Source organism: Cygnus atratus, chromosome 5, assembly GCF_013377495.2.
Source record: "Cygnus atratus isolate AKBS03 ecotype Queensland, Australia chromosome 5, CAtr_DNAZoo_HiC_assembly, whole genome shotgun sequence".
In the NCBI taxonomy this organism is placed as follows: domain Eukaryota; kingdom Metazoa; phylum Chordata; class Aves; order Anseriformes; family Anatidae; genus Cygnus; species Cygnus atratus.
Window position 1 is genome coordinate 13715299 of NC_066366.1, and position 72089 is coordinate 13787387.

Sequence of the window (72089 nt, forward strand, 5' to 3'; positions counted from 1 at the left end):
GGCTGTTTGGTACCATCTGAAATGATTTTTATGGGAGCTCCCATCTCATAAAATAAATCAAAACTGTACCTTACCAGGTTTTGCTCTCAAGTCAACAACTCAGTCTACACAGAGACTGAATTTCCTTCTCATGTTTCAAGTAAGACCTGTTGTGCACTGGAGGTCCTATTACATGAAGAAATCTTGTTTCACTACTGACACAACTAAGAGGGTTTCTACTTGCATAAAACATTTTTGTGTTCTATGGAACCCAATGCCAGAACTTTTTGTTGGGTTGTATGGTACTTAGATTTCTGTAATGATGACAGTAAATGGTTCATGAAATAGAAAGTACTATAATGCACCTGCAGATGGTGGAGTTAGGAAGGCCTTTGGGCTCCCCTTGTAGCTGAGCAGGTTGTTTCATCTTAGTGCAGACCATGATTACGACCTATAGACACACTTGTTCTTGATACTTTCCCTCTCATTGTTTTCTCTCACATTTTGTCTCATTTATAGGGAAATGTTCTGACTTGTTTGAAAATCAGATGAACATGACATAGAACATGAATCTGTTTCCCTATCTGAATGTTCCTGACTTGAATGCTTCTAAAATTGTACTGAGACAAGTGCAGCCAGAGTCTGCTGAGTAAAACTGTATGAACAATGCTTCCATCAGCCCCTTAGAGCAGATAAGGCCATGAATAATTCAGCACAGGAGAGTGCCTGGCTCTTTCCTGGTAGCTTCACAGTAGGTCACAAGTGACTAAGCTCAGAAGGGGATGTGTCCTCAGTATAATTAGTCTTCCTTTAAAACTACTGAATTAGCACTTCTGTTTTATTGTATCCTAAAGCTAAAATGGTTATTAGGTTATAGAACAAGCAAATAATTGCAAAATGCCTTGGGCAGATTACTCAATAGCTTCTGACTATCACTTTATTAACCAAATTTTTCGTCATCAGAAAAGCTTAAGCTGTGATAATTACTAAAAAGAAAAGTGCTACCTTAAAAATACAAAAGATGGCTGAAGAGGTAAGAGAGAGAAACAGTGCTTGTGTTAAGGAGTGGACTAAGTTTCAAATTTGGGGTCTACAGATGTGTGTATGGACATGTACATTATGTGGCATGAACACAACGCATTAGCCATTGTACTATGTTATAACTGCTCAAACTGTCTATTTAAGATAGCTTTTTCATTACAAGATGATCAAAAAAAGATAAAATTTAACATTTAACATTGAATATAATTTGAATATTGAATATATTTTTTAACATTTAACTTGAATATAATTTGAAAAAATGCAACAAAATCCCTATTCTGAGGCGCTGTGTTGCTCCCCAAAAGTCCTATATATTGCACAAAGCTTATTTAGTACAGACTATTTTCCTGGAGCAATTTCATAGCTAAATTACTCTCTCTAACCTTGCTTAGACATTTTGGAAGGAGCTTTTGTTGCTTGACCAGTTCTTCCTGATGCTGCCTTCCAGGTGCAGCCCCCAAACAGAGGTGCCTTGGCTGCAATCACTGCACGTAGGTCTTTAGGAGCCTTCCAGTATCTGGGGTGGAGAGTTATGATGTGGTCCTAGGTATGCATTTTACAGGTGTTTTTTTCCTGATCTGGTTTACAGTGCAGGCACTCCAAAAGCTGTGTCAAGGTAACTGAATTCCCCAAGGGGATGTTGGGGTGGGGTGGGGAATGTGGAGGAGCAGTTCTTGAAAGTGAAATTGCAGCCGAGCTATAGCATTGGGAAATTAGTGTATGTCACCCTGGCACATAGCCCGCCTGCCTTAGCACCCACAGGTACCGCTCCTGGGTCCTTAAACCTGCTCTCAAGCTCCTCTGAGCCACTGCTACCTCCCACTCTCTCTGCCATCTCCTTCCTACTCTATCAGCTGGAAGGGAGTGAGCAGAGTCCTGATATGTAGGATGGAGATGGTACAGGCTGGATCAAGTGCAGAAGTGGAGGGGCAGTGCCTGAGGACACCCCAACAATGGCCTGTCCCAGATGGATGGGCCTGCAGTCTAATCTGTCTGGATGGCTGTAGCAGCTGCGATGGCAGCTGAGCTGTGGGGTTTATTTCCCCATCTGATGCTTTGGTAGCCCTGCGAATATAAACACTAGATTTTGTAATTTTCCCCACCAGGCAGAAATGGGAATTACTAGGAACTGAAGAACATGGATGAAATTTTCAGTTCATTTTTACAATCATCAACAGATGGCAACCCCAATTCTGAGTCTTTATTAGCCTCTGATTTTTACTGAAGTTTGTACCACACCCCTGTCAAGGTACATGAATGCATATAACATGTGCACATGTTTATATAGACTGTGTACACAAGTATAAATCACATAAAAAGACATGGATGCGTATCTTAAATGATTAGACAAGCATTCAGCTAAAAGACAGTGACTCCAACGTGCTATTTTATGTTGGAAATAAGTAGTCTTAAAGCTGTTAGTGGTACCTCAATAACTTCCCAATACTCCAGGTTCAGAATAAGGATAAGGCAAACAATGCAGGCTTGATTCTTTCCCAACACTGTTGTGAAGAATTTCAGGACCAAAACTGCTAATAGCTGAATTGCACACTTTATGACATGCAACAGTCAGTTACCACTAATAGGTAGTCCTCTAGTGACATTTTAGAGCTCTAGATAGACACAGAGTTTTACCAAAAGTACCAAGAACATCAGAATAAATTCAGGGAGTTTAGACAACATTTGGGGTGCTTTTTCATTTTTTTTTCTTTTCTTTTTCTTTTTTTTCTAACAAACATCAACTCTCAACCAAAGGGCCAGAGAAATGTCTTGCACTTTCAGCTGCTGCTGAAATCAACGAGCTCCTGGTAACGAATGAGTAGCATAAAGCAGAACCACTCGCAAGCTGGTAGGGAAACAAGAAGGCAGAGCTTTATACCAATGTAAAAGACAAATTCTCTGTGTCTCGGAAAGCTCAGACCTTTTATATCTGATAAACACATATGCTACAGTATATTTAAGCAACACCATTGTTCCTTTGAAACTGTATATCCCATGGGACCAAGTCCTTAGCTGGGGCTTAACTGGCATCATGTAGTTTTTGTTGGAGCATCTGAAAAAGTCTCTCTAGCCACACCCCACCTCCCCATCACACCAAACATTATATCCCAACAATGATAAAAAGGAAGTCTCAATTGATGCAAAATTCTGCTAACTGCTCATGGTGTAATTTTCTGGAATATGTCTGATATGACTACAGTACGGTGGTATTCTCTGAGCTGAAATTCATGGTACATACTAGGGAGGCTACAATGCTGCTCATTCCTTGCATTTTAGTATTCTTTTTTTTTTATCAGTATTTTTTTAATCATTATTTTATGAGAAACTTCTGTGTATGAGACAGAAAGAAATAAACTAATTTTAGATATTTAGTTAAAGGAGCAGTAGCAAAAGGTACTCTGGTAATCATTCTGTCAGGCAGAGTTGATGGCGGCATCGCATTTACTCTCGCATAAAGAGGGGTAAATTGAATGGGGTTCCTAAGAAACAACCAAATTCCAATATTGAATTAACTTTCATCACAGCAGTGGAGCTGCTGTGAGAAAAAGTGACTGGGTTAGAGCTGTGGCCACGTCAGTGGCCTCCATGCTGAGACTCTCCAGCAGATCCTTGGCTTCCTACTAAAGAGCTGCTGGAAGGACATCAGCCTCCCCCCTCTTATGTTTGCTTGGGATTGAACAAAAGGCATAAAGAAAAAGTAATTTGATGCAACTTGGGTTACAGTAGGCAATGTAATTCCCAGTAATAACTGAGTTTCTGTACTGTGCCCAATAAAGCTTCTGCAGAAGCACAGCAAATTTGTGGACACAGCAGATTATTTATTGGTATAGCACGGCCATGTGCCTGTTGTCTAATAGAAATGAGGGTGTAGCAGCACCACCTTTATGTCCCCACTGATCCCTCTAGGGCTACAAAGCATTATGGCTGTGGACAGTAACTAAAGGTGATGACAAATAAACCAGGAATAGACTTGGATGTAGCAAATGATAACAAATTACAGATAATCCATGTGCAATAAGTTACTGCCCTCTTCAAGCATACTGATAGATATGCACATAAGATGTCAGGGTAAAATTCAAGCTTTAGTGATGGATGTGGCTCAGAAACAAAATCTTTTGGGTGGGAGTCCAGAAAACCAGAATCTGACCCGTTAGAAAGTGGGTCTGAACTTGTTTTCATCTTGGGACCAATCTGGAGATATCTCTCTTACTATATTTCTTAAACTTTCTGGTCTGAACAAGGACATTGCAACCACTGCAAAATGTTAAAAAAGATAAGTAGTACAGTATTAGCTTTAGGTTTCCATGGCAATGACACACTGAAGCTCTGTGATTTACCTGCACTGAAGCTGACAGTAATATCAAGACAAAGAGAAACCTGTCTTTCTCATTTCTAACCTAAGGAAAACAATTTTGAGAAATCTGTGTTAATCACACACAGTGGGAGGTTGTCTGTACAGGACACAATGCCATTTCTGAAAAGAGTATACACTTCTGGATACCACCTAAGACAATACGTTTTCATGATTTTCTTAGAATCTTTGGGAAGTATTCACATTAATGGGAACAGCCAAGCCTTTTTGAAATATACTATATTTTTAAGCATAAGGTTAGGGCAGAAATTCCAGTTTCCATTTACAATGAGGGCTTTGTGAGGAACACATATATCCACATATAAAAGATAATTGTTTGTTTATTGATTAGAATTAAGCTGGTTGAATTGGGTATTTTACACTGGTTAATGAGGACAGAAAAAAGAAGAAAGATGGACTCAGTTTGGATTTCTAAGGCCTAAGAGGAATTTAATTCAGTTTCAGTGCTTTTTAAAGAGATCTGAAAGCCAGGAAATGTAACTGATGTAAACTAGCAAAATAAAGGTCTTTTCACAGTTAGAGAATAAACAGCAGTAAGGTGTAAGAAGATGAATAATTTGTCTTCCAGAATTGTTAATACTTTGACCTTGATAGTGAAGTTAAACCTTCTTATGAACTATCTTGAAATTCCTAGGTTTGGAAAAAATCACAAAAACATTCTTCCTTGCTGTGATTTCACAGCTCTAGTTCTGCTATTTGGCATAATAAATAAATAAATAAAAGTAACTGGACAAAATAGAATGAATATAAAAAAGAATAAAACTAGGTGATGCTTAACCAGCCTCAGTTAAGAACCATATTTTGGGTGAAAATTCTGCTTGGTTGACTGGGTTTTAATTTTCCGATGTTACATATTTTCTGATCTCTCCTTACATCACAGCAGTGCAATTTGGAATAAATATTGCTATCTTGTATTCAATTTTGCTGACTTTATGAAAAAGTCTATATCAGCAGGTGCTTTGGGATTCTTATTACAAAATGCAAAATAATGGCTCTCAAAACATTATGTTTTGTCACAATCTGATTTCTACAGATTAAAATACAAAAAGGTGTATATTATTATTGTGGTTGTCAATATTATAATGTATTATTGTAATTATCATTTTTTCTTGGAAGTAATTTTACAGGTCTGGGATAAGCTTGGAAACACATATAATTCTCCAAGTGTTTTACACTTTGACTTAATGGTGACATTGAGTTCCATTATGAGAAATTTTTTCATATGGGCTAAGACACATCTAATGGGCAAAGGGTCTAATGGGCAAAGGATCAAACCCACTTTTGAATTCACCAAAATAGCTGCCAAAGCTGCCAATCCAAAGCAAGAAGCAATGGATCACTGGCTGTGAGTGTTGCCAGCATGATATTTCACTCTGAAGTAAAGGCTGTCAGCCTGTTAGTCATGTTGATTACTTGCCTGTAGACTTATTAACGCTCACTTAATATTGAAATATTGGGTTCCAGCCACTTGACTGATTTCAAGGGCTGTGATAGGAAATATAACATATTTAGTATTACATGGCATTTTGAGCTTCCTTTTTCAGAAGGGAATATAATACTGAGTTTGCAACATAATCTGTAGCAACTAGGCTTTGCGTTATTATGAGAACAAATTACAGTTATGAATGAGTGGTTAACTTGAGCTGCAACGAAAATTTAGAATGCCACAGTACCTTTGTGTTTCTCTCAGATGACTGAAATTGTATTCATTCTTCAGCACCCCGTCCTAGTTTACTAGCATGAACTAGGGTACTCTGCCGAAAACATCCACATATTTTCTGAAATGCAATCATATTTATTTCCTGCTCTGGACAGTTTAAGTAGAGTCCTTCCCAAATTGTTCTTTTGTAAACAACATGAACATGAGAATAAAATAGTCAGATTCAGGCTGACATCCACAAAATGTTTTGCCTAGATTTTATGCCTGAAAATTTGTCTGATATTTCTCGCAGAAAATTACACATTTAGAAAATGCAATTTCCTAGGAAGAAAAATATTCTACTCAAAATTCCCCCACCCGTCTTGTGAGTGCTAAGGTGTAGGCAAGATTTTTTTTATAGATGGTATTATTAGAAGGTGTTTTAGAAAATGAGCATTTTTTGCACATTAAATGGAATAGATTTTTCACTGGTACAATTTTGTGAACAAGGGGTATTTCTGCAATACATGATTTTCCTAGACAGAAAGAAAAATATCTGCCTGTCTTACTCAATATTGTCTATGCTCTTGACCGACAAATTGAAATGACATCTGGTAAAAATTTCAGAAAACTGAGCTGATCTGATGCCTTGGAAAAGTGTGATTTATGTGGGGAAGCTAAGAGTGAGGGGTCTGTGTGAGGTATGAGCATTCAGATGAAATATGAAATGAAAGACCAGGCTGCTTGCATTCATTAAGGAGCTCATGGAGTTCTTCACAAAACCGAAATTCTTTCTCCAAACTGTAGTGTAAGTTCCTGTCATTGAACACTGTATCTTAATTAACAAATTACTGAAAGATGGTCCAATTACCCTCTGCTAATGTCCATGACCTCCTACATTGACATACTAGGCACCATTTTCTGTTATAGGTTATTGCTAAGTGTTGTTAAAGTCACGATGCTGCATTCCTATAAAAAAATAGTTTCCAAAATGTGTAAATTTTATTGGTATCCCACGAGGAAGAAAACTATTAAATAAATCTAAGTTGTTGTACTCATTCTGGTGGGAATAAAGTAGCAAAATGTTTGTCAGTAGGCCAAGAATTTACAATGATTAAAATACAGGTAATGAGAATTTCTACAGTTGCACTGAATAGAATAATAAAAAAAAAAAAGTCTACAGCCCTTACAATCCAGCATGAGTCAGCCACTAGCTAATGGAATTAGGAAGAGAATTTCTTAAGAGGTGCTTTATTTAAGAAATTTCCCTCAATATGCAAGAACAAGACTCCTCACATTTTCCCTGTCCTATTTTAGCAGGTTTATACCACATTCACTTTCTCAACAACAAAGATTTCTTTGCCTCTTATGCAAATATGAACATATGAATGGCATAGAACTGCCCTGGGAAGGTGCAAAGTGCTATTGAGACAAAGGCATCTTACCGTTTTAAAGAATGTTATTCTGTTGAGAAGAAAGCAGAAAAACATTAGTGAGTAGGCCAACAATTTACCATGGTTAAAATATGGGTAAGGGGAACAAAGGGTTTATAAGCCATTTGAAGGATTCTTCAAATATCTGAAAACTGAACATGGTGCTTGGCAAAATAATTTTTCACTCTAATCTGCTTTATTATTATCAAGTATTTTGGATTAAAGGACTTTAAAATCCTTAAATGTTCTATTCCTGCATCCGCTAAACTCAATAATAAATTTCCATTAGCTTCAGTTGCATAGAAACAGATTCTGACTGGTCAAATCTCATAACCTCCCTTCAAAATACCAGTATGTCTTTATCAGTAAAGCTCTTTTTACACTGTAGAACAAGCTTGAACAAGGAAAGGTAAACAAGGACACAAGGGACAGTGTTGTGAACAAAACCATGGACTCTTAGCTCCTTCTCCCAGCCCTTGGCAGTCCATTAGAAGCCTTTTTTTTTTTCTTTTTTAGGCTCCAAGCACTTTGAAGCTGTCTCACACACAGGTGGTGCACAGTGCTGCTTAGGCTAGGATTGCAGTATATTCGAGTTAACAGCTGGTTTCATTGGAGCACATTTATTTTAGCTGTGTGAAAGAGCTAAATTTGTTTACTCATCAAGCAGATTTACTAGAAAATATATTAGACATGGCTTTCACTCCTAATCACTGACATGACAGCTTTTTAAGCAGACTCCTGTTCACCTCTTTGCCTCCATGTTTGAAGGAACTTGCCAATCACTATTAAGATTTCTTAATGAGTTTAGCTTGAAAAATCAGCTACAGTGTTGTGGATGCCCATTCATCAATTTGCTTCTGCATTTTCCATCAGGAGCTTTTACTGTATGGTTATTTATCTGTTAGGGCAGTAAAACTGTCCCAACTTCTCATATATTCTGATGGGCTTTTAAGAGAGCATCATTTGAATTTATAGAGCTATAAAGCACTCTTCCTTCATTATTTTGTAAGCAGATCCTAAATTGATGCTATATATTCTTTACTGTTTGTAGATCTCAAACATGTCCTTTCTGTTATACCATTCTATGCAAGTTCTTCTGGCCTAGGTTAATAAAACCTTATAATAAGGACAGTGGCTACTCCTCCAAAGTCCTCATTCAGAGAACTAATTTATTCAGTGACTAAAGACCAAGTAAGATTACAATCTATATTTAAGACTGGAGTATCTGTGTAGGCAAGAAGTGAAGTGGAGATGTTATGAATGTGAAAAAGTGTGAAAAGTGTAAAATGTGAAAAAAAGTTTCAGCTGGAATGAGCTCTTAAGTAGACACCAAGAAATCTACTGCTCAGTTCTTTGCCTGCGTTTAAGGCATTTATAACATCTTTCCTATATGGATTCCCTGGTGTCCAATGAGGGCTACAGCTTTTCCCTCACAACTGGCACTAATAGAGTTTCTTTAAGCTACCTCTCTAGTTTTGTCCATGAAACCTGGAGAAATATAAATCTTTGATAATTCCACATTTCTGTCAAATTTATTGAAATAGAACAGTGGGGGAAAAAAGTGTAGAATGAAGTTGCACAGTGTCCTTAGAAAGCAGTCTAAAAAGAAATTAAAATGATATATGAAGCTTCACTATTTTTATTTGCATTCCCTATGTAGGTATGCAGTTTTGTGTCGTGTGCAGTTGTGCGTCTTCCCTTCAGCTCATGTTTTACTCTCACAAGATGTAGATCTGTAGTTTGGATGCACAGTGACAGGTCTACAAAAGCCTGAACCATTCACATGACATACTTAACTGAAGTGTACAGAAATGAATTGATTGATTCTACCTTTAAAAATTAGACATAGGGAATGTAATTATGGTGTAGTCGAGATGTGACCCTGGACTGGGATAATTTGTAATCACCTTAAATATTGACTCTGGCTCTCAACATCTTATTTCCAAATGCATATACAAAGGATGGGGAAAAGGTTATCAAAAAAAAAGATTAGAAATGCAAGAATCTGCCATTGGGCCTATTTAACACTTACAGGGAAAAAAAAAAAAAGAAAAAAGGAAAGAAAAGAATCACATAAAATAATGAAAGGAAATAGTCACATAATTCTCCCTGTTTTTTTCTCATGAAGAAGAACAAATGGAAACCAGTGAAAATTATAATGCAAAGGGAGGGGAAGAAATGCTTTTGAAGATGAAAAATAATTGTTGGCACCATTAGACATGATTGAGATGAAGCTTAAAGGATAATTCAGAAATGGATTAGACATTTATATGAATAATAGGCACACAATCTAAAGTTACAACAGCCCAATAGCTTGGACTTATTAGGTTCTTGTAATTCACTGTCATGCATTTAAAATGAAACTTAGACCTGTGTCATACTGTAGCAAAACAACACTGAAACATCACTTGGAGTCTTTCCCTTAATGGATTTTAGAGGCTGAAGAAGAATTATAAGTGATAAACCTACAACAAAAAGTTTCATGGGTAACAAGAAAAGTTGGAACAACCAGACTGTACTAGTATCAAAGACAATTACAACTTCCTGTAATTGCTTCAGGTCTATGAATGCAGTACTGAAGTATCTCTGTCCTGAGTAGATTAAAGGTTGAAGAGACTAAAGAAGGTCACACTACATACAACCACACATCTTTTTTTTTTTTTCTTTTTCTCAGGAGAAAATTAATGGTGGTAATTAACGGTGTATTTTGTATAAAATGCAAAGTTCATGCTGTAAGGCATTACTTCTCAGGGGCACATTTATCCTGGCTCCCAACTGAAATGATGGCATTTTATGAAGAAGACCAGCCTAGGCTGACAAATTTTCTCATAGTAAGCCACAGAACCAGTGCAGCACCTACTTACACACCTCTTCAACAAGATATTGAACCTGAAAAACATATCTTGGCACATATCTGTGAAGGTTGGGGAAAAGAAGAGAGTGCACGTGTGTGTATCCACTCATGCCCATAGAGTGAGCCTTCTGGAAAAGAGCTAATTGCAGATCATGTGGAAGAAGGGGTACCTTTTTTAATTTTTTAATTTTTCCTTGGAAAAGAAATAAAGAGGAGAGGGAAAGACAAAAAAAAAAAAAAAAAAAAAAAAGAGGAATAGACAGCTGCTCCCTGCTTCATTTTTGGACCAGGATAGTTTTGCTTTGTGTTATTATAATTACCTCTAGATAGAAAGACCTGTCCAGAGGTCTGAGATTTTTTTTTTTTTCCTGCTTTAGTGAAATAGTTAGTATTTATAATCAGAGATGACAAGCTAGACTATGTGGACCCAATGACTCACTTGTAATTGCAATTCCGCTGTGCAAAGATTATTTCAGATGCTTCTAATACTGCCAGCTGAATTAATTTTCCCCAAAACCAAAACCATCTGTGGGGAATGAATCCAACTGGCATATCTCTACACACACCTTTGCACCTCAACCAGCACCAGGGATACGTTGCATCTCTTAGTGCCTTGCAATGGCAATGATGTAATTATTGGCAATTTCACTCTACATGTAAGTACTGTGGATGGGAATCAATTAAAATGCTATACTAGAGACAACAGACTGTTTACTTGGAATAATTTTTCGATTTACTAAATAGTATAACTAATGAAATAAATTGCCCCTACCAGCTTTCACAATAGTTTAAAACTCATTGAGCACAACCAGACAAGTGTTCAGCTATCTGGAGGGGAAAGCTTGAGCAATGGGCTGGAAAAGCAAGGTCTTTTAAAATATGGCTGCTTTTAAGATTTAGTTTCAGTCTCTTCTTTTCCCCTTCCCGATCAAGTAAATAAAGTTCTTGACTTGTTTGAAAATGGCTTAGATTAAATTTCATTTTGTTAAGCACCTCAATTTTTCAGCAAGGAAAAAAAGACTATTAGGAATTTGCATTATCCCTTTCAACCCGCTTCATGATATAAAATTTATATGAGAAATGCTAATTGGACGTTCATCATCATAAAGATAATGATTTCTGTAGTCTTTGCAATGATAATTAAGATGAAAGATGAAAATGATGTGGAGCGAACACTGTATTCTTTATTTGCTATGAATGGAGAATGGAAAATTAATTCTGTCCTTGTCTGCAGGGTAGGGGTGCCAGGAAGGGATAGAGGGGGACATGTAGAAGAAATAGTTTTATCTATGACATCTGAATTTGCTTAGGGGAGAGATGGTCCTGCTGGTTTTACTCCAATACGCAGATGAAGAAGGCTGATATTGTGTGAAATCTCCCCCTACTACCGGGAACTGTCCTGAAGATAGATGTGGCTAATGAGATTTCTTTTGTTATGCTTCAGCACACTGTGGGTAGGAGCTTCCCCTCTATTGCTTTCTAAACAATGTGTGTTCCTAAATCCCTAGGGGAAGGAGATGACTTCCATGGTGCATGCAGTGACAGAGGCAGACTATGTACGTTAACTGGTCAGAATAGCCACCATAACTGCTTGTATCTACTTATGAGATTAAAAGCAAAACAAAATTTTTGTGAAATGGAAAGTTTTGCACAAGTATTTTTCTCTTACATTTTTTCTACTCTTCTGTATTCTCTGAAGAGGTTTGGTGACTCTATAGCAGTGGATAGAGCACTGAAAGCAGTCACACTGAATCCAAGATGGACATGGTTGACGCTGTTATTTTTTCTGAAACTGGAAGGAACCTGAACTGTTACCCTGAAGTCTTCAGTGAACGCATGCAGGACCCAAGAACATGAAACATCTCTGCGTACTGGTTCAGAACAGAAGCTTGACTAAAGACAGGCATTTAGAAACCTTCCTGATACAAATTTTGTGCCTGGTTGAGTCTGCAAAGTGGTGTTGTAGCATCGACTGTCTTTCCCATCACCATTTGGCTTCTCCCTTGCACCACCTCTCAGGTACAAGAACAGGTGTATGAGCACTTGCCTCTTTGCAAATACGCATTTGTGAGCTTCACCTGTGTAAGGAACATGCTTTTCTTTTATCCCGGATGCCCTGAGGTAGAGCGCTCTATTTCATTACATTCACCAGGCTGTCCCTGGGTCAGTTAACCTCCACCACTGGCACTGCCTGTCATTGGGTCTTCCCTCCAGATCTTCAATCTCACAACAGATTTATGGAGTTGGAGAGACACAGTGGTGGTGTGGTCACAACTGTGGTGAAAACTGTGATTCTGCAGAGAAATAGGGGATAGGGTTAAGTCCTTTTCTTGGCAGGACTCCTGTCTCTCAGGCCTGCCTTGTCACATGAGCTTTTCCTTTTTAAAATATTGCATTTTCTTGTGAACACTGCTTGACAGTTTTCAGGTTATGGGAATAAGTTTTAAACCATTCTGGGTGTGAACCAAAACCACTTCAGCTGCAGCAGACCCCAGGAATGCCCTGGCAGCCTGCATGCCGCACTTCCTGGGGCACACGGCCAGGAGCCAGGCACTCTGGACATCTGCCCTTGCTTGCAGAAAGCCTTCTGGGTTACTGGCCACACTGCAGCAGTCCAGGAAGGCTCCAGTTCCTGCCCGCATTGCAGTAGGCTACATAGAGGCACCCAAGAAGACGCAGTCTTTGTTCCGAAAACTTTGCCAGTGAGCATCAGACAAGATGCAATGAATAAATAACAATTGGTAGAAGGGGTAAGGAGTACAAAGGCAGCAGCAATAAGGTCAGACAGTTAGAGAGGCCCACAATGTGCAGAATATAAGGGTTTTAAAGCAAGAATGAAGATAATTCTGCTAAAAATTCAAGTCAATATTTCCAGGACAAGTACCTAGAGAACATGCAGAGCCATGCATTTGACTGGGTCAGTCTTTCTATGATGAACCTTTAAATCAAAAAATATTAATCTGAAGGTGCATAAATAACCCCTAATAATGAAGACATGAGCACAAATACAGGCACAGGTTAACAGGGAATGAGTAGTGAGGTTATGAAGGCTTTAATTTCCCTGTGTGTATTAGTACATGCAGATGCAGTAAACACTCCTGCATAGTGAGCTGAGGTCACAGCCACATGGCTGCATCTGTCCCTGAGACATTCACAGGCAAAAGGGATTCCTTTTTCTAATATCAGTCTTGAGGCCAATAAGCAAGCTTTACGAGCTCAAAGCGGCAGGAAGATTCTCTTTTTGAGGGCCTCAGTGAAAAAATATTCGTTCCCTCAGTGAGATGGTGACCCAATGCTATCCCAAGGCCATACAAGACAACGAATTTGGCAAAACTTCTGAAAACTGAGAAGCAAAGAGTTAAGCATTTTTTCTCAATCCATTGAGCATGAGAAATACATCTGTCATGTCTATGCCCAGGCAGCTTTAACTTGCTTCCTTGGAGCAGGCAGTAACAGCCGGCAGGAGTTGTCTCTGTTCAGTACCAGGTGTAGGTGTGCTCCTTGCTGCAGCGAACAGGGCGAGCCTACTGGGCAGGTTATGCTTTGCTGTGGCCCTCCGTTAGGAGGAAGGATGAGCTCCTGCTGATAGCCATCTCTGTGATCAAAGGGGGAAAAAAAAGGTATGTACTTTGATCTGAGTTCTGTGGGACATAGAGGAGGATTTGCTGTGAGGACTGCCCGCAGACACGCTGGCATTCGACGGTGAGCAAGAGAGAGGGTCATGTTAGCTGGCGTTATATGCGTATATGTAAAAGGCTGCAAAAAGAGATGAAAAAGCTGTAGGATTTCACACGTGTGATGTCTTTTCTGGGTCTGCATGTAGGGCTGCTGGAGATGATCCCTATTCAGTATATTCAAGGCCAGAGTGCAAGCCCGCACAGTATGCAGGAATCGCTGAACTACAAGAGGAGGCTAAAGGCAAGGGGGTACAGACATTTAACTTTCCCTTTCCTGTTTCTCAGAAATCTGCACTGCACTAAGCATTTGAGGAGAGTGCAGGATTCTGAAGGGTAACTTCAGTTTTTGCCTGTTGCAGCTCTCTTTCCTCAATCCAATAAGAAATACTGCTTTTAGGAACTCATTACTCTTCATTTTCTGTTTGTAGGTGGTTTAATGCAAGGACCCATCAGATGCTCTTACAAATCAGTCAGTCCTGTTACCTCTGAGGACTCACAACCAGCTCTGGGAAGAGCTGGAGTAACAATGTCCACTGCTGGCTCCAGTGGTGGCTGCCCACTGCAGTAGGATAAATAATAAATAATTTGGTGAACAGAGACATGTTATTCATGCCTAGTTTTGGAGAGTGAGATCTATAGATAATTATACTGTTCAGTACTTCAGAAAATACTTTTACCTATGCCCTTAAATAAGATTTGCAAGACCAATAATTACATATAAAGAGAGGCCAATAACTACATATAAAGGGACTACTGAATTTGACTAAAAGCATGTTATGTGTACACTGGCAGGCACAGTTATAAGAAGAAGACTGTATCTTTTACCTTTCTGAATGGAGAAATCCCTTACAAGAAGCAATTCAATTAGAGATCCAACTTGTTCTTTTAATAGTTACTGTATTTAAGTCATTTCAGTAACATCCTACAGTTTTATGAGGCCATAATCTGGTTCCCAAAAGAAAGAACTGTGAGGACAAGTAAAACAGTGAAATGGAAGCACTGTTCCTGGTGTGAAAAACTTCACATGGGGCTGTGCAAGTAATTGACTTCTTGGTTTACTTGCTGAAAAAAAAAATGCAGGCCAGCAGCAATGAGAAAAGAAAACCAATTCACTTTTATTTGATCAACATGGAGTGAGGGAACAGGGGAATATAATTTCTTAGGTCACTGTCCTCAAATAAGGTAAAAGAAAAATCTTCTTTTGGATATATTCCACACTGCAGAAGATTTAACTAGACAATGAGTCAAAGGGTATGGCATTCCTTTTGTTGGGTGGTTATGACGTTCATCTCAGATGTGAGCCATTGGAGCAGCAGTATCTGCCAATGGGGGTTCAATTATCTAATGCACAATGCAGCAACTTCAGAAAAACAAATTCTTCTGTCTCAATCCACTGGTCAGACTGAAGACACTACCAGCTTCTGGGTTTTGCAGAGCTGTCATTGAAATATTTTCTGTGTTTGGAGGATGACCTTTATGTTGGGCTTTATTTAGAGAAGTTGTTTTCTGCTGAAAAAGAATAGTTCCCAGCACATTTCATGTACGTAGTAGTACCAGGGTGGAAAACTGCAGATAATTAATTCTCTTCCTGAATTTGAGTCTTTCCTATATTATAGTCCTGTATTTAGAGAGAATTGGAAATTGAGGTCACGAGAGGGACATTTTTCAGAAAGTCTTTAGGTGCTTTGAATGTCTTACTTCACAGATCCATCTGGAAATACAAAAACTGACTTGGGCATAATAAGAAGCCTGCCTTGAACCTTCAAAATGAGACTGCATCAGCCTGAAATTCCATTTTCAGCTTGCTAATGCTCAAATCAGGACTCCACCCTGAAGCACTATGAATGTAAAAAATGTTCTAAAAATCTTCTTGCTTCCTTTTTTCATGGTGCAACTCTGCCTCTGTTCCTGGGCCCCCCGTGCAGATTGTCCAGGCAGAAGGAACAAGTCCCAGACATTTTACAAAACCTTTCTTCCAAAAGGTTTCTTGACCCCTTGTGGCTTAAGTGAATCAAAGTACTGAGTAAAGCCACAAATAACAGCTCAGAACTAAATCCTGCTTTTCATGGTTCTTGAACCACAAAGTTCGAATAGTTGTTTTTCTGGTTGTTTTACGGCTTACAGAAGACATGGTAATCATGCACAGGATTTGTAGATTTTCAGATTAACCTACATTTAATAAGACACCTTTAAATTTATTTATCTATTTATTTTATTTTATTTTATTTTATTTTATTTTATTTTATTATTTTATTTTATTTTAATTTAATTTATTTTTTTTAATTAATTAATTAATTGATTTATTTATTTTGCGTAGAATTATGAGGATTATTCTTTCTGTTTAAAACAAGGTACAAACAGTTTAAAGTCAATAGATAATTGAAAGATATATACAATGAATTGCTCAGCAGAAGGAAAAGCCTGCCTGATGTGCTTTTTTAAGGGAGGGCTCCTGTCTCTGTCATTCACACACCACGCTTATGTAAAGTTCTAGTGCAGTCACACTGCAAATAAGGAAATATCCAAGTCAGTGCTACACAGAGGTGTTCATGGGTAATGTTTACAGTCTTCCCTGGGAAACTGATTTTCTCTTCTTCACATTGGTTCTCTCTTTCTTTCCTTTTTTACTCAATCCCTTCCACATAGTTTCATAATAGCAATGCATATGCTGTGTGCAAAGGGATGAGCCTTTCCACTGGAGTGTAGTTTTTGGGACCCAGACTTTAAAGGAATGGAAATTCCATTGCCATACATTTGATCTTTCAGCGTAATGGAGATCCAGAAGATAATATGTAGTTTGAAAGCCTGTGATTTTGATTTCCCCAGTTCCACCAGATTTAGTCCTCTTAGATTTAGCCTGAAATGGAGTGGGAAATTTTGAATTTCATGATTGAACATGTCAGAGGGAGAGTCTTCCTGAACCAATACACATGTATACACAAACACATGTGCGCACACAAAGTAGCTGCAATCTGCATAACTGCAATTTTGGGATTATGCACTGGTCAATTCCTATTGATGAACTAATTTTCTGCTATTATGAGGCTATGTATATTGATCTTGAAATAACCAACAAACCTAAGAGTATTTATTTGAGGCCCAAGAATGCGAGACGTCTGATTTGCGGATAACAACAAGTAATTTATCCTGCTAAGTGTCTTCTTAAAGGTAATCAATAATGTCACTGGGATGAAGAATTACATCATTTTGTAAGGATCCTTCTGAACTGGCATGATTCATTGGTGCTGCTTTTTTTTGGGTGGTATGGGACAACACTCTGCAAGTCGTAGGCTGGAGCTTATAAAAGGTTTGTTCCCAGCCTACACTTGGCATGCACCATGTGACTTTGTCAAATTCAATACTGTTTTTTTTTTTTTTTTTTTTTTGGGGGGGTGCGGAAATAAGTTAGTTAACAAAAGACACTTGATTGACTTATCATGTGTGTGAAGAGAGATGAGCACGGATCTTTGGTCTCATTGTATTTACTCTATACAAATGAAAAATCTTCTCTGTTAAGGTAGTGCCTGGTGACAATCATATATCATGGAAAGATGTATACATAGGTTAATTTTCACATGTGTCCTTCATAGTAGGGATTACTAACAGCCTTTGAGAGAAAGGCAGAAGAGGAAGTGACAGTACTTTCACTGAGCTGGCTGCAAAATATAGATTGCAAGCAGGTAAGTGGGGAATTGTAGAGACTAAATGATACTATGGAATAAGATACAATATAAAAACCTTAACATATGTCAGGATTTTTTTCACAATAGTTACTGTAAAGACAGTTTCTTTTTTGGGAAAACTTAACTTTGGAGGCACTTCTACCAGCATCAAGAACATTTTTTTCTTAAGCAGTACTGTCTTGCAGCATGTGTTCATCAGATCTTGTAAGATAAGCAGGTTCAGGCAGTTAGTATTTGACTGAGGAGACCCACAAAGAACATATACAGATGACTAGATGTTAGAAATTTGTGGGTGGCATTTTCCTTCTGACACAGAACCAACTATGTGGTAGCAAAGATGTTGCTCCTCAGTGAGGTCTACAAGTGTGCTGATTACAGATACTATGCTAGATTGGTGAGAGGCTACTTGTACCATGTAAAAATTTCACTTCAGGTAATTTGGTTGAGTCTATTTAGCTTTTTATCAGTGTTTGTAGTGTACTTGCTTCCTTTCCTAGGAGGCTTTCCAGCTTTCCTCTAATAGTGGCTTTGCCCTGGCAAGCAAAATAACCTTAAGCTGGCATGTAATTATATATTGTATTAAGTTTGTGAACATAACCTTGGCACCCTGTAGACATTAGAGGTCTGAACCTAGCTCTGAAAGAACTGATGTAATTTAAACAGTGAGTTAAAGGAGAATCTCTAACTAATAAGAAAGGTAACAGAAGTCTTGCATTATTCTGATGTTATTCATTAAAGTGCATTGCTTTCCTGTGGTTACAGTTACACACAAATAATATACACCGGTATATACATGCAAATGCAAATGCCAACACCAGGTGATTACAACATAATTAGAAGAAGCTTTGGGAACCTGTTTGATTCAGGTAGAACTGCTCACACTCTTTGATTTGTAAAGGAATATCTGAGCTCTCTCTTGAGGATGAATAACAAAATTCATGTTTCTGGAGCCAGTGCTCCATGGAACTAAGAAATGATACTGAAAGAGGCTGAGTGAAAAGTAGATCACTGGAAAATGGAAATCTAGGTGGCAAAAAACTACTGTTTTGTGGAGGCTGGATTCTGTTACCTCTAACTAAAGTTTTGGTGTTCAGCCTTTCTGAAAACTAGACTTCTTGCTCATAAGAAGGAAGTTTGTTTCTCATTTCCCTCTCAGTGACACTTCAGGTCAGGACTCCCATCTAATTAGCTAATTGCTTTTTTCATAGTGAAAAAGTATGGGTTGTCCAAAGACAGGCTTTACTGGCTTAGGAAAGGCAGGGAGAATGACTTGTTATTAAAACTTCACATGAAGGCATTATAAATAAGGTGTATAGCTTTATAATCTATTAATATGCCTATTCTCAAGCTAAAATATTAAAACAAACTTTTCCTTGGATATGAACTGGCAAAAAAATACTGATGCTTTTTCTGTTTGAAAATCTTTATTTTCTCAAGGCAAGTATATTTCTACTTTACTTTTTTCTTATCCTGTTATATTCTCAAACTCAGAAGGTTCTTCCTTCACTCCCAAAATAAAAAGTTTTGGCAATCTTTATAACAAAACAACATCACTCATAGAATCATAGAATCATAGAATATCCCAAGTTGGAAGGCACCCATAAGGATCAACGAGTCCAACTCCTGGTACCACACAAGTCTACCCAAAATTTTAGACCACGTGACTAAGTACACAGTCCAAACGCTTCTTAAATTCAGACAGGCTTGGTGCAGTGACTACTTCACTAGGGAGCCTGTTCCAGTGTGCGACCACCCTCTCGGTGAAGAACCTCTTCCTGATGTCCAGCCTAAACCTCCCCTGCCTCAGTTTGACACCATTCCCACGGGTCCTATCACTGGTGATTAAGGAGAATAGGTCAGCGCCTGCCCCTCCACTCCCCCTCGCGAGAAAGTTGTACACCGCGATGAGGTCTCCCCTCAGCCTCCTCTTCTCCAGGATGAACAGGCCCAGTGGCCTCAGCCGCTCCTCATATGTCTTCCCCTCTAGGCCTTTCACCATCTTCACCTTCACCTTCACCACTCAGTAGGACTTTCACTTCAAATACCATAATTTCAGCCTAGAATTTCTGTTCAGCTTTGCTAAACAACCACCTTGGCTACCCTGTGGCTAAGAAACTGTGCCCTGAGGCAGGGAGCTGGCTTTGATGCCTCCAAGAAGCTCCAGCCCTGCCAGCACTGGGAAGACAAAACTGTGTAATTAGGCTGCACCTTGACCTGGGTGACCTACGAGCCAGGAGTGTGTAAGAACATCTACTCTCGTCTCTCCGTGCCTAAATGGGTGATGTCTGCGGGGGTTCCAGTGAAACAGAATTAGTTCTCAGTACAGGGAGGACTGCATTATCAGCTGGAAATTATTCACTGGAAATTCCTGTCCTTTTCAGCAGCATTTTCAGTTTCACTGAGTAGACTATAGAATTCACTGCAGTTCAGAAACCCAAACCATGATCTATGACTCTCTTGAAGACAAAGGAACTAAATGCAAGGTAAGATATTCATCAGTCTTTGAATGTCTGAATCTGGCACTTTGATATAAATGATCATCCCGTGGTTTAAGGTAATATTCAGAATACAGCCCTAAAGTAACAAGACAACTTCCAAACTCAGCTTTGGCAATTCAACTTTCATACTCATATTAGCCACTATTCCTTTTAGATCTGCAAATTGCTTATGTGGCCTTTACCACTTTGGCATTTCAGTACTATACGATGTGATATGCTTTCAGTATTCATTTTAATGAATATCTTCTCAGCTAGAGAATTCATGGAAATTCCAGACAAAGTGAGATTAATAGTTCTTATAGGCTGAATGGCCCAAGTAAGTCTAAACAGTATATAGAGCTGGTCGCTGACTCAAATTCAGCCTGGGTGAGTGGTTTCCAAAGTTCTTCCTTTGACAAGTAAGGAAAAGGATTAGCTACTGTGAAAGTGACAGGAATGAACACTCCAACAATTGTTGGGAGCTGGCAAGAAGGAGCTGTGTTCTAGCAAAAGAGGCTGCTGGGAGCTCTGAAACTCAGAATTAGGGTGCGTATGGCAGAAATGCTGGTGACCTTTTGGGCTGGAGTACTGAGATGTTGTATAAGCCTCCTCTAAGACATGCCAATATGTCTGCGCATGGGGGAGCCCAGGATGGATGTAAGCAAGGGGCTTTGCAGATCAATTTGAGGTGGATCAGCAGAGTGGTGTGTGGGGACTTCATATAAAACCTTCCCAACATACTGCTGGCTTACTGCCAGAAATATTAAATCCTTGACTTTCTGCTCACGATATACACTCAGGATAAAATTTATGAACACATTGCTGAGAAAAGCGTCCCTGATCCCCACACAAGCTGCACATTTCTTTTGGCATCTCAGTTTCTTTCAGTGCTTAATCCCTCCTCACCTCCCCCCACTGTTTGTCTGCAGAGGCTTGTCAGCAGCTGAAAGAGTATAGTTTATAATAGTATAAATTAAGTAAAGAATTTACATTTTGGTGGGTTTTTGTTTTGTTTTAAATAAGATGTCATCATCTTTTGGATTTCAGATTATTAAATGTAAGGTTTTTTTTTTCATAAATTAAAAAAGGATGAAATGCTTGTTGACAAAACTCTACTGTGAAATTGGGCATTGTAAGAGTTTTTTTACATTTGAAGTCACATATTTTTCATGGCTAATATTTGTGTACTCAGTTCCATGTTTATGTATCTATCTATAGCCTTCATGCAGGTCGTTGTGAAAATTGTGACATTGTCAATTAAAAAAAATAGAAAATATATTGTCTTTTAAAACCTAAAATTGTGAAATTCTGTAGAACCCCATAAATCCACAGATACACAATGAAGATTTTTTTTTTTTTTTACACCTGGACTCTAAAACTACCTCAGAGAGAACTTTTATGGTTCAGGTTTGCAGGTTTGCAAGGAACTTACAAACAATATGTACAAACTAGCAGCCCTACGTCCTCAAAAATCATTGAGCTCCTAGTGGGACAGTGCTGAGAGTAAGGGATTACTTGCAATGGCTCAGTGCTAGAACACCCCTTGGCTTCCCTCAGGAACTCAGAAGCTGTGGATGGAGACCACCACTTGGCTGGCCACAGGAATTTTTCTTCTGTGAAAGGCAAGAGACCCAGGATTGATGTTCCCACCATCACATCAGCTTTACAACCAGCTACTCCCAACTTTGATGACATGTGCGGATGGAATGGATTGGCTCCAGAAGTATTTTTTTTTAAATTTCATACTGACAGTAATTTAAACTTGTAAAAGGTTGTTTTGAGCTTGCTGATGACCATAGCCTCCTAATGAAAATCTGCATTAAAAAAGTGTAAGAAGAGACAGCACTCTATTGTGCTTATTCACGTTTGCCCAAGGAACCTGCAGACATTTGAGTTAGCTTGGTTAGCAAGGAAGGCTTGCTCTACTTCCATCCAGCTCAGTTAAGTGATCTAAAGTCTTTATCTTCACCCAGGACTGCTAGCCCTTTCTCTCCATAAATGTTACACTAAACTTAAAAAAGATTTCTTAGATTATTTAAGTTTTTATTTACACACTTGTACATTTCTCATCCAGTGAGAATGATCTGCAAATACCAGATCAAAACATGAGAGCATGTTGGAGCATGTTGGAGCTGATGTTGTGAGTATGTTTCAGGGAGATGACAAAGTTTTCCACTTATATAGTTCTTTTTATCATGGAAAATTATGAATGATTTATATGGTGGATATTGATTATAAAAAATGATGGGCTTACTGTGACCATGCAAGAATGAGATGTTTGAGTCATAATGAAAAATTTCAGGAAAATGTTAGCTCAGTGCTGAGTAACAGCCTATAAAGCAAACCAGTTGTTACGGCTGATTAAGAAAGATACAGAAAGGGGAACATAGACCATCATTATGCCACTATAAAAACTGATGTTGTAGTTGCACTGTTCCCTTCATCTTAAAAGGTATATAATAGATGGAAAAGATTCAGAAAAACTCTGAAAATGTTTTCACATGAGTATGGACATGGCACTAAGGGACATGGTTTAGTGACTTGATGATCTTGAAGGTCTTTTCCAACCTCAATCATTCTATGATTCTATGAGGAGAGACGGTGAGTCCTGGGACTCATCAAGATTGGGAAAGGTATGTCTTGAGGCAGAATGTGGTAGAGGTCTATAAAACTACAGAGTGCTGCAGAGAGGCTGAATGCAGGCCAGTTGTTCCCTGAGTTTTCCAATAAATAATCTAAGGGTTGTCTGAGGGTTCTACCCAGTGGCTGGCTCCAAACTCTCCAATGGAAGTGGTTCTTCACATGGTGTAGATGTAATCTCTGGAACTCCTTCAATAGGGTGCTACAGATATTAAAACTTTATGCAGACGTGAGAAACACTATCTTCTTCACTACTTCTACTTTTTATCCCCCCTGTGACTTTGGACATTACATAAAAGAACAGGCAGTGAGCAGATAGCTTCCCGTGGGCCTGTTGAAGTAGTTCCTCTGGAGTGGTAAGGACTCAGCAGTAAAAAAGAGCATAAAAACTTCAAATATTGCCAGGCAACACTTCCCTTTAAAATGGACTGAATGCAACCAAAGCAATTGGCTGACCAATGCAATTCACATTGGTGCTAAGCTTGAAAATGGTGCTCAGACAGAATGGTGCTCAGACAGAATTGACCTCACATTTGTGGGTCAAGGAAGAACAGCAATGGGACAAATTCTTTGTAGTCATTTCTTCAGACACCACTCCTGAAGCAATGAGAGCTTTATTGATGAGTCTACTGCCAGTAGATCAGATCCTTGGGAAAAAAAAAAAAAAGCAGCACAAATGCTTTATTTTGTGAATTATAACTGTTGTGGGAATGAATCTCTGCTGCTGTCTTTAGTAAGCTTGGGCTGACTAATGTCCACAGCCACAAGGAAGGAATGTTTTGTAATCTATAGTCTCTCTCAGAAGATACAATTCCATCCACCATATTAAATCACAGGAAATGTTACTTCTTGTTGAAAGTCTGAGATTAAGGCAATGACAATTTCCCTTTCTTAACCTTATTGCTTGCTCTTTGTTCATCTGTCTTTGAGCAAACAAACAAGCAAAACAATAAAACAACTTTCCAGGACGATCTTCCCCAGACCAATACTGTAATTCACAAGTGCCTTTTTATAGGATATTGAATGCAGTGAAACTTTACACAGAAAAACTTTATGCAAGAAATCTGTGTCAAATGAAGATGTAACCATTGTTGCTATCAGCCCATCCTAAGGCAAGGCTACAGAGACTGAAATTTTACTATGCAAAAAAGAAAAAAAAACAAACAAACTTATTTTTCACAGCTCTGTAAGAGCATCTTTAGTTGTACAAAGCAGTAGAGTGCTGGCCAGAGCCAACTCCACCCAGCAGAGCATGGCAGCAAGGGGAGCAAGGAGTCCTGCCCTGTCCTTGCTCTTGTCACCTCAGCCTGCTTCAGCTGAAGGTTTCCCACGTGAATTCCTGCCATCCATCTTCAGGCATGAACAGCTGTTTATTGCTTAGCCTTTTGTTGTGCACTTACAATCAGGAGTAAATTAAACTTTCCACAGTTAATAACATTAAATAGTTTCTCTCTGAAGAGCAAAGCCAATGCATTTTTTTGAGTAATTATTTTTGTAACCATGAAGTTTGCTTTCTAACTGTTTTTCTTTTAATTGTGCATAGAAAACTGCTATGCCGATCCGTAGTAATGTTTGCCCCTGATCACATGGTATCCCTTCCCCTTTAATTTTCCCAGCTCCTGTGATTACTGGTGCATGCCTTGTTGTGACAAGAACAAGGGAAAAACTAGAACAGGCTTAATGCCAGCATTTTAACTGTAACACTTTCTAAACCAGATTTGTCTTACTTACATGAAACTTGTGTTTCATGTGATGTTAGCAATGGCTGAGTTGTATCAATGACAGTAATGGTGTAACAGGTTAAGGTAATGCATTTAGATACCTTCTCAGAGTACACTGCTGTTCTGCTCCCCTTTAACAGACCTAGATGCTAACCTGAAAGCAGTCATACCTTATATACAGTGGAGTTTTTCCAAGTGACCTAATCGAACTCCATTTATTCCTGAAGGCCTCTGTAACTCCCAGGTTATTAATATTTTTGCACCACTGTTGGACCTGGATGTCCCAGTTTGCTGGGTGTTATACAGACCCATACAAAATATATGTATAAAGAGACCTATAAATATAGTGGTTTAAGACAAAAAAGAACAGCATACTTAGCAAGACAATGTCTTTTGTTAGAATCTACTCACATAGTTAGAAAAATGAAGAAATTTGGGGAACTCTGAACCCTCTGCTGGTTAGAACGGAAGCAACAAACTTGAAACTGAGTGCAAGCTGGGATCAGTGCCTCTAGCATAATTTAATTCTGCTAATCAGTTAGAGAGTCAGAGTGAAAAGGTGACTGGTATCTATGGAACAGAAGATGTTAGCAAAGAGAGAAGTGAGAATGTTGCTAGCCAGGTAAGGGAGAAAGAGAGAGAGAGAGAAAGGTAATTATCACCTGAGGAGATGGATTATGGGGAAAATTGCAACGTGTACTATCAAGCCACATATTTAAAACCAACAGCTATACAAAATATTTATAGCCAAACCTTGCAAAGGGAAACAAAGGTGCAAAGATGGGAAGTAACTGTAACTCATTCTGCTGCTGCTGTAACTTTCTGTAACAAGTTGCATCTCTCACAGTTCCTGATGCACATTAGTTCTTTGACGGAGAAAGTGAGGCCTAATGAGGAGCGGTAGCTTAACACAGGCTGCCTTGTGAATAAATCAGCAACTCGGTTAGGAGCTGTGACCTTTCTAACCCTAGTGAATCTCCCTGACATAACGTCTCACTCTTGCTGGGGGCTGCATCTGGATCTCAGCTGAAGCTTGTTTTCTTCTTTCCTGTTATTATCTGTGTCTGAAAATGACATTTTATTAGGCAGCTTTGCTTCTAAGAGAGAGAATAAAAAGTTGAAATAAAGGTTGAAGAATAAAAACCACCTCTGAACCTTGGAGCAACATGGAAATGAAATCTGTCATGAAGAATCTCTGTCTTTTAAATTACTCATCCATCACTCATCTCAGACAATAAGCAAACAGCTGGGTCTGGCGTAGCAGGTTCTCTCTCTGGAGGAAAATGGTTTACGCAAGGTGGGAGTTTATATCTCCCATTTATTGTCTGACTGAATGTGTAATAAAAGACAGTTCGAGTATGAGTCAGGTCATTAGCATCTGTTAATATGGGAGGATTTCACAATTTGACGTATCCTGGCCAGAAGATGGGATGGAAAATTGTAGCTGCTGCCGCAGCACGGGTAAAAAAGATAAATTAAAAATGACATCTACCCTAACCTTCATTACATTATTAAAGCTCTTTCCATCTGATCTCAAATGCCATGTGGATGGGTCAATTTGCAGATTGCCGTGGACATCCTAATGTTCATGTAGGCACTTCAAGACAAGCTGTCATAAATAGTTAAGTTGCCCTGGGAGCCGTGCCAAAATGCATTTCAGTTATGGCTGCAGAGATGCCTGCTAAAAAGCAAACAGCACATTAGCAGCCCTCAGAGTTATTGTGCAAATGGAGTGTGAAATTCTGGTCCATTGCTCTGCACTATAACTTTTTGTCTCCCTGATAATGATTAAGAGAAGCTTTGCTTGATTTGATGGTGGGTGGAAAGAAGGGTGTGAAAAATGAAAAAAAAAAAAAGCACACAACTCCTTTGGTTGTTTCACTTGACCTTCAGGAAACTCTAAGGGAGGTCATGTGGTCTGCACACGGAGGAATTAACTTGCTTTGTTTGTTCTAAAACCTGGCACTGAATTTAGGAGCACAGGGATGCGTGTTGTGGAATTACCATAAAATAAAATGTCCCAAGCAGTTATTAAATATTTAAAAGGTAATCTGAACCTAACTGTTGGCTGGAATGAAAGAAGGGGGAAAGATCCTACTGCAGCCCTGGGGAAGAAATGCTATGTTTAAAACCCACAAGATTGGAACTGATCTGTCATTCTGTGTTAATTTACTGGAAATTATTCTCCTTGCATTTTCATTATTAATAATGATAACACCTTATACTTTCAGAACATTTTACATCTCAAAGTGTTTCAAATAATTAAGCCTGCTAGGCACAGAATGATTCCCGCTGGTGGAACACAAGGCGCCATGCCTTGAAAGGTGGGTCAGTATCATCCCGTTTTACCACTGAGCTGGAGATAGATGCAGTGATTTGCCTCAGTGGCAGATGTAGGGTCAGAACATAATTTTTTTGACCTGCAGCTCCACTTAACTGTGCTGCCTGTCCAGAGCATTCATTTCATCTGTCTCCTGCTCCCAACAGATAGGCACAGAAGTAAAGGCTTGAGCAATTGACCCAAAGATCACTGAAATCAGTGGTAATGCTTTGAAGGAGCTTAGAGCTGCCTTAAATTTCACTCGTTATTTGCAGATGCATTTTATTTTCTGCTTGCCAACTACAAGTGTCCTTGATATTTTAGACAGAGCATCCCTCCCAAATTATAAACTACCTTCAAAAATATAAACTTCAGTGGCAGAGCCAAACCAGACAAAGCAAGGAGCTAGTCTGCGTCACCGCTAGGCTAGACTTCTGGTAAGTGCTTTTAGTTTCGCACACTAGGCAAAAGATACTATAGTGATCAAACATGTATGTTGGGCCAATCCAGAGTTCTTCCAAAGAACAGATTCAGGCAAAGTGTTTCTGGATTTGTCACTACCCAATTTTTATAGAAAACAGGATGAAAGCCTTTGATTTGCAGTGAAAAGCTTTCATCAGTCACCATTTGTTACTGATCTTCTTTTCCTGAAGAAAAATAGAAAACAAGGCTCAATCAGTAACTGAAGACTAGCAGGAAAATGTTTGCCTGTGGAACTTATGACATCTACGTAGTTTTTCAATAGTTGCTGCAAGTTTTGCAGAGAGACTCCACCTCTGGGGAGCAAAGATACACCAGCTGAACAACTATTCTAAGTGCCGTATGAGAAGTCCATCATAGGGTTAGGAAGACCTTGAGAGTATCCTATAATTAATTCACTAGATCAGTCTAATACCCAAATTAAAGACAATAACCTAGAATCACAGAAGGCGAGGATACTACCCCAAAATCAGAGTCACATCCTACCGACAGTTACAGAAATTAAATAAGAGAAAGAAGAGATTGATTTTATTTGCATTGCTAAAGTTGGAGCAATACATGTTCAGGCTAAAATTGGAACTTCTACTGTATTGGAGAGCTCCATAGCTTTAAACAACAAAAATGTTTGTTTTCCTACTCCCTGCCCAGCATAAGCAAAATAACAAAAAAGACAGAAACAAGAAGGTTGAGTGTGATATACTGTGTTTTACTTCACTTTGGGGAGGAACTCAGAGCATGCCTGTGGTCTGTTGCTCAGACTCAGCTGACAGGTGGGAATAGGCTTGCGGATACTTACTTTCCATCATAAGACAGTTGATGGAGTAGTCAGTTTGAAAGAGGGGTGGCTTTCGATGTGCACATAGTCTTGTGGGGTATACCAGCACCTATCTGAATATGGGGAGGGACTGCTTGGCTCTGGTGACAGGTGTTTGGGTGTCATGAGGAGGCGTAATGAAACAGCCTTAGACTTGCTGAGACACAGGCTTGAGTTCCTCTTGTTTTTCAGAGAGAATTTCCTCGGTTCAATTTAAACTGCTCCTGCTGTATAAATAAAGGAAACAGACTGCAGAAGTACCAGTCCTTTACCAGATCCATCTCCATGTACACATGCACAGAAGCTTGGACTAAACTTCTCTGAAATTCATAGCACCTCAGCTCTTCCCAGTATGGATTTTTTTTATATATACTGAATATATAAAGAACACCAGATGAAACCAAAGGGCATTTTGGGTACGGAGTAGCTTTGGGCAAACAGTGTAGAGTGAAGAATTTATTTGACAAATTTTGCTGTGTTCTGTGTTCTGTATTTACAGATTATTCATGAAAAGACTTTGATTTATACGAATTTGCAGAGCTGGTCAAACATAATTTGCCAAATCCTAGGTTCTCTCAGTAGTCCTTGACCTCATTTGGGGAATATATCTGTGCTTGAAAATATCAAGCTAATATTACAGGTGAATATAGTTTAAAGAAGCATAATGAAATAAGCTGGGTTTCCAGTGAGCTTTCAATTTTGAACCTGATGAGCCAAGTCAAATACTTTTGCTGCTGTTCACCTAACTGGATGAACAAAGTGCCTTGAAGGGCCACGGCAGGCTGAGTATTTATCTGAAATAAGTGTTTTGACTTCGCTATCTAGATTATCTCCAAAGCTTTATGAATATGAATAGAAATGAACACAGCTGAATCCAACTAGATTTCTTATTGTTTTGAATATCATTTCAGCTCCGATCTGACTTTACTGCTTTGTTATGCCTTGAAACAAATTCAGTACTCATGAGACTCAGTCTCATACATTGGCTGTTTTTTCCCACAAACCCAGTGTTTTCAAGCCAGTTGCATGAATGCAGCGTTAAGTATGTGTTCATGTGTACACCATTGATCCTTTCTTTCTATAAATGTTTTTTTGTGAGCATAAAGACCTCATATATTTCATAAATCCCATACAAGTATTGCATAAATACTATGAAAAACAATTCATAGATTTTACTCAAACAATGTATTTAAACACTTTTTAACAGTGTCTGCCTAGCTCTGTTGGGGCCTGAATTCAGTGTATTTGTTTGAGATGTGCACTGCAGATCAAAAAAAAGAGATTTGAACATAATATATAAAGCATTATAAACACTAGTACTTGGGCTTTGTGATTAGTATAAAGAATACCCAAGATCTACTATACTTTTACCAATGGCCCCGGGGATGATACTTTTGCTACAGAAGCACATTCAGACTCCATCCAGGTCAGACCTTTAAACCTTCCTAGGTTCTGTATGTGAAACGAACACTGTACTTTTATCCCACATGCTGTGTGCAGTATCAGCAGGGTAAGTCTGGGACAAGTGCTTGAAGAGTGGGTTTCTGGCAGTTGTATATGAAATTTAAAGAGGTACTTTCTGTATCAGAAATTTACTGCATTGCTTACCAGGAAGACATTTCTACTAAAGTGTATTTTATTCCTGAATGTTGTCTGTTTTAAAGAATGGATGATATTTACCAAAATCATTTCACAAGGTCCCTTTAAAGCAATATTGTTGTCCCTCCTACCACTCCCCCTGGATTTAATACAATTGTATGAGAAAAGCTGCTGGAGGCTCAGAATTTCATAACTGATATAAGCAGGAAACACGGAGATGTATCACTCTGGATATTTGTACTAGATGATTTTACATGCATTTCATTATTAGTACTTTTGCAAGCACTGTTTAATTAGAAAGTAAATCAGATGTGAATTGCAAATGCTGTCTTCAAATATTTCCCAGCAATATTTATTTAGGAGTTAATCATTTTCACCAGAAGCCTGAGAAATGTTTTCATTCCAGGTGTTCAATATAGTAATAGCCATTTTTTTTCTACTTGGTGTTCATATATATTAGCACATTTTTGGTGGCTTTCTTTATACAATAAAGTAATAAATAATAGTAATAAGTAATAAATAATAGTAAAAATAGTAAAAAACAGTAAAAGTAATAAATAAAGTAATAAATAATTATTTAAAAATAATATATATATTTTTTTCCTGTTCCAAATAAAAAAAGGCAGGAGAGTCCCTTATGGAAGGAACTCTTATCTAATAAACAGAAGCTGGAATTTCCTTGTGTTATAAACTGGATGGGTTATCCACTTTACAGCTAGCCAAATGTTTCAGTTTTAAACACACAGTCCTATGGACCATTACATATTCCACAACAGTCGCTAATTTGCTGAGTATTATTCTGGTCTGGAAATATTCAAGGAAAATGCCGCGGGTAGTGACACGTCTCCTAAGCATAGTTAAAATACAGATTGCCTGAACCACTTAGAGTTTGTATGGGTGGATTGCTACCAGGTGAGGAGAGAACAGGAAGACTGGAAGATGGTCTTATCAGCTGGGTGTTGGGACATCGACAGTCATGTTGAGGAAAACGTTATATGTACAAGATCTTGTCTCTCTCTCTCTCTCTCTCTTTTTTTTTTTTTTTTTTTTTTTAAGAGCTGAAGGTGTTATAAACAGCTCAGGTAGGAGTACAGATCCTTCTGTAGTCTTGAGTTTTATCTCAGCTCATATTTCATTGAATACTAATCTTTTCAGCATCATTTTTTTTCCCCTAGAAGTGCTAGCAAAACAAAAATTAATAGGCAAACATGCCACCAAGTCAGTTAATAAAGAATCTGAAAACAAAACAAACTCAAAAATGATTCTGACATTAAACTGAACATAACAGTGGGCTTTTCCAGTGTTACTAGCCCTTGCTAGTGACATGAGACCTCGGGGCTGGACTTCCCACCATCTTGTATTTGCCTGTCAGAATGGGAGGGCTGCTGGGTGCTTTGTTCTTTGCTCTTTCAGCTCACCAAGATTTGTGTCTGACAGTAGGGCTCTGGCTCTTTGTGCTAGAGCCACATGCCGTCTCCGTGGGGTGACATTGAGGCAGGGCCAGACAGGCCACTTGGGGCTCATCTGTAACATGCCTGGGCTAGGGAAAAGTCTCCTCTGGCCTCTCAGGGCACAGTGCTGACCCTGACTGTGCCATGAACAGCATGCAAAGGTCAGGGCACAAATCCTCTCCCACTGTTTTGGGACTGTCTATACAGACTATTCTGATTATTTTCCATTCTGTATCATTTTGGCTCTTGCTGTCTGTGCTAGGAAGAGAGGAAAAGAGGAACATGCTTGGCAGCATGACTGCAATAGGGGCAGGAAGCTGAGTTTCTACCTCTGGTGGCTCTGGTACCAACTGAGGATGACAGGTCACGAACTGCAAACATATTTCAGTCCTGTTCTCACCTCTACAACACTGCAGACTGCCTAACCACAGCTCCTCAAACTGCATCTTCAGGAGACACGTTCAAAGAGTCCTTCTCAGAAGAGTTTTAACTAACAATTTGTTTCTGATGAGAGATTCTGTGTTTACTCTCCCTGTGGTTTTCCGTAAGATATATTGCTGGCTGATGTCAAGAACTATTATAATCACATCCTCTCACAATGGAGTAATGAGATTTTCTTCCTTTAACTGCAGTGTGCCTCCTTAACACTTCCCATAAAGAGGCTGTTTATGATGAATTCGTTTCTCTGATTGCAATGTAATTTACATTTATATGATACGTTAGAATTTTGAAATAATAGATTCAGGCTTTGTTTAAAACTTTGTGACTTAGAAAATCTCATAAATACAGACTGAAGAAACTGAAACAGTCTCTTGTTTGACTAAGTAGGTTTCTTTCCTATGCAGGTCAGTCCTTGGGTATTGAAAAAATTCTTTGAATCTAATATTTAGGTCACTTTTTAATACACAACTTGCCTGCATGCTTAAAATGGAGAAAAAAATGTTTAAATAGTTAAGGATATTTGCTGCCTGTGAATCTGATAGAAATAAACAACTACAAGCATCTCTCTTCTAAGAACCAAGCAGTATATTGGACTTCGTTATTTTCCTTTTTGTTTTCCCAAGTTCATTCATCACACTCCTGTCAGTGGCACGTATCTACTTTCCAGTCCATCAAATAAATGTGTAATAGCATTTGGTTTTGACTGGCTTTGAATATCAACTCTGAGAACAAAATGGAGAGTCACTAACCTTGGTTTGTAAATCTGTTTCAAAATGGAGGGTGTTTCCTACCATGACAAAGTTGCTTTCAGTCTTTTCTGACCTTGCCCACTCATTCTTGCCCCTTGGCAGCAATGTGCTGCATTTCCTCCTCCTATTAAAATGGTAAAACTTTTATTTGGGGGTATGCCATAAACCTCATCACTAAAATGATCAAGTTAAAAATAAAATTAAACAGAAAAAAATTGTTTTAAACACCTGGATCATTTTGCCACCAGTGCTAGCACATTATGAAGCTTTATTCTTAATATCCTGACTTGCAAATCAACAGACGATGTCACCGATAACCTGAGATACTATGCCTGTACAAAGGTTAGACACAGCACCCAACTGGAAGATGAATAGATATGCACAGACTCTTTTTTAATGTCTATTTCCAACAGACACTGATATTCCAACTAAATTAGTAACTTGATGATACTAATTAGGCTGTCAGGAGAAAACAGGTTTTCAGGACCAGATTATCACGGTTGGTGCAAGATAAATGTACCTCAAGTCTCTCTCGAGGGTAGGAAAAATGGATGGAAGTTTAGGAGAAGTCTGCTAGCTTGGAAAGTGGTGCACACCAGGGGCTCACAACAGCTAAAATCTGCACTTAGCTGGTAGCTGGCAGTTGTGCTGAGGTCAGTGATGGTTGAGCAGAGGCTGCCTTCGTGTACAGAAGGCGGCACAAAGTAGTTATTAAACAAAATAAAAATTATGGCTGGGTGCCACAGAACTGAGGGAGTCAGTCTGACAACAAAAGTTAGACTTGGTGATACATGGTATTGGCCTAGTGTCCACCTTGATAGTCTACAGGATGAAAGAGGAATTCACCTCTGACCTCGTAACAATTTCAGTGTCTTTCCTAAGGCTGACAGAATGGCATAGCAGCTTCAGTGTGGTGGACTTTTGTCTCCAAGTTGCATCAGTTCCTGCTGCAAAACAATCATTAGACAACTACCAGACAGTAGAAACCTCCATTATGTACCAAATAGGTATTATGTGATTTGATCACAGAAACAAGGAAGTATCCTTGTCCCATTTCAAATGAGCTATATTATATAGATGTAAATGAAAGCTCAGTCTGTAATTAGGAAACAGACCATACCTTTCTCACAGTATTTCAGTCTAACTATAACAACTGTCACTGTATCATAGCTGGAATATCTCAAGACCTGCATATACAACGAATTTTAATTTCTGGGAGTCTGGTGCTGCTTGACATAGCCTGTATAACTAGAATATTTTTCGGTTTGTATTTTCTTTTAGTTTGTCTTTTATTTTCCTTGTAAGTCTTTTACACAGAGCCAGAGTTGTCCATTGCGTGGCAACAAAGTTGTTTGAAAAAGTGCTTTAATATTTGAAAAACTGTGTGTCAAGTAATGGAGACAGGAGTGCTATATTGAAGGAAGACTATGTTCAAAGGAACCTGACTTTTACAACTGACTGGGAAACCATAGATTATTCCTGCAAGATTTTTCTCTCCAGGATCACAGGCAATTTAGCAGCATAGCTGCATTTATCAGAAGCTATAATGATCTCTCCTTTTAAGCCTTTGACATTGCTGGCCTGTATACATTTTTATGCATACAAAACATCCACTTTCAAGTCCAACCAGTCACTTATAAAAGCTATTTTTTCCACGTGCTTGTTATCCATCTGTCAGGAAAAAATACATATTTTGTAGGTGAATTGAAAGGCTTGTTTTAAGACAGAGAAGCAATAGACTGTTTAACATCAGTTGTAATAAGTTAGCAGTATCTCAGTGCTGACATTTTAAAATGACCTATGAACAGAACTCGGAGCTACAAGGTTGAAATGCATGCCCAGCTTAACCCTTGGTGTCCTGACTTCAGGCACAGCTATGAAAATAGACCAGAAAAAATGACCTGTAACCGCTGCACTGAATTGTTTTTTTTGTTTGTTTTCAGCTTCCCTACCTAACGGTATGTGATCTTGTTTGGTGCTAACGAACATGTAAGGCAAGTATCTTCTGGGCTAGCAGAGAGTGAGATTCATGAACATTTGGCATGGTGTTTGCACAGACCTCCTTTTGGGGCTTTGGAGTTGAAAGACACAGAGGAAAATCTGGAGCAGAAGTAGGAACAGGGTCTGCAGGCAGGCGGCAGCGTGGTGGGGCGGAACCTGTGGGCTGCATCGGATGTCACAGCCTGAAAAACAAAACCTGCCCCTTGAGAATAGGCATCCGTGGGCCTTAAAAAGAGAGAAGGGTGGTGGTGGTAAGAGAGTGTCAGAAATGGAGGCTGGGACATTCAAAAAATGCAATAGCAATAGGTGAGACATATTGTACAGAGGATCCCACATCCCACAGCAAAACCCAGTTAACCTAATTGTTGAGCAAACCAGTAGTTATGAACTGAATAACGGAATGATTTTGTGAAAATATAGTGAAATGGTGTGTGAATAATCAGCTGTATAGCTACAACATGTCAGACTGAAATGCTTATTTATAAATACGTAGCTACTTATTTAAGAGTAGACTGTTCTGTTAAAAAAAAAAAAAAAGAAAAGAAAAGAAAAAAAGAAGACTCCATGCAAGTTCTCATACTAAAGAATGTTTTCTGAAAACTGCTCCTGTTCAATCTGTGGGCCCACAATTCAAAAAATCCTTGCATTTGCCTTACTACTTGTGACTTGCTATGAGTGAAAAACCTGAGTTCTAGTCTTGCCTTGGTGTTCTTCTAATTCTCTTTCTAGTTCTTTCTCTTTCTAGTTCTGAGATTTTGGGCAACAAAATCTCACTTTTCTGCAATTTTAGTTCCTTTGTTCCCTCAAAGTACTTTTCTTCTCCTATACCCAATAAACAGGTACAGGAAGACATGCCCATGTCACCCAATTCAAGCCTTCCTATGTATTTAGGGTTAGCGTAACAAAAGATCTTGAGCCAAGGAGATGGGGAAGAGTGGTATGGCACCATGGGCTAGACAAGGATACAAGAGGTGAAATCACGTGTGCTGTTGTATATTCACCTTTTAATTTTCATTTTAGGAAACATTTTAAAAATGTTATGCTACATTCCCCAGCTTTCAGATGAACTGGGCTTGGTCTGATAAGCCCAGATCCCCTCTGCAGAACCTGAAGACAACATTGGTAAGTGCTGTGAGAAAGCAGACGATGCTTTTGCAATGTCTGGATTGAAGTAGTTGTACTGAGTGTGTCTGACTCGAGCTCAGACTATGCATTTTCAGAAGGTCCCCTGAAAGAAGAAAGTTAGCAGGGCAGGCTTTGGCTTTGGATGTACTTAGTTTTTTCTACAGAAGTGGCTGTGTAGCTGCCTAGAACTTTCAAAGTCAGCAGTGCTGGTTTGAAAGAGTGTGTGTTCTCAGGACACCTGGCTGTGCGCTTACCCAGCCAATTTTTGTCTGCCTGCCTGACTAGTTTTGTGCGCCAGGGTCCTTACCACAGCATCCGAGTACCTTCTGTACAGTCTAGAAAGAAGTTAAAGCAGTTCTTCCTTCTCTTTTTGCCCCCCACCCCCCAGCATACAGATTGCCACTTGCTTAGGCCAAGCACTCTTAGAAATATCACAGCCTCGTAAAAAGTGAGGGAAGGAAAGGAACAGGAAGGAAAAAGGGAACAGAACGGACACAATTTTTCCTTACAGACCATTCACTTATGGGCTCATGACAGCTCTCTGAAGCACACAGGTGGAGTGGCAGATCAAGAAAATACTTAAATGGTGCTTTTCCTTAAGCTCCAGGATGCTCCTATTCTTAAGTGGAGAAATCCAAGATTTTGGTTCATAATACACAAGATCCCTGGAAATAATAGGTCTGAATTCTAGAACTCAATTTCTAGTCAATATAACAAGTAAAATACTAAACATGCTTAACTCAGCAGCAAAAAAACATTTAACATCAATAGCCTTTTTTGTCTCCTATATCTGACAGCCACCTATACCTTCCAGAAACCGTAAATATCCCCTGTCTTGTGGAGCACAACAGTGACATCTTATTTAGATCTGAAAATAAATGATTTTACATTTCTTGATAAAAATTTAAATCACCACCAGACAGTGGAGCTAAAGAGCCACAAACAAGCACAGAAGGGGATGCAAGGTTTCTTTTCTTTATACCTGTGTGGAGCATGTGAATTAACAAAAAGTCAAACAGGTATAATTCTTTTTTATACACAAGTGTTAAGACATAGTACATCTGATTGAATGCAAAGGAAGAAGCAAGTATGTTTTGGGCTAAATTCAGTCCTGTCACAAGAGGGAATAACTTTAGTGGATTCAAAACTGAATTTTATCCATTGAAAGGGACACAGTAGCTATTCTTTCCAGTTCCTTCAGAAAATGAAAAGAAAATGCAGCAATAAAGTCTTCCTCATCCAATTAATTTCATGCTGCATACAAATAACTTAAGCCCACTTCCCAGTGAAAGTGCTGCAGACTTGGTCCTACTGCACTTGTTGAGATGGGGAGAGGGAGAGTGGGGCAGGAGCACGCAGAAGGCGAAGCAATGGTCTGCACCTTCATGTTTCTGAAAGGCTGAACAATTTCACAGAACAGCTCCACAATGTTATTTTAAAGGAAGAGATAAAGGGCTGCTGAGGAGAAATTGCACGTGGACATGCAGTGCTGAGAAGCAGGGAAAAAGCCTATAATTTAAGGTCCACTCTTATTGTTCTGAAAGCTTTTTCTGGCATAAGGAACACAAAGTTTTCTGCCTGAGTAGCTGTGTGTGTGTTTGGAGTCTTTTTTTTTTTTTTTTTCCCTGTCCCAACACTGATCTGCAGTTTTAATATTTTCTGGCTACACGCACAGATCTGATATATTTGTTCATCCAAAAAGGCAGACTATTATGCTGATAAACTTCAGTCTTTGTCCACCATGTGCCTAAGTTTGGGATGCCCAGACAGAGATAACAACAGAGAAACTCTATCAGCTGTGCATTGTTAGAGCTGATATTCTCCTTGTAGGGATTCAGCCACTACAGAAACAGTCACAGGCATGTGAGTAGTTTTGATTCAGTGCCCCGCAGCTATTGTTGAATCATAGCACATCCATTTTTAAAATCAATTAGTATTGGTTCACGTTTGCAATAGGGAAACAGGATTGAGTCGGAAGTTAAGAACCAGGGACACTACAGTTTGTGGCTGAAAATGGAGAGATAATGTTCTTCATTTTGATTGGCTTATGTTGATATTGTTCATACAACTACTGTAATAAAAATTGTTGCTTCAGCCCCTCATTTCATTTAGTAGACAGAATAGAAACTTAAGTCCTTTTCTCAGTTGACAATAGCTAATTGGCAGGCACTGCAGTCTGCCACGACATCTCGAGGAATGCTTGTAACCACATGTCTGAGATAAATCCTTTGGCTTCTGGCTTATTTAAGCTGAGATCACTGAGCAGAATGCACCCTGAAATTATTTTCTACCTGAATAATACATACACAAATCCTTTCCATCCTTCACTCCATTATTTCTTTCTGTTAATAGAAAACATTCTTGGTATTACTGCACAGTTTTCAGAGCCATGTCTCCTTTTTCTCACTGTTCTGGAAAAAATAAAATTGCAATGTACTTGCAAATGAGCTTTATCTTGAAACGATAAGGTGTCTGGACAACCTCAGTGGTATATAGCTTTGTTTAACTATAGGTTGGCAGGGTCAGGTTGCAGCATGCAGGCTTTTCTTCCACTTCAGCGGGCTTCAAATCTAGCTGAGGAAAGATGAGGGAGGAATTCAGGCTCGATCATCTATGCTGTCCTTGACTTCTCTGCCACATATGAACAAAATAGTATAGGTGACTACCAAAATAGCACAGTGTTTCATTCAAAACACACTGTTCCTACAGGAATGGGGCAAATCTGGGAACCATGTAAGCTTAACATTATATTAAAATGAATAGTCTTTCCACTCACTACTCTTCTGCTTAATTCAGTCAAAGCTACCCATCTGTTTGTCCTGCGAGCCATCTACAACTCATAGAGGTGATTTTTCCAAATACTCTTTCTTACTGCCTCTCTGATCAGCATCATAGTAAAGTCAGTTAGTGAAAACTGTGAAATCCTTGGTAGGCAATGTTTTGTTTCAGAATTTAATTAATATTCAATAAAATATATATTAATTTCAATGAGAAATATGAGGATGAACAAGTAGGACATTAAAATTATGCAGTTGTGCCTAGAACTACTAATATCCAGCTTTTCCTACTATATCCGGCAAAGCATCTTAAAATTTTATTGTGTGGCTATACAAGAGCTTGCAAAGTGCACACCTCGGCAGTGGCGTTTGGAGGCTCTGCCATTAAGCTCTGAAAGCTTTCTCTTTCTCTGTAAAGTACCAAGCAGAAAGCCAATGTTCCGCAATATGCAAGCGGTTTATTATTCAAGAGAGAAATGGTGCATGTTTTAGTAACAACATATATACACAGATCAGGCAGATTCACACATCTATTCTGGTTTATTCGTGCTGAGTGTTGCAGGTCTCACTGGGAGTAAGGTAGCATGGACACCAGCAGGGTGCAACTGTTCCCTTTGCCTCTGCCTGCTCACCTCCTGCTTCCTTGCATCTGCAGATGGGGAACAAAGGGAAGCTCAAGGATCTCCTCAGCTACTACCAGCAAAAGATGGGATCAAGAATTTGTCAAGGTAGCTTGCAGATTAGGTTCTTCATGTCAGAAAGAATAAGTGAACAAAAACCCTTTACTGTTATCTTTCCGAGTGAGCATACCATTTCTTTCTAACTCACAACCCTTAACCAGAGCACACAATGTGCATATGCAGTGACGGCAAATGTGCTGGAAATACACTGTCGTGCACAGCTGCAGGCTGCTGTGTCTTTAATGAAGCTGGCTGCAGCCATGCAACAAACTCTGAGTGAGTTGCAGGTTGGTGCTTTGCAGCCATTTGCTCATCCTCAGCTTCCCCGAAAGCATGTCAAGCCACCAGTACCTTCTGCTCACAAATACCTCTTTGTCCCTATTTGCAGGGGGATGGGAAAAGGACCCAAGGGCAAAGCTCTCATAGCAGAGCTGAAGGCCACATGGTGATTCAGCACCCTCATGAGGAGGAGACCCTGACTTCTGACCCAAGCACTGCCCTGCCCTGCACCCACTTGCAACAGTGACCGAGCTCTGCCTTCCTGAACAGATGAATCGCCAGATATTCCACTGTTGGACTGCACAGATCAAACTGCCTGCTAATAATTCATCTCACCCTGTGGAATACAGTGCTGGCAAAAGAGATTTGTGGGGGCATTTCTGCTTTCTGACAGAGCCCCCTAGGCCTGAGATGGCGTGCCGGTTGCAGCTCTCGATACGAGCGTTAATAGCCGCGCACTTCAGAAGTGGGGCAAGAGTTGGCTATGGAAACAGGCTGCCTCCACACAGCTCCAACAAGCAACTTATGGAGATTAGGAGGCTGCTGCGAAGATGTGTAGGAATTACTCTCAGAACTGACAGCCTCCAAGTAGCTTGCCTTGATAGCTCCTTTATACTCTAGACTTAAGGATTTTTAAATTATTCAGAGAGTTTTGTTGTCTGTTGTTTTTCCCCTGAATAGTTGAGATATTTTTGTAGGGGAATTTATATTACAGAAATTAGGGGGCTGTTGTTGCACGTTTTGTTCATTCTCTGGCTGGAATCCCCCCCCCTCCCCCCCCCCCCGCCCTTTCTGGGCAGAGGGAGTGCAGGAAGTATAAGACATAATGGTGCATCTTAGTTATCCATGAAACTTCTCTGTGTTTAATTGTGCCAGTTGGTATCTTCCTACTTAGTGTGACTGGTACAGTAAATCTAAAGAAAATGAATATTATGTTCTATATTGAACTCTACGTGACAAGTAGCCTACAAACACAGGATGTCTCTGCGTGCATGGTAGCATAGCATCTTCCTCCTGAGAGAGCCTGGAAATTCTGAAAACATAAAAAGAATGATCTTATTCTTCAGACCTGGATGGTACAATAAAACCTTGTAGCATATGCACATATGCTTTAGAGCGCCCTTACAATAGTATGAAGATCCCTGTGCTACATCAGCAGGTGAACACGATTGATGAGATGGGATACACAAACCCTGCACAGGGCACAACAAAGAGCAGCTGTAGGCATATGCATTCTTCCCCATCACTTCTCCGTAGTGCTTCAGAGGGAGAGAAAGATTGCAGTAAAGTAGGCCTGCAGAGAGCCTGACAGCCTGTCTTCTGCTTCTGGAGGCCTGATGCTGCAGTTAGCTAGCAGGCTGATGGCAGGTGTCTCCCAGGAAGTAAACGGTACACATCTCCTACAAGTAACATGCCAGAAAGCATGGACCTAGGAAGACTACTAAAAAGCCCTTGAAGCTAAGGCTACTTCCTCCTGTTTATTCATTTGTTTTATTTCCTTTATTATTATGAAATCTACTCCAGTCTAACGGAGGCAGAGCAGAGCACACCTTGGCCTCATGCTGACAGGCACAGGACACAGGTGGCTTTGTCCCACTTCAGGAGGATGGTGGCAGCCTGTGTCCCACGTTGGCAACAGGCAAAAATGCTCCATATGCCCTGTCTGGACTTTGAAGACTAGTGAGTTTTTCATGATTACAAAGTTGTTTTGGACTTGAGCTTGAGATCAGTATCACACTGGAATGGGAGAAAATAGGTAGGGATGGAGGACACTTGGATTCACTGAACTGAGATGTGTTAAAACAGACTTCCAAGAGACATGAGAGAAACCTGACTTGTGAAGTCAGAAGGCACCCTGCAACCTTTCACCCTATCTGTAGAGACTTCAGTTTTAGATAATCCTACTGTGCATTTCAGATCCAAGGACTCTGCCTCTCAGATAATGACTATTTGCATAAACAAGAAGGGGCTTCTCTTTCTTTCTTTTTTTTTTTTTTTTTATTTCTTCTTTTCCTAGCAAATTTTAAATATTTTTTTTGCTCTTGCTTAATACTGCAGCAGCTGACTTGTGGTTGGTCATTCTGGAATGAAGAAAACTGGTCGCCAAGAGTATTGGTGACATAAGTGGGGGAGAAACAGTGCCTTGAGTGCACAGCAATAACAGAAAATAGGTTTAGAAAGTACCCTGTTGTATCATTTCTATACTCTTGACATGGGGCAATGTTCTTAGACTCTAATGAAGGAAAAGCTGTCTTGTCCCCTAGCTATCTATTCCAGTACTTCCCCTTTCCTAGGATTAGGAAGTTTTTGTGATGATCTAACTAGAATCTTTCTTGCTGCAGTTTAGGCCTGGGGTGTCACACCCTCCATCAGGAAAAAAAGGGGAACAGGCTCTTCTTTTCCTTTACAAAACAAACATTTGTGTGTCTGGAGATTGTTAGTAGGTCTCTCTCAGTCTTCTCTTCAGGCTAAAAAAGTGCAGCTTGTTCAGTCTTTGTTCATAGGCAATTTTTTCCAGCCCTCATTTCGTTCTTACTGCTTCCCTCTGGCTTGTCTCCGACAGTCTGCGCTTTGCCAGGAGTATCAAGAGCTCACCAAAGTCGCCATGTGGTGGCAGGACAGCACGGCAGCGCGATGACACACAGGTATGGCAGGAGCAGCCAGGGACAGGAGCGCAAGCACCAGCCCAGTGCTGCAGTGCCTTGGCATTGCTGAGGGCAAGTCAGGACAGCAGGAGGTGGCCACTGTCCCAGCATGTCCCCAGCCAGGCCATCCCTAAGCCTTTGCATTAATAAGCACTACATTTAACAGTAAAAAGAAATGTCAAAGAGAGATCATCTACTGGATAGGCTGACTCTGATCTCTTTTACCGCATGTCCCAATGAACTTTTTGAAGTCACCCTTCATGGGCAGCAGAATATGTGAAAGTGATGTAAGACCAAAGCTCCAGGAAGGGTAAAAGAAGAGTTCATTTTCTTCTTCTTAGGCTTCTTCTACACAAATATATTGCACCAGTTTAATTCAGGTTATTTTTTTAAATTAATGTAGTTAAAAGTAATACAAATCCTATAAAAATCAAGTTAATTCAATAATTGAATTGAGATAAAGCCATATAAATCAGTTATAAACCAAATCTGTTCCCATGGTGTATGGAGCAATTTAACTAAATCCATACCCATGCGCAAGCTGTAAGCAAAGCAGTGTAACTCTTCTGTGTCAGCAGGGGTTTAATAAGCCATTATCCTCTCAATATTTTACAATCAAATGATGTAATCTCAAAGATGCTATTGGAGGCTGATTTTTTTAACAAATCAGTGATATTTAGAATGAGGTTTTAATTTAAAATTGCTATTGTTTATAATGTATTTAGTGTACACATACATGAACTAAACCTCTCACTGGTATCTTTCACAAAGGGATCTCAGAACATGCAGCAGCTAATTTGTAAAAAACAATCCTCAAAAGCTTCACATAAAGGAGAGTATTTCATCCATGCTACCAAGAGGATATTGAGATACAGAAGAACTGGTGTCGATTTCAAAAGTAGATTTCTCTTAAGTCCTGAAATAGAAGTGCAATAGCAGGCAGCAGAACTGAGAGCGTGGAGCATTTACATGCCCTGAAATTTTTACAAGAGACATCAGCAGGCCTGCATGGCAGCAGCAGGAGGCACTGCTATGACACGGAAGGGTACTGTGCTGCCGGCCGAATTAAGAGGGATAAGAGCTTTCTTCTGACCCTGCTCCTCAAGTATGAATTTCTGAGCTATTGCCTGTAAATTACAAAGCTTTGATTTTTCAGTGCACAATTTAATACATGCTTTGACCTTTCAATGTGCCATATGAAGCTTTGATCCTTACCAGCCGACTGTCAGGGTGAACTTTGCATAAGATGAAAACAATAAATTTCAAAGTCATGTTCCCCCTCCCTTAAGGAAACCCATAAAATATTTCTGAGATGGGGAAACTCATCTTTAGGTCCTGCCTCAGGGTAAATGTTACAGAAGTGCTACATCTAGATAGGTGTGGTCAGCAGCCTTGTTAATCACACCATATAAAAAATGCCCAGATCGTTAGGAAGAAGGTAAACTCCTAAAAAGGAAGAAAATGTAGGGAGCATGTTTTTACTTCAGCCTCACCTTGGAAAAGGTGGGAAAAAGACCAACAGGGCAGACCACAGCTTTAAAAAGCTGCTGCTGGAACCAGGAGGTGGTTCTGTAGCCCCACGCAACTTCATGCATGAAGATAAGGTGAGTTCAAAAGGTCTGGCTCTGTTCAATTTAAGAAGAGCTCAGAGGCAGCAAGACTGTCTCGAGTCAGCCTAACAACAAAAAAAATTTCATAAGAATGGCCTGGTGATATTTTTAGTCCCGTTAACGCTAGGAAAGTGAAAACAAAGAAAGAAACAAAGAAAACAAAACAAAACAAAACAAAACTCCACCAAACAAACTCAAAAATCCAGACAGAAGGAAAAACAGCATGCAAAAAAAGGTGAAAACAAAATTTGTAGCAGAAAGCACTTCAGTCATCTTTCATTTGCCTTGGTCTTTTTCTATCTGGAAGTTCTAGAAAATCAGATTCCAATATTTTTAAGGTTAGGTAACATCTTATGTAATTCCTCACATGCTCGAAAAGCCTATATTTTATATCACACTCTGACACCTATTTTCATCTGTTTGAAAGGTACAGAAAGTTCCAAACATCCTCAGTATAAAAAGGTCTTTATGTTTAGCGTAGGGGGATGCTTTTTTTTTTTTTTTAAATTTTAAATGAGGGTTATTATATAACTTTCGTCTTTCTGAACCAACCAAACAAACCAGGATGATCTACGTGAGAGGTTCAACATTTACCCGTAGTGTGGCTGTGCTGCTGGCATATAGCATACTATTTTGCATGGCATGGTGGAAACCTGGAGTTTCAGCTCACAATCTTCTCTGAAACACCCTTTAAGAGAATTCTTTGGAGCTACAAACTTTGGTGTCAGTTTAAAGGCAGGTTTTGTCAGTTTTAAATGTCATCTTTTTCCTACTCTGCAAAGTCACTCTAGAAATAGTATCTCTGGTACCACAGCCCTCCTTCATCAGTGACTTCTCTCAAATTTGTGCAGTTCCCAAGTCTGAAGCTTTGCTGGCTTTCTTCTGACTGCTGTTAGGCACACATTCCCCCCATCCACTGAAAAACCACCTGTATAAATGTCTCTGAAATCATTATAGGTAATCCAAGAATCCAGCCTTCTCTGCCTTTCTTTTTTTTTTTCCTGTGGATATACGATGCCACTTAGATCACAGCTGACTTTCTTCCCATGGCTTCAAAGGATTAATAGTATTAAAAAATGTACCCAAATCACTGCAGTGATGGGACTTCAAAACCCATCAGGAAATTCACCTCCTGCTTGTGCAGAGCACAGAAACCCAAGGAGGGGACACCGCGCTGCCCTGGCTCCAGGCAGCGTGGGCACGCAGCTTCTGGCATGTGAGTATGGTTGGCATGTCTGAACACCCAAACAGGCTAATTCCTGATTATCACACCATGCAAAGGACTCCCAGCGAGGGGTGGCCTAGGACGTTAAGCTGGGTGTACGGATTGCATATCAGTTAGGGTTGGCTTTCTGCCTCAGAGCACTCCAACCTATTTTGCTGCCAGTTTATGCCAGCTCTGCTAGTTGACCTCCTCAACTGCTGGCATAAATTGCTGTAACACACCCCTAAATTTCCTCCATGGGGAGCAGATTTGCTGAATTAGAAGGTGCAGTCTTCAGATAGCTATTTTTCTGGATAACGTGCAGAGGCCAGGAAAGAAGGAGAGTGCATCAACTTGATTTGTGCTGCGTGAGGGACCAACAGTGTCACAACAGCCAGCCCTGTCTGCTGCACTTTGGTGCCTGGGAGGACAGCAGGAGGACTGCTCTGTAATGAGGGGAGACAGGCACGGAAAGGGAACAGAGCTGTGATTACAGAAGAGAGACTAAGAGTTGCCTGACAGTGTCACACTGGGAAAGGAAAAGGAGGGGAGGATCACCGACAGGATCAGAAGAGATGGCTGCTGCTCTGTGACTACAGCGTGGCCCCGCTGGCCACCAAGGGAGCAGGGGTGCAAGTGAAACAGTCCTGGCTTGGGGAGAGATGCCAAGGGCCTGTGAATCGCTGCTGCTGATTCCTGCTTTCATTATGATGGTGTTATTTGTCTGTGGTGTTTCAGGACCTGTTTTCAGTAAGGCATTCCCTTGGTAACTGCGATCCATATAGTTTCAAATGCTTTTCATGTAAGACTTGACAGTGCTAGAGACTGAAGTCCTATGTGCAATGACAGGATGGAGCCAGCTCGAATAAATTAAGGCAAATTTCCCTTACTCTTCTGTGCCATTATTAAAAGGCTTCTAATTAGAAATATAGATAATTCTCCTAGACTTTAGCTAGCCTCACCACAGCTGCAATGGTGCTATTTGGGAATGAGAGGGAGAAAGGCTGAGGTTATAAATGAGAGAAATCTTTCAGCACCACCAATTAAACAGTGCCTCAAGTGCTGCCTTCACATTTGCTGTCATCCAGAGACCTGATGATAATTTATAGGGAGAAATCACATGGCAAAGCACATGATAACTCCCCTGTAACCTTAAATGATTGCAGCTCACCAGGGTTCAGCTAAAATCAGCTGAAGTAATTTTCACTTGGTTTCTGAACCTGCATTAAAAACGAGCTTTGATGCAGTTGAAGAAGCCAAAGGAAAAAAAGCTTTTCTCCAAGGTCTGTGTTTGCGTGACTCAGTGCTCTCTGACACGCCGTGAGTCCTCCTGGTTCCTCCTGTTCCTGTCCTACCTGCGTTTAAAGGACTTCCTAGTGTGGACCAAAGCAGGCTATTGTCTCCTAACTGCTGAATCAAGTATGCCTAAATAATTTACCAAAATTGCATTGTTGCACTTAGACAATTTTTGAAATTGCCCCATGTAACTTCATTAAACTTTGAGTCTGGATGTTAATTTGAGGGAAGAAAAATAACTCTTTCTGTATTATTAGATCATTCAGGTGGTAAACACATTCTCCCAAAAAGTCATCTAATCAGTATTTCAGTCATCAGATTTAAATTGTAAATGATACTGTTGTCTGTGCATTAGAAAAGCACATGCCATGTTTTGTTAACATAATCAGAAAAATGGAGCTGCCACAAACCCTTTCCCCATCTGCCAGTCATTGCATTAAATGCTTCTGCAATTTTATTAGAATTCTGTGTCTCTGCAGATCCTGCTCAACTGTGAAATTGGAATTGCAAACAGAAATATTACATTTCCATTTACAGTAGTGGATAAAAAGTCCAATTTTGACATGTGGAGAGACGGGGGAAGATTTTTTTTTTTTTTTTTTTGCTTAAGGTAGAAGGACAACACAGTGAATTTCCCCCAATATAAGTATGAGGCAGAAGGTAAGAAAGCAGATGTTTTCTTTATAGGATATTTTCCTCTGACAGCAGGTAGAAACCACAAGGTGCAGAGGCAGCTTTCAGTCCTTGGAGCAGGACACCAGGTGAAGGTTAATAAGGCTGAGCCGCACGGGCTTCTGCAGCCACTGCCTCTGCTCAGGCTGCAGCCGTGGGTGAGCTGGGGTTGGGGAAGGAGTAGGCAAGCCCTGCTGCCTAATTCCTTGCTGGAGCCCTATGCTTAGTATGTATTTGTTGCAATGCTTTTATTATTGCTAGAGGTGTCTGGGAGGGTTTATCTAGTTCTGATAATACCACCTGTGCTGGGCATTGCTGGTATTTCCAAAGCTTATAAAACAGTCATCAACACAGTTTGGCAAGTCCAATGGTTGAACCAACACATGTAAGTGGCAAGTGTTTTTACGTCTTTTTTAACAAACGGTCCGCATTTAGGGTGTTTCTCCAATTCCTTACTCTCCCTCGTCCCTTCTTCCCAGCCACATGGTATGCATGTTTCCATGTTTTTAAGGAGTCTGTTCAAGAATTCAATGCAAACAGTTTTGTGCTTGCTCGTTTTCAGTTTGCCTGCACAGCACATTTGCTTCCCTACTGGAAAATGAGAAATATTAAAATGGAAAAAAGGACATGGAAAGACTCTAGTTGTTCAGCCCTCTGTAAGCACTCTACCTCCAGCATTCAAAACACAGTAGACAGAAAGAATGATCTGTGGGCTCTTAGAAAAAAATAGCAATGAAATGCTACTATATATATAATTATATATTATATATTATATATTATATATTATAATAGTGAAAAAATCTGTAGAATAGATTTTTTTTGTGTTGTTGATTCCAGTGATCTCAGTCATGAAGCCTAGTCAGTCCTGCATCAGCAATACTTGATTTTTTAGCTTTTTGCATTGATTGACATTCAGCTGCAAACAAAGCACCAGGGCAAAAATAGAAGCTATGCAAACTTAGTCGAACATTCCTAATGACCTGGAGCTTTCTCCTTTCACAGGAATGAATGTCTCTGTTTTTTATCTTGTGTTAGTACAACGTTCAAGAACTGTTCAAAGATTTCTGAATTTTTCTGGAACTGTTTCTTCAGTAATGTCTCTCTTTCCCTTGGATCAAAGTCTGGGTCTACTTTTCTTTCTCATCATAACTGGATTTTGGTCTCAGCCATGGCTTCTTGGCATTCTTATCTGGTATGGCCAGATTCTCCTGCACTCAGGAGAAACTTTGTGTCTGACTGGCTGAGGACAAGGAATCTGCAGCTGCCGTCACTCTCTGATGTCATGAGTACTCTTCATGAGTACTGCAAATCAGCCTGCTACCTGTCTCTTTCTCCCTGATCACATGTATCCCCAAGAATTTTTAAAGAAATGTAAATGCTGCTGTGTCCTTCTCAAGGTCCCCTCTCTTTCCCCTTTATCGTGCTCTCTCCCTTTTCCCTCTCTGGCATACTACCTTTTCCTTCTGCTTCCTCCTGCCCTGAGAGCATGGCCCACTGGGCGCCCCTATCCTCCCTGCTGCCTGCACACAGGGAGACAGGAGCAAAAGGGAGGTCCTCTCCTTCCCCTGCTGGAGGTAAGATCCTTCCCTTTGCTCCAGCCTGGGCTGACCCAGTGCCTGCAGAGAAAACCTGTAACTGAGCGGCATCGCAGCTTATTAGAGGAGAGATGCTCCCCTGCCCTAGGTGCTGCCTTCTGAAGCTGTTTATTTTTCTGTTTGCAATTTACTGTGCACGCATATGTTTGTGTGGGCACACATACGGAGATTTAGGTACTAGTACCCCCTCACAGCTAAACCGTAAAAGTTAAATATCACTTCTCCATGCCTCCCTTCCTCCCTCCCCATCTTGCAATATATGACCACAGGTACACCATTTCCTTTGCTAGGGCATCTCGAAGTGATGTAGACCTGATTCTTAATTGTTTACACCAGTCTAGTGTTAGTAAGGTGCAATAAGAACAATGCAAAACTTGTATAAGCAGACACGAGAATGAGACCCCATGGCTCTTTGCAATTTGTTTTGAATCAGCCTTCTCACAGACCACTGAGCAGGATTTCTTATTGTTTTTTGCCCCCACTTGTAGGCAGTATGAACTGTGATTCTGTAACAGCTCTTGTTTAATTAGGATTTCCTTTTAGAACAGAATAAGACATGCTTCCATAACAGGTCAGGGATGGCCAGATTTTACACTCAGCCAATTTCCCCCAATCAAGTCCACTCAAGGATAAACAATGAATCCAGAGAAACTGTGAAATGGCCTTCCAAATGTTCCCACATAAAGGAAGCGGGCAGCATATGAACAGCTTCAACATTTTGCAGTCACAATACAGCACATAGCCTAACAATTTTACAGCAGAGACATTTTTATACCTGTACAAGCTCCTCTAGAACCATTTTTAAAAATTGAACCTTCTTGGCAAGACCTGCTCTGCACTTCCCAGGCTCTGTTTTCCATGCACAAAAAGCAACTGGTACCCTCAGTCTAAACAATTTCACTTTACATCAAAGAAAAGATGTGAAAAATAAAAAGCTAACGCAAATTTGTTTGAGGGTGCATGACACAGAGATTTCTGTTTCCAGCTGCCATCTTGAATCTCTTCACAGTACTGTTATCAAGAAATACTGCTTGCATTTGGAAGTGTTGCATAGAGAAAATAATAATGAAAAACAGCATCTTTGTAACACTGTTATGAAGAGCGAGATTCTGCCCTCACTGACTCTTCGTTTCCTTCTGCGGTGACTTTCACTTTAAGGAATAACCAGACTCATGAAATTGAGCTTACCATGGCATAAGTTCACTGTTATGACCTTAATGCAGAACTAAATCATAAAACTGGACAAAGCTAAAAGTTGGGTAATACCAACAAATGATTTGAAAAGGAATTGAACAAATTTTCTGCAAATGTAGCCCATTCCGTTGATAAAACAGTCTACAACAAAGCCAAGTCAAAGGACCTTGAACTAAGAGTTGGCAGATTTGGCTGGAATTGCTTTACTGGCTTAAAGTCAGCTCACACTACTTGAGGGTGCACATGTGGAGGTGTTTTACTGTCCGTGAACTGAACAAGATATCAAAGTTTAGTTCATGCTATATATATCATGATGTGCAGAGAGACTATATCTTAGGTTGCAATCTTAATTCATTATTCCCAGATTTTAGGTTTTGATTAACAATTTAGAGATTTTATCCATATCCGGAATAACTTGTACTTTATAAAAATTCTTCCCACTCTCATAAGAGATGGGAACAAAAAAATTAACATCCCTACCAATTGCTTTAACCATTGTCATCTGGCTTGTCTCCAGCTGGTTTTCTTGTGGACCATAAATACATTTAACACTGCAGACTTGCTCCAAATCAGGCCATGACCAATTTAACCCATCTTGACCTCAAGGTGACACAAGAGTTTAACCTCTGCAACAACTCTCATTTCTTTCAAGGCTACCTGTTAGAAACCCACTTAATGCCATTTTTTCTGATGCAATCTCTAGGTTTATAGAAATGGAATGAGATCACCAGTTGATTTTCTGCAGACTATGAATCATTTATCAGATGGCAAGAACTGGCATACCTTAGTGCTGAACAATTAACCTAACCATGAGATGAAAAGATCTACAGTATTTTCCCTGTGGCCCAAGTTACCTTTCCTTTTAGCAAAAAAAATCAATGTTTATGCACAGGAGTTATTATCTACAGTGGTAACATAGTTATAACACGGTATGACTTTAATTTGGAGATATTTGTTTCCATCGAACATTATTGAAAAAAATGGCCAGAAATAATACTAGTGAAAAGGTAAGAAGTAACTGGGTAACAAATATGCTTTTCTTAGCTGATGGCAGATCATCTTTAATGCCACCTTGCTGAGCATATAACACAGTCCAGGGATGCCATACATAAGGGTTTTCTTGATATTTCACAGGTGAGCTCTGGACTGAGACATACGAGGGCTGATTTACCCTCTTCTGGCTTTATAAGTGAATCTCACTGTGAGTTTTGGATGTTGCTCTGGCAAGAATAGGGGGTGACTTTTCTGAAGTCAGTAGAGCTACATCCACTTATGCCAAATAAGAATCTGGCCCATATTTTTGTTTTAATTATAGTCTTGTCAGAGCTGCTGCTTTGTACATATTGATTAATCATAATGATACATAAAACATGTGGCTCCAAGAGGAGCAGGGTAAAGGATGACATCTTCCAGTAGTCTTATCACATGAATATTAAGTCATCATCACTATCACATCATACTTAATGGAAACATATTTCAATCAGGTGTACAAAACCACAGGGATACAGTCATCACTATTAGGTTGATGCAAACAGCTGTCCACATGGGATAAATTTAATGACCTACTCCAGATGCTGCTGAAAACTGGTTCCAGAAATACAGCAACCTGCCACTCTTCCTCTTGCCAGATCCAAGCTCCCAGCTTCTGAACTGAGCTTTTCATCTTATAACAGTGCTTAATAATAGCTGATCCTGTAACTTCACAGATGAATCAAGAGACATGGCCAAGGGCCAAAATATTCTTTCCTTGAAGAGAAGCCTAGAGGCATCACAGCAACTTTATTCTGCTGGCTATTTCTTTTAACAATGATTAATCTACCTAAGCTGTATTTTGAAGCATCACCAGAGGCAATTTACATAAACGATTTTGTGTGCATGGTTTCTCTCCATCTTTTCAATGCCTTTGTATCAAAGGAATCACTCTGATTCTTTATCTTAACCAGGTGATGTGGCACCAAACAGCTGCTGCTCTGCCGGAGTTCCCATATTTCCAGAAATATAGAACAAATGTCCTAACCTTTTATGGTTATTAAAGGCAAACTTGCAATTTCCCATACAAGTCAAGTTGTTTTGCTCCTATGCCCTTGACAGAATCCGATCTCTGATAATTGCTCTGCCTTCAGAAATTACCCTCTGCTTTTCAGTTTCACACAGGTTTTATGCTGATTCCATTGAAGCCCTTGGGTGGTTTTGGCACTTTATTACTTAGCTCAGTGAAATTGCTTTTTTTTTGCACAACTAAGATGCCACTTCTAGTGCTGAATGTGACAGCCACTTCAACACCACTCAGCTATACACAACCACTTAAAACAAGTAATGACGAAAACCACTGAAAATCCAGTGCAGTTTACAAAACAAAACGTTGCTATGTATGTTGGACTTCGGCCAGGTTGGTTTATATCTCTATTCTTGCTCAGAGTGACGTGAGCTTGTTGAAGGCCCCATTTAGGGAAGACTGGACATGACTTCAGGTGTAATCTGTAGAGAAGGGCACTGTAGCTGCAATACAGCTACAATCTCTATTGCACTTCTGCATGCAAAGCCAACTACTCCCACCCTTGATCCTGATTCTCCTGCAGAATTACAGAGGAGGCAGCTTAATCCCTGTTCTTCTTGAGGTAAATTTTCTGCCTGGGAAATGATCTACAGAGGTTCATACATGGCTTCATATACCATCACAATGGTATTTGGGGCCAGATGCAAGATACAATATTTTCCTGTCCTGTTATTTTTGTGTGTCTTCCTCAATGCTAATTTCTAGGATAGACATAACTGAAACAAAAGTCACAGACATTTTTAGTTGCACACAGTTATAGAGAATTAATAGTTCACTTAATATTTTAGATAGCACTACCCCTAAATATCTGCTCTTCCATCGATGAAGCCTTCTGAACAATGTTCTCAAGCTACAAAACAAAACAAAACAACAAATGACCTACACTATGAACCTGCATCTCAGGAGGCTTTGGATCCAGAAACACAACTCTGTGTGTGGTGAATGCCAAGTAGAATGATTTATGTTTGACACAGGAAATAACTGGCCTTCATAGACTGGCCTGTTTCATTTGTCTCATACCATAATTTGCAAATTATCCAGTGACAAAGCATTGCATGCAACCCAATATGAAAATACCAGGGGAAAAAGGACCTCTGTGCCTAAGGTGAATTTGTTAATACAATGACAATGTAGGAAAGTGGGCCCTGAACAGTATTATTAATTTCTGTATTATATATCATCTGAAATGCTCATGGTTCTCTGATTAAAATGTAAGCTGTTCATTTTAGGATAAAATGAGAGTTATTTGTACCATTATGCTTACTTTCCTTTCCCATCCCACAAGGAAATGAAGTCACTTTCTGTTTTTATTTTATTCTTTATTTTTTAAAAGTCCTCTAATTCTGGGTGCCTTTTTTGAGACATTCCAGACACTGATTTCACAGACAGTTGCAGATGTGCAACTGCTTAGGAAAATCAGATGTCAAATCTTAACTCTGCAGACAGTGCACTTGAAAAATATGGAAGTAAGTGATTTGGTTGGATTGCCTTTACAAGGGGCCAGACAACAGACTTCTCAGTCACATCCTCTCCCTTCTGATGAGCACAGTAGAGACTGTAAAATCTTAATTAAATTTGTGCCTTGCATCTACTATTGCCCTTTACTATTGCTAGACAAAAAATGTGTCTTCCTTTGAATTATGTATCTTTCAACATGCAGACATAATTTGTTAATGCTGAAATTAACAACAGGAAGACTTTATCACAGTAGTGACATCTTTCAACAGCAGTCTCCAGCAGTCAGTACTTCAAGTTTGATGAAGAAAACTGAGAGGAAAAAACCCACCCACTCTGTCCCAAAAGTAATCGCATACGCCAATTAGAAAAGAAAGGCTGCCAAGGGTTTGGGAGCACAGCTACAATTTGTGAGCTCCAGTCACATCAGCCATGTCTGCATTGCTTGAATTTTCACATCCTAGGAGAAAGGCAACTTGATACATTACTGAATTCATATGCATGAATGCAGGGCCTTGTCTCTGTGCATTTTCCTCAGATCCTCCTTGGAGAGATGTCTAACACAGTGATAGCTTATCAAAACCTTTCACTATGTGATTTCAGAGAAGAGTTTTTGCAGCCTAAATTGTGCTAGGGAATGGTAGGCAAGGGAATAAGAGAAAACAAGATACAGCTGTTAACTTTGTTTTCCTGTTTCCTAATTGTTCAACACTGTCTTGGGGCTGACTGCGGGAGGTACTGACCAGTTCAACGCAGTCTGTACATTAGTCTGCATTCTGATAGAAGGCAGGCTGACATCACAGAAACCTGTCAGGGTTGCTACTGTCTTTTAGAAGTAGCTTTATTGCCTGGGGATGTAACAAAGTGCTCACAAAAGCATTTCAAAAATACAGAAGGCTAACTGGCATTTTATTCAAGATCATGATGCATTCAACAAACTTTACAAAGTGATTTAAAAGTACAAACCACAATCTGTATATGCACAAATTCCAGGTCATCCATGTGTTATGTTTCTTATGCATGGAAAGCACGTGGGTACTTTCACTCTGAACAATCCCTCATTTTAGTTGTGGGGACAATGAAACCGAAAATGGAAAACAAGAAGTCAGCATACATCTCTTCCCTTTGCAATCATCAGATCTGCATAGATCAGTGCATAATGCAAGCTGTTACAGACTCCCAACTGCTTATTGTTGTTCTTCTGTTCCAGTGCAAAGTCAGCTGGCTCAGTTTAGATAGCCTTCACTGGTGCTTTCTGCTAAAATGATTTCCTTGCACTGCAGTAGATGAGGATCACTCACCGAAAAAGCTCCTTCCCTTCTGCTGGCCCTGCTGTGGGGTGGGCAACATTCTACAGAAATGTGGTACCAAACCAGCTGAGGTTAGTAGCATCTCATACCTCTGCAACTGACACTGCACAGAATATTTGAACGCAGACTAAACAGTCAAGTGTCTCACAGAACAACAGCTGCTCCTGCAGCTAGGATCACTTGTAGAAATTTAAACCCATGATACAGACAGCATAGGAATACTGCAGGGCAGAATTACATCAAATAAGGAAAGTTCTGGCCATTTGCCCCCAAAGCAAAGAAGTGGACATTCTGTCTGAATGGGGATAGCTGCTTGAGAAGGGAGGCTTACAGTCTGTGGCTAAGCTTGTTCTTTTTCTGCTAATACAGAACTATAATAAAGAGAAATGTTCTTTTTTTTTTTCTTTTTTCTTTTTGAAATGATTAACTCTCCCCCGTTCGTTAAGTTGTACTTGAGTAGCAATTGAAAGTTCAATTTGTATTGATGTTGCAATTGTATCATTAAATAATGGCCATTACAAGCTGACTGGGGGTGGGCTGCTAAGTGGGTTAGAGGTGATTAATTATTAGGTCTCGGGCACAGAGGTATGTATATTTGATTCATTTTATCTTTGTTGCAATGAAGTTGTGGTGAATAATTGGAGGCTACAGAAGCAGCTTTGTTGCCATTTGATGAGAGAGAGAAGAAAAATGCACCGTTTCTATGTGAGCGCAGGAGAAGAGTCTTTCATCCCTCATCACAAATTGCCATTCTCTCTAGCCAGCAGTTACTTGGGTCTCTGCACTGAAGTTCGTATTCATCTGCCATGAAAGGAAGGACTAGAAGAAAAGGTTTGACCTGAAAGGTCAGGCATTCCCACAGAGAGAACTCCCTCCCTGAGCTTTGTTGAGGTTACCTTGGTTAGCTGCAAAATCTTAATCGTGAACTACACATGCCACTTCTTTTATTCTCATTGCTTTTAGGATTCAACTGAAATGCAAATACAGGAAAACACATTATTTCTTTGGGCTATATGCAGATCTCTTCATAGAGACTTAGACCTCGCTTTAAAGACCACGTGCAAGAACAGAAAGACAGACAGACCCTGCTCCTCCTTGTAATAGTCCGAGTCAGTCATCTAGACTGAAGGAGAGGTTCACAGAACAAAAAGTAGACTGGCAGATATGGCCTTACACCAAAGGTATTGGATCAGGAGTAGGACATTGAGTTCAATCAAGATCTGTTTTATTTTTTTCCCCTTAGGCTACCAGAAATAATTTTCAACTTGCTCACATCTGAAATCTCTAAAACACTGACAATATTCCCTTTCTTCTCATTTTTGTAGGCCTTCTTTCTGAACTGATGGTTATTTTGCATGAGCACTACCTCTTAATGTACTACCTACAGGACGTGTAGTATCCTACATGAACTATTTCTAGCCCTCATGGCCCTTGAGATACTTGAGGTGTTTCACTTCTTTTTGAAATACAAATTATACTTATGAACACAATCTGGATTACTTGGGAGAGGAAGGTGTAGTGATGATCTGGATATTTACCATTTCTCTGGCCACTGGTCAGCAGGGACACAGAGAAGAAAGACAAGGAAAACTTCAAGGGAAAGAATGCAATATAAGTCTAGAAAGAAGGTTACACTGAAAAAGAGAAAGGGATATGGGCTTGAGAGACTGAATGAAGAAGGAAGAATAGAGCACAGAGCAAGGACAGGGTGAAAAACAAGGTTTAAAAGAAGTGAGGATAGAAAGAAAGCAAAGAAACATGGAGATGAGAAAAGAACTGGAGAAGGAAGAATAAATGGGAAGACCAGGAAAGCAAAACGATATATGAGAAAATATTTGGGGAAAACACCCTACAGTGAAAGGGAGAGAACAAATGGAGTGAAAAAAAGCGTAAGGGAAAGCCAAGGTAATTCATAGCACTGCAAGACCTTCGTTTCTGTAGTATGATCATTAAATACCTATATAATCTTTTTATTTGTGTGAATATTTAGGCTAGAAATTACCTCATCCTGTCACTCAAATAAAAGTTTTTATTTATTTATTTATTTATTTTTGCCGAAGCATCTGTCTTGGACAGTGGCCTTTGTAATGGAATTTTCTGTGTAAATAGTAGATGGAGTATAGTAAAATTGGAGAAGAGAGAGCAAGAGAGAAACTAAAGGAAAACACGGTTTTAAAGTACTGGAGACAAATTGGATAATTTTATTGGCAGGATCATTCAGTCTCTGCCGTGTTTCATTAGCCTGCTCTACCTCTTAGCTCTTCCAGGGAGTGTTTGCAATGTTCACCCTGTTCCTTTCCTCATCAAGGATTACAGAACAGTATTACTATTATCGAGATTAATAAAGAAATATATGAATTTATCTTGTATATTGTTTATAATAATTCAGATGCTGACCCTGACTATGCATCGCACTGTAGAAAAGAATTGCAATCAATGTAGTGTTAGAAACGGCTCATATCCTTCCTTCCAAAACTGAGCAGGCTTCACTTTGGTCTTCATCTACTAAGTGACATTAAAAATGGTCACTTGGCAAATGTGCTATAAGGCTGTTTTGCTCAGTGATTGTTCTTGATTAGACTTGTACAAATAGTAATGAGCCCTCCTCCCGCCCCCCCCGTCACGTTAGCTGTATTGAGTTGTTCTAATTTTATGCTATATTTTATATTTAGCCATATTTAACATCAAGAGCCTTATCAAAGATGCCCATATTATTTACTGCTAATTCAATCCAAGTCTGGAGTTTTACCAGTCCTTTGGGTTGAGCAATAAGACTGTAGGTGCAGGCTCTTTATTTGGGACTGTCTTTAGATAATTTAGATATCTAGAATATTTAGATAGAGAACAGGCTGATAATATGGCCCATTCTTTCAGTAATGGGCATGCCAGAGGATGTGCCCTAAATGAATCAGAAATGATTAGTAGCAAGGTTCTAAATGTTAAGTGTTTAAGGACATTCTTAAAATGGCAAGGGTTGATGTATAACGTTTTAGGAAAATAGGCTGTGTATTTTCAGGGGGAGCATAAGTTGAAGAGATCCTTTCCAACCTAAATTATGCTTTGATTCTATGATAAAAGTGTTGATATTGCTTCATAAAGACTCTTCACTCATTTCCATCTGTTATACCATACAAGAAAGTGTTTTTGAGGTCACAGGTGCACGAAGGACAGAAGACTAACCCTACCTTTAAATGCTCATTAAATAAGAGACTCCAGTCAGCTTTTATAGCCCATAATGATATCTATCTCTTTGCTTCAAAGCAATGATTTCCTAACAAGCCTATATCAGGACAAAAGATTCTGGGCTTGTCTTAAGCTGATTTCCAGATGTCTGCCATTTAAACCACGACCTGAGGTAAAACATATCTGCATTTTTGAAGAATAAGGAGTGGGAAAGGCATGTTGTGTAGTACAAGACATTGCATAGGATTGTTTCTTCATTTGTTGTGCTTTTTTAGAAGTTGCTTGGATTCTGAGGCAGGAATTGTAAAAGAAAGGAAAGTCTCACAGTTAAGGCAGTCACATGCTGAACTCAGGAATTAGGTTTTACCTCATCTTTCTTTGTTGAATTCTGATGTGTTGCTTAACAAGTGACTTCAAACCCAAGCATTTTCAGATGGGATCATTAACAGTTTGTTCCTTGTTCCCATGGTGCCCAGCATGAGACTCTTTCCTGATTGGCAGGAGTGTAAAATTCTCACAACTGCAGCTGAAGTCAATTGGAGATGTGCTCTAAGCATACAGAATGAGATCAATTGCTAAATACACTGAAAACTCAGGTGCTACATATCTCAGATAGCATGCCTGATGTTAGTGGCTATGTTTGAATTTAACTTCTCTGTTCTATGTCTACAAAAAAGAGGATAATGTCAGCCTTCACCTCACATGAGTATTGAGAAGAATAATTGATTAATGCTTGTGAAGCATTTAGATAATAATCATGGACAACACAGAAAAGTCCGTGATGAAATGAATTGTTGTGTATTCAGAGCAAAGTTGGCATGCAATGCAGTAAAAAATACTAAGATCTCATACTGAAGAATAAGAAGAAAATAAAAAAATGAAGAGCTGTTTATTAAGTGCTCCCTTGTCAATTCTGCACACTGAATGAGACAACGGTTCTCTGTAAACTAAAACGTGATCATGGGATTAAGGGCTATATCATAATGCACACATACCAGAGGCCAAACTAAATTTTCAGGCACTCCTTTAATTCTGTCATTTCCTAACTGTTTGTGCTTGCCCTTGAAACTTTGATAAAATTCTTCAAATTGTGCATACAATAATTCCATTTTCATGAGCATACATTATGATATAATCCCTCATAGAGATTCTAACACAACTCACAGAGCATATTTTATCCACTAAATAAGCATAATTAAAGCAAAACTCAAGGTCTTTCTTTTCTGATTTTTTTTTTCCTGTTACCTTTCTACTTTCTTTTTATCACTTTCCAGTGTCCAGCCCAGCTTCTAATTAGCAAAGTGGAAGTTACATCTAATGACTTAGTAACTGAATATAAATCTAGGAGGATATATAGTTAAGGATATTAAGAGACAAAAGACTGGTTTATTCTTTTAAGTACCCACATTCCTTACTCCTAACACATTTTCATCCCAATATTCATGATAGAGTCAGGTTTACATTTCCAAATGAAAAGGATTAGTTTTTTAAAGATGTTAGAAACTTTTACTGTTGGACTCTCAAAGCACATTTCGTGTTGGTAATCAAGCCATTTCAAAAACACAGAGCTAACAATGCTGCAAGTAAGAAGTGATGGATATTGAAAAAATTTATTGTCTTGCTCCCCAAAATGGAATGTGAGTGAATCACATTTATATATGAAGACAATGCTTATTTTACAGATATGACATACAGAAATATGATGCAATTTTTCCTTAGAATAGATCTGGGTACTTCATGTTCTGCCTGGTATCTTAGGAAAGCCAATGACCTATGAGCAGTTTTAAGACGAGCAACCAAAATGACCTTGCTCCTGTTCTGACCAGTTCTGATACCTGTCAAAAGGCAGCTTTTCAGGATGTCTTTGGCATGTTCACTTCAGATCTCTGTCACAACCAGAAAGTGCAGCTTTGTAACAAAACTTAGACTGATGTTCCTAAGTTTTGACAAATGTGGGCTATCCACTGAATGCAGCTCTGAAGACAAACAAATGCAGAAAACTGTGGAAAATATACATAAGTCACAAAAAAGGATTGTGCAGACATAGGATCCATTTGCTATTGTTTTATCCCAGAACTTTTCATGTCTCATCAGCAGGGTGTAGTGTCTGTATAGAGCCTGGAGATGGGAGCACAGATTGCAGGACAGAAGATTTGAAGGCAATACCAAGTGTCTGGTCTTTATATATGTGGCTAAAATGAGTTTGCTAAGTTTTCTTAGCAAACAGCTCATTTCACTGGAAATGTGAAACCTCTCATGATGCTGTGCAGCTCATTTATAGAACAGACAGTTCCTGGGACTAGGTTAACCCAGGAGAGACAGATTCAGGTGTAATCATTTCAGTGTTAGTTTAATCCTGAGACTGATACAGTGGAAGTGACGTAAAATAAATGTCAAGGTGTGACAAGTTCATGAGAAAGAATGTAATTAGTGTGCTGATTATGTAAACAACTTACTATCCTTCTCTCTCATACAGAAAAATTAATTCAAGAGAATTAATTTTGAACAAATGCTTCTCTCTGTGAGTGACTTTTCCTGATGTTTATCGTCAAGGGATATGTGGCTGAAATTTAATTGCTGTTACACATGTGACCAATCTTACTTTTTGACATGGAGGATTGGCCTTGCATTCAGATAGGTAACATTTGGATTTGTTTCTTGTTTAAGGCCTGCTCTGCAAAAAAAATGTACATGAAACTCAATTAAGGAAGGTTAATTGGAAGTGATCCATTCACCTGTTTTAGAGAAGATATAGTGCATAATTTAACTCTGGGAAGCACAGATTTAAGTAGTGTATTCCTTTTTATTTTCAAATATTGATATTCAGGGCACAAGTGGAAAAAAGAAAGAGCTTAGATGCTTGTTGGACAATAACTCATTTGGAAGGGCAAGAAATAATTCAGAGGTGGATGACTGTAAGGAAGAGTAATGGTGTTACTGTATGTACCATGGCTTTGTACCTGAAAAAAATAACAGGACTTGATCAATGATAACTCATGTAGAGGAGGGATGCACGATGATGAAGAACCAGCAGAGACATCTCTGAGAGAATAATGATATCTTACCCCATGGTCCACATTGCCCTGCCCAGCAGGTGTGTGTGGGACGATTGATGAGAGCTCCGGGTTAGGCAGTCGCTAGTAATTTAGTGTGGTAGGCCATGCACAAACAACTTTCGTTACTGCCGACAGCTTCATTACAGCAGGCCCATCCTTCACTTACTGCAGACCTTCTTCCATCAAACTGAAGATGAATGAGGGAATGGCCCAGACCCTATATGTCTGCAATATTATCCTCTCCATTATTGTTCCCTGGCCTGTTTTTAAGTCCTACAGTTGTACCTTTACTTTGCACAACAAACATCCCAAACCGCCTTTATCTGCATATAGCCTTACTGCATGTACTCCAGAAGATAAACTAACAGAAATGGAAAGAGGGGCCTCAACATAGCCGCAACAGGTAATTTTTCCTGATGTCATATGAAATTATCTCCAGAGCATGCTGGGTCAATATGGACTCATTTTCTTACTGGCATGGTGTGAACGATCCTTCTCTAAAAATGAGTTTCCTACCACTTTTCCAACACCTTTTCAATAGAATTAATAGGTTTTAGTAAGGTAATAAATATCGTCAGACATTAGTCACCTTCTCTAATCCTCTGTATGCCATCAGATGGAGCAAAGCTCTGTAAGCTCTGGGAATTCCTTTCTCAGAGCAACTGGCTCAAAGGAAAAGGAAATTTGTATCTTGTTTTTATTTTTATTTATTTATTTATCTATCTATATATTTATTTATTTATTTAGAAAGAAAAAGTAGCACAAAGGAAGCAAAGGGATTGGTAAGATGCTATGTGGATGCAAGGACTGCAGGAACAGAGAATGATGAAGTAGGGAAGACACAAGCCAAGGCTGCATAGAACTGAATGGAAGAAATAGATGAAGTGGAATTTTGTATGATCTTGGACTGGAACTCCTTATTCCACTCTTCATATGCAAGAGGGCAGGTGTATTTGCTTCTGCTGGTGAAAGAGGGTTTACTAATGTTACAGGTCTAGCTGAATGGTTTGTATACTCCTATAATCTCTGTAAAATAACTGTTTATGACAGCATTTGCCTCTGGTTGTGATCTGAGAAGATCTGTCAATGCCAATGCAACCACTAACACTCTTCTCAGTGTCAGTTCTGAATCACTTGTTAAATTATTCATTCAGCTACATAAAAAAAAAAGACCAAATTATGGTATCTAAAAACACTAAACCCCATAATTGTAATAATCTGAACAATATATTAACTTCTAGGTAAGTGTTATATCTTTCATTTTGAAGGTGTTAGAAGGCTGCATATAAGATGAAACTGTAAATGCTTTATTGATTAGTCTCTGTGTCTGCTTTACACTAATTAAACTTTTAAAGCTGTCCCTACTTCAGACTTGGCATTGCACTATGCAAGTTCAGTACTTCTGTACATGAATGATGTTATTGGCATTTGTCCTGCACTAAGTTTGTTCATACAGGTGGATTCTGTGTACGCATGTGTGCATCTGTAAAATCATGCGATAGGATATCACCAGATATACACCAGTGTATATCACTAGATATACACTGGTTGTGTTATAATGAGGGGCTGTCTGTCTGGCACAGGCAGGATGAAGGTGTAGCCTATGCAGAAGTGGTAACTGTGGACTATGACCATACTTCAGGAGCAACTCTGGAAATCTAAGTAAAAAGGTCTTTCTCCTCTGTCCCAAAGGCAATGTGCAATGTGAGTATCAGGTCAAAGACAGGAGACTGGACACATGAATAAGGTCAAATGCAAAGAAACCACAGGCACACAAGCTTGGTATAAAGTGATCACACATTAAGAGCCTAACGATTATCAACAGTTATAAACATATTGCTAGACAACAGCTCTAAATAAATACTTGTATGAGGATAATTAATTAGCTTTGCAAATCTGTTCTGTCTCCCTTCTGTCTCTTGTTCTGTCTCCCTTAGGAGACACATAAACACTCTCCTTAACAAGAGGATCTAACAAAAAAAAAAAAAAGCTTTATTTCCTGATTTATCTTAAAAACTACATGTTTTATTCAAAACAAAACCAAAACCAAACAAAAACCAACGACAAAAAACAACAACATGTAAGTACATTATGCATGATAATTTTTCTGCCAGGTGCAGAACTGGCAAATTTCATGAGCCATCTGGACAATTTCCTAGGGAGTATTTCTGTGGAGATGTTGGTGAATGTTCATGTGGGTAACAGCAGCACTGGGAGAAGCAACAGAGAGGTTATGGGGAAAAACTGCAGCTATGATTGAGACAGTTGATGTAACATTCATTTCAGGTACTTGGTGGAAGGGTAATTAATGGCACACTATAAAATAAAGGAGGAAATTGGAGCCTGGTGCTTTATGTTGAGGAAAGCATAAAGACAAAAAGTCTGAATGATTACTGTACATAATATAAATTAACTTTAAAAAATAAAATCTCTAAATTTACATCACAGAAATTTTTCACATTAAAATTTCATGTTTAAATGGGGAGAATATTATGTGTCTTGACTACTTCATCAAGATGGTAGTAATGGCTGCACAATACTGTGAGTGATAAAAAGAGCCTTCAAGGGCTGAAAACACAGCTGTAATGAGACCTTACTTTTTTCCCCATGAATGTTAGCTAAGTGTCAAGGTAAGGCACTATGCAAAAAGTACAGCTTTAGAAAACACTGATGACTGCTCCTTGAAGCAACAATCTTCCAAAAGAAAAGCAGTAACCACTATGTATTCAAATTCATCAACTTTATAAAGTGAAAAAAATTACTACAGTAAAATTAAACTTCAAAACAGGAACAATGTGGTAACTGGGAAACTATTTTAAAGGATGAAGGCAAGTAATTAAAGTGTAAAATGCCTTTCAGAGCATTTAAAGACACCATATTACATCCTCAAAGTAAATGTTTATCCCTATCAAAAAATAATCCAAATGACCAAAACAAAAGATTGTGGTTAAACAGAGGGAAGAAGGCAATTATAAGTAAAAAAGACATCCTTCAAAACACAGAAGTCATATCCAAAGGTGCAGAACAGAAAATGCATAAAAAGTGTGATAAGTGAAATGTAAAAACATAATAAGCTCATGTCAAAACTTATTCTGAGAAGCAAGTCGCTAAAGGCATGAAAATTGATAATAAAATCTCTCTGAAATACATGAAAACCAAGCATCCTTCCCAATTCTGTACAGCTGACAGAGAGCTGAGCTTTGGCGGAGGCACTGGAGGATGCTGTGGCCATAGTAGAAAGGCCAAAAGAACTGCTTACATTAGTGTTATCCACACAGGAGCTTAGAGAGGTCATTGCACTGAAACCTTTACTTACAGGGTACACATCTGAGGAACTGTCTCAAAGTGAAAGGTCAGCAGAAGTTTTAGAACAGATCAATAAAATGTATAATAACAAAAACAATGGGTAAGCAACGGTATTAACCCAAGTATTTTTAAATTTGATACTGAACTAACTGCTCTGGGTGAACTACTGATAAATTAGTCTTTATACCTGAGAAGGAGCAGGTGGCAAGCCTAACACCCATTTTCAAAAGGACCCTGTGAGATGTGTAGGGAGTGGGAGGAAGCAAGCTGTGAAATCTATGAACAAATAAGTCTGATTTTCTTATCAAACAAATTGACTGAAGCTATGATAAAGAATAAATATAATAGAAGTTATTAAATATAACATTCTCAGGATCAGTCAATAAAGCTTTTTTTCTAAAAAAACACCACACCACTATTCTATGTTTCACGAATCCAGATACTATCTTTGGTCATGTGTCATTCTTTGATAAAGTGCTTTTTGATTTCCAAGAAGCTTTTCATGATGATTTTGTCCAAAAGTCTGTTGGTCTCTTGAAGAGCACAGTCATAAAAAGAGACTGGGAGAGTATGTGAAAAACATGCAAAGACAAATGGCTAGGAGGAGGTGAATAAAGCATGATTATGCACTGATTTTCATAACACAAGAAACACAGATTGCTAAGTGAAATTGTCTAACAAACTTAAAATAAAAGAAAGCAATTTTTTGTTCAGTGTGTAATTAAGCTGTTGAACTCCCTGTCATAAAATAAAGAGAACAAAATCATGACAATGTTTCAAGAAATGACTGGAAAAACTGGTGGAGAGTAGGCACACTGTAAACTATTAAACTCAAATGTGGCTTTAATCACTGACTTAATCTTTGGTCTATATACTATGGACAGGGAAGGTATATACTTACCTCCTTTACATTTTTTTTTTCCGTAAGCTTCTTCTGGTCATTATCAGAGAGAGGATACTGTCAGCAGTAGATACTGCTATTCTGATGCTTTCTAAATATTTTCAAATATCAGTATCAAAAATAATCTTTATAAGGAGTACTTTATGTCTTGATATTAAATGTTATATGACTAAAAAGAACAGAGAAAGTGATAGAAATATGGAGGGAAACAACCATTAATTTTTAAATATTATTAAACCTTGAGAAATATGCTAGTTCAAAACAGATACAGAATTTGTAGAAGCATGTTTAGTATCAGTATCTCCAAAGACACATGGGGAAGATTTGTCTGAGAGGATGGTCTTGAAGCTAGGGTATTAGATTGGGTTTGAATTCTCACCAAAATCCCATCTGGTGCATTGCAGAGACTCTCCAGGCTTCCCTTTCCCCCCTACAAAACTGGGAGAACTCCCCCAGTAACTCCCCACTTCCAGAGTGTTGTAAGCATAAATACTTAATGTTTCAAAGCATCCAGAAAATATGTTTGAGAAGGCTCCTAGCAAGATGCAGTGCCATTAATCTTTACAATTTGTTTACAAGCCTTCAGCCAGTTTTCAGCCCATGCAACAAGGGCTCACATCCAAGACTATCTGAATTAATTCTTATAAGACCTTGTGAGGCATTGAATCAATACAGTGTTTACTGTTTAACTTACTTATTGAAGAATATTTTACATTAATATAGCGCTTCTCAAGCTGAATGGTCCTGAAGCGCTTCACAAACTATGTTAATGCAACTGCAGCACTAAAATGCTGCACTAGCAGAAAGTGTATAGAGAGGGGAAAATTACAGCCAAGGACAACAGGGCAAACTATTTCTGCTATAAGAAACTGTTTTGAAACCTTTACTGCACTCTGACTGCATGCTGTAGAGAGAAATCCTAGAATACTCTGTTGTTCATAACAGTGCTGCTAAAGCAAGAGAGAAACTGAAATATCATGTAGCGCTCAGGAATCATGTGCCTCTCCTGGATTCCTTTCTGGCCCTGTGGTATCGTGTGTTCTGCTCTCTCATCTTCTGTACCTTTGGATGTGATGAGAGTTATTTAACTCTGAAACTGTCCTGGAGCTGTATCATCCCTGAATGCGTTTCTCTGTTTTATGGAGCTTAGATTTGCTTCAGAAACTCTGTCTTGCTGCAGAAGCTTTCAGCAATGATTTATCTGACATTTAGAAAGGGGCTGATTCTTCTGCCAAGTAGGAAGGTGTGGTGGTGGTAGGCATGAATTTTGCATGTCCACTGCTCCACCACAGGTACTAGTGAGTGACAGTGAGATCTGGGATTTCTCCAACATACCACTGACTTCAGGACTCTTTCCATGCTGCCATAACCTGCATGCAAGCTCCTGATGTCTGTTTTTCTCTCTCCCCCATAACTTGGAATTGCCAGCAGCTGTCTTCTGCTCTGCACCTTGTTACCATCAACGGTTCAGTTTTGCACTGAACTGCAGTGTTTGAGACATTCATCGTCAGGAATCTGGAAGAACGAAGGAGCCCGAGATACAGGCTAGTACATGAGGGCACATGTGAGAAGAGGTGGTCTGAAGGCTCCTTCAGAATTTGATTTCTTGTCTCTGTCTTTGCTTCCCTGGTGCCATTAAGTAGATGGCACTCATTTACCATAAAGTGAGACAGACTTTTTCTGGTATCCCTGGATTTTCTAGGTGTGCCAGTGTTACTAACTGTACTGTGTTCTCTGATGGCCCTGTTACTAAGTCTGCTATGGCTACTTAAATTTCATGTGCCAGTTCGTCATTTCTTACCAACTGGAGAAATTCTTTCTGTTCCTTTAGGACTGGGTTTACACAGTTGCCTAGTTGAGGAGGAATAGTACTGATACTGCTCTTCTCCCCTTCTTTCCAGAGTCACTTGCAAAATTTCCACTGATTTCAGAGAGGCCAAAAATCTCAGCCTGATGTTATGACAAAAAGAAATTGCCATAAACCTTTGTTCAAAGGGATTACAGATGACCATTTGTTCAAAGATTTAAGATAGATATAAAATTTAGGTTACAGACATGGTGCCATCAAAAGCAATTTTCTGCTTCATGGGTTATTTGTTGGAATTTGCCTGACACGAAGAAGCAAGCTGAGTTCTTTAGGTTTATATATACATATACATATACTTATATATATATAATTATAATAATTTCTTATTAAGATCAATTTTGAATCGGTTTCCCAACAATAAATCTGACAGCACATGAAGTCCTGAGAACTGCAATGTAAGCAGAATCAAAATGTGATTATAAGTAGGAATGCCCTGCTTTTCTGGCCCCCAAGAAATCTGAGTACTAACCTTTGCTGCCCACAGAACAAACAAACAAACAAACAAAAAAACATGCCAACTCCAGAGGGTTCCTTATGACAATAAGAAAAATAGCAGTAATGATTTGCAATGGATAGTTGTCATTAGCTCCTAAAAAAATAAGTTTGTAGCTCATAAGTTAGCAAAAGCTGCTCCTCCAAGCTAGTTCCATGTTACTATTGCCATAATTTGACAGTGGTAATAAATCCCATGATGCACAGATCATCCTTTTATTCTGTGCTTAAAATGTCCAGCGCAATGAGGCCCTGATCCACATCAGAAAGTCCTTGATCCTACCCAAATATAAATAAAATAAACCACAAAATAAACCTTCTCCAGTTTCTTGATCCAAGCATAACAAACATTCAGTTTTGAACTCATTCTTAAAGTGCCCTTGTGAGAGATACTGAAAGAAATCCTTTGTTTTCTAATGAAACAAAACAAAAAAGGATTGGAATTTACATTTTGGGATTTCAGCTTTTGTTGATACTTTTTAAATGAAAATGCATTCTCTCTACCTCTTCTTTCTCTTTCTCATAAGAAAATGAAGCAGTGGGAGGAGAAGTGAGATGGGTAGGAAGAGTAAAAAAAACCACAACAAACAAACAAAAAGAAAAAGAAAGGGCTTAGCAGAGCTCTTGCTGAGACAAGAAATGGAAAAACAGTCATGGAATGTTTCCTTCTAGCTATTCTTTGCCTGAGTTCCTTTAGTACTGGGCTGTCTGTCTTACGCAGACAGGGTGAATATGTAGCCCAGCTGTAGCTGCAAGAACGCAGGTTGAGGCGTCCTTTGTTCTATTCAGAAATTAGCATCTTAATTCATGTGGACATTGTGACCAGACCTAGATGACAGTGAGCACAGTTCCCTCTGAGTACATGAGCAGTTGTTATTTGTAAACTGTCGCTCTTCAAACCAACCTATTAGCCAAGTTGCTTCGTGATTAATATATACAGCTCTCTGCAGCTAATGTCTAATCTACAGGATTTGGGAGACCCCTCAGATTTCTGAATCCTCCAGATTTCTAGATCTAGGTATATGATGCGGCCATATTCAGACTCCACTGTGGTGCACTTTATTTTTTTCTGTTGCCTTCTTACCCTAGGAAAGAAACCTAGTCATACAGGTCTTTTTGTGCCAGTCACTGAACTGGATGACAAACAGTTTGTGTAAATATATCTACATACGTACATCGATGCTTCTGTTTTTCTTATTATATACAGAAAGCTCATAACTAGGGCATAAACACGGCTAATGTTTAGATCAAATGTGAAACAAGTACACATGAAATTAAAAGCAAATCACTTTTTCCTGCAGTTTGGCTTAAAAGGAAATTAACGTAATTGAACATGGACAGCTCTATTTTGCAAAAATATTACACAAAAAGGTAATTTTTTTGGAAAATATTTTAGTAGCCCATTTCAATTTCAATGAGATTACTTACTAGAAAATTAAATACATTTTCTGTTAAATGTAATAATGAATTCCATTGTCTGCATTGCTCAGGCAGAACTAAAATATAATTGTGTTTAATACAATTAAACACAGTCTCTATTAAAAGTAATAATGCTGTCTATTGTCTACATTACTCAGGCAGAACTACAATACAATTAAGGTCTTGTATCTAAGTCATTCAGAAAATACATGTGTCTTATTATATCCCTGTTGAGAACATTACATCCTCACAGATCTGTCTTGTTTGTCCTCACTGTAGTGAACCCCCATTGTTACCAGCTGGCCACAGACTTGTGCAAAGTAAATTTAGTGGACTCTAAGCAGCAATTTTCTCAATGCATCCATCCTAAAGCATTTCTCCTATTTTTTTTTTTTTTGCATCTCTCAGCCTGGGATATTATTACTTAAATAATTTTTAAAGTGCTCCAATGATCCTCCAAAGGTCCCCCAATGAAAACTGATATATCCTCTGGTTACAGAATCCTTCAATTTTATAACTACAACCATTTATAACTATAAGTAATTTCTAATGCCTAATAACAGGGCTTGGTTGTTATACTGATCATAATAAAAAGTAACTTAAGTTTCTTGACACTGTGTGTTGAAAATTGTGTTAGAGCCACTGACTTTATGACACAAAACCAGAACCTTGTGGAAGGACAGAAATGAAAACAAAAAATGGTGAAGAGAAATAAATGAATTTTGGTAACAAGTTGCAGGTAACTGAACTAATATTCAGTGTCTCTTATTGGAAGAACACCATTAAGAAGCCTTATTTTTCCTCATGAGATCAGGAGAAAGGATCAGAAGATAAGGACAGGAATCTACAAAAGTAATCAAAGACTGTGGAAGGAGTAAAAAAAAAGTGATAACAACAAGCAGTGTAGATACAAGTGAGGAAATTTTCTGAACTCTGAGTTTTATTCTGAAAAATCTCTTGATATGTCTCAGAAACTTTCTGTGACCATCAGATCAAAGCTGGTGAGTTGGTATTCTCTTAATTTAGCTGATCATGTAAATTGTATTTTTTTTTTGTTCTTCCTGTTCCTGAAAAAGAATTCTCTCTCATATATCCATCTAGTGACACAAGCAGAAGATTCTTGTTCCCCTTTCTGCTCTCTACTTTATTTCTAGTACTTTGTTACTTCCACAAGGTACTGAGGCTCACATCAGTAAGGAGCCAGAAAGCTCACTCATGGGGCAAAGCTGTGCTGTCAATTGGTCACTTTTTAAACTTTGAGTAACATTTCAGCAATAAACAGGATTGTTGTTAACAGCTCTGAGGCCCGGGTGGTAAAAGAGACTAAACTTAAGGCAGAACTTTCGGTTCCAGGCATTTACTGTCTTAGTTTTGATTCCAGTTTGCAACTTTACATGTTTCAGTGTCTCTTCTTTCCCTGATATCTACATTCAGAGAAACAGCTCTTCTGGGGCAGTGGAGTAAAGAGGTACAGAAACCTTCCAGAAAACAGTATGTCTAGATTTACTTGGATTATGGCTAGTTCAAGTCTAGTGATTACATAGAACCTGATGCAAGTAGGTATTAACTCTTAGTTATAGGAATATGTCTGCCACTGTGTCCATTTTAGCATTTCAATTTGACTTTGACACTTGGATTTTGTCCTACTGGAGATAATTATGGTTGTTTTCATTGCAGAAACGCCTGGAGATCTCAAAAAAAATTAGAACGCTTTTACCAGGTAGAGTAAAAATATATGACAAGGCATAATTCCAAACCTGAGAAGTTTGCAAATTAAATATGTAGTATGTAAAATGGGAGACATATTTGTGTCTGAAGGTATCTAATCATCAAATCTTGAATATCAGACTGTAGGTGGCTTGACCAAATGGAAGTGGGAATTGAAAATACTTTTCCTGAGTTCCAGGCAACTTTTTCCCTAAAGAAGCCTCTTGCAATTGCTGCAGTGTGAAGAATTCTTTGCAGTTTTCTCCTGATAAAACAAAGTTTTGATTTACATCAATTATTCCCCTGTGTTTCAGAACTGAGTCTTTCCCAGCTTACTGCTGCACTCTGCCAAGACTTGCAGATGCTCCTGCTGTATTCACTCTCATAATAAACCTCACCCCAGACATGGCAATTTCATTGCCATCTTAATACACCCTATGTACTTTAACCTTCCAAAGTTAACCTCAAGTGAAAATCCTTGGTTTCTCTTCTTCTTGTGCTCCAAAATATCTAGGGATGATATTTAGATGGTACAGCTAATTCTCAGCATGAATTAATATTATAGATGTACACCTAAAACTCAATTTCAGTGTTCAACATCAAGGAAAAAACAACTACCAAAGGTAAAGCATTCCATACCTATTGCACAGATCAGTTTTAGCAGTTCTCCACACTAAACAGTTCTACAGGAATTTAAGGACTGAAAAAGACATAAAAGAAAATAAATATTTAATGCCATACACCAATTGGCTAAATCACTCTAAGTGGCAATATCATACCCAATAGGAAAAAAAAAAGGATAAAAAATTCAAAGCCTTTTGCACTAGACCTTAATGTCTCCTTCTGTGCCTCATAAAAACAGAATAATTTTATTACTGATTACTCATAAGGAGTTTGAGATCAAAATGTTGAATATTTTCCAGTTCTGCTAATCACAGGACTTCCATGCTTGAAGTTCATTATGTGGTATGTATGTTTCTGTTTGATTTGTTGTTGTTTGTTTGTTTGTTTGTTTTAAACTGATTCAGTGTTCTATCTTTGAATAGAACAAGATCAACATCTGATTTGCTTGTAGAGTGCTTTATGTTTTGAGGATGTCTACAGACATTGCTAGGAGAGATTTTGATTTGATGACCTTTGCCCCATGTGAGACTAGCTGCAAGTGAAGCTCTCTGAAACACACAGTAAATCTGTGAATCTTCTGAAAGGACAAAGTCATAAAAACCAGTGTTATAAATTAAACAAACAAACAAACAAACAAAAACAACAAAATGTCCCCTTAGACCTTCTCTTATAGGCAATGCTGCCTAACACATCATGGCAGTCTCTGCAGTAACGTGAAAGGAATGATTATGGTAAGGCAGAAGAAGAGGGCTTAAGAATTTGCCTCTCTTTGCATTAGCTTTTTATCTAGTCCTGTTACTACATTACGTAGCCACCTGTCCTGGTTTCAGTTAGGACAGAGTTAATTTTCCTCCTAGTAGCTGGCAGGGTGCTATGTTTTGGATTAGAATGAGAAGAGCGCTGATAACATGCTGATGTTTTAATTGTTGTAGAGCAGTGCTTACACCAAGCCAAGGACTTTTCAGCTTCTCGCTCTGTCCTGCTAGCGAGCAGGCTGGGGGTGCAGCAGGAGCTGGGAGGAGACAGACCCAGGACAGCTGACCCAAACTGGCCAAAGGGGTATTCCATACCATCTGACGTCATGCTGAACAATATATAGGGGTGGCTAGCCGGGGTGGGGGGCCGGCTGCTCGGGGATAGGCTGGGCATCGGTCAACGGGTGGTGAGCAATTGCATTGTGCATCACTTATTTCGTACACATTATTACTATTATTATTATTATTATTATTATTATTATTATTATTGTTACTCTTTTCCCTGTCTT